The sequence below is a fragment of the Helianthus annuus genome, chromosome 13, assembly GCF_002127325.2.
Source record: "Helianthus annuus cultivar XRQ/B chromosome 13, HanXRQr2.0-SUNRISE, whole genome shotgun sequence".
NCBI classification, from domain to species: Eukaryota; Viridiplantae; Streptophyta; class Magnoliopsida; order Asterales; family Asteraceae; genus Helianthus; species Helianthus annuus.
Genome location: NC_035445.2, coordinates 40,535,360 through 40,607,448, shown reverse-complemented (window position 1 = coordinate 40,607,448; position 72,089 = coordinate 40,535,360). Strand labels below are relative to the sequence as shown.

The following is a 72,089-nucleotide window of genomic DNA, read 5'->3' as shown; positions in this document are numbered from 1 at the left end:
GATAGTGGAAAGTACACAAATACAAGTCTATCTCCTTCATGGGCCGAATCTCCGGTGTCGACATCTTCGCAAGCAAATGCCATATCGACAGGTCAATGGGCATTAGTATCAAATCAAACTCTAAGCATTCAAAGTATCTTATTGAGCGAAAGCGAAACCGGAAGTTTGAATCGACCTCCAAAGTTGATGCACTTAAACGAGTATCCGGGCTGGGTTGATAGATTTCGTACATACGTTCTTGGTCAAAATACCGAACTGTGGATACGTTTCACTATAGATTTCGATCAAGCTATAGAGGTTGCTGCTTCAGATACTGCTACGTTTGCCGATCTTCCTGAAGATCAAAAGAAAACGTATGATCTGGAAAAGAAAGCATACGCCATTCTCACTCAGGCGTTAAGCATAGATATCTATCACCAGTTTGTCAGTTTCAAGACAACGAAGAAGTTGTGGGACGGGTTGAAAACCAGAGGAGTAGGGAATGAAGCAACACGTCAATTGCGTCATGATCTTCTCAAGAAAGAATTTGACTGTTTCACGTGCATGGATAAGGAGTCTTTGGGAGACATGACAAGCCGGTTTTATCACTTGCTTACAGAGTTGAACAATTTTGGAGTAGCGACAACTACAACAGAGGTGGTGAAGAAGTTTGCTGATGCATTGCCTCCACAATGGAATAGTTTCTTGGAAATCTTGAAGTATAACGGAGTTTTGAGAACTACAAACATCAACGACTTCGTGCAGCTTTTGGAAAACAAGGATCAGGAGGAAACCTTAAAGGCAAAAAGAGTTCCAGTGCCACAAAATCCAGAAATATATTATGGAACTTCCAATTCTTCGTCTGCAAGAACCGTTCCACATGCTCCACTTCAAACGGCATTTGTCACAAGCACGGATATGTATGGCAATCCAGTACAAGTTCCTGTTAAGCCAGCTCCCACCACAGACATGTATGGAAATCCAATACAACCACCTCCTCCTCCTCCTGCTCAACAACAAGCGTGTTATGGAGGGACATCACCTGCTGGTCAGCAATCAAAACCAAATACAGTACAGCTCGACACTTCAAGCTTCTCTAAGGTCAGTGTAGAAGTAGCAAGGGAACACATGGAGCTGCTTAACACTATAGTGAGCGCATACTGTGGGTTAGTGGAAGGTCAGATTGGCAACATTAATCTCACACAAGAAGACTATCGGCAGATTGATAAGGAAGAGATGGACTTGATGGATATCAAGTGGGCCTTTGCTAGTGCTGTAAGAAGGGCAAAGGATTTCATGGAAAGTATTGGCAGAACCAGCTTGGAAAGCAAGAAAGACACCAAGTATGGGTTCGATAAGCAGGCAGTAAAGTGCTTCAATTGTGGTGAACGGGGTCACTTTAAAAGGGAATGTACAAAGCCAGCACAGCACGGGAACCAGAACCCCTTCAGAAACCAAGGCAACCAGCATAACCAGAACAGGAACAATGAGCGTACATTGATACCTGTCAACAACCAGAGCCAAGCTGGAACATCAAATGCCAACCGGGCACTTATGGTTCAAGTGGATGAAGGTTGTGACTGGTCAATCCAGTTGAGTGGTGATGCTCCAGATGGAACAGCATGTTTTGCTAAAGTGGTTAAGGATTTAGTTCACACCAGTGGTGGAGAATCTTCCGCCAGTGGTGGTGAATCTTCTGAGGATGAAGACTCTTCGGGATATAGCAGGAGTTCAGATGAAGAATCCTCAAGTTCAGGCGATGATCATGTGGGTGAGACATCAAATGCATCAATCGATGCAGATATTGATGAACTTTTGGAGGAAGCTGCAGCAGAAACTCAAAGAAGATCTATCTTGGTGGATCAAGCTGCTTATTCTTCGTCTTCTCTCCATTCAGCCTTTATCGCTAATGTCGACAGTTCATCAAGTCAGGTATGTGTCGATGAACCCTCTGCTATTAATTGTGATAATTGTGATAGTTTGCATGTTAAATATGCTGATTTAGAGGCAAACATGTCTGAGTTGCAAGGCAAACATGATGCTTTACAAGCTAGTTTGTTTGACTTGCAAGACAAACATGTTTCTTTGAATGCCAAGTGGTGTGAATTGCAAAGCAAACACGAAGCTTTGCAAGAGAAGTATGATGTGACATTCATCCACAATCAAAAGTTGACCGTGGATCTTTCAAAATGCACTGAAGCCAATATGTTTTATGAAAACCATGAAAAGGAGTTTAAATCGGTAATTGAAAAGTTAAAGAAAGATAAAACCGAGCTAACTAAAATGGTTTCCAGAAAACAAACTGACATAAATTTGTATATATCTCGCCTTGAGACTATGCAAAAAGAGATGGCTTGTGTGAAAACCGAAAGTGAGGCGATCCAACTTAAGCTAGACAATTATTTGAGCTCTAGCTATGTGTTGGATCACATCATTGACGTTCAGAAAGAGAAACGGGATGTCACATGCATAGGATACAAGAAATGTCCACCACCAGTGAGACACAATTATGATGCAATGCCTGACGAGGAGGATAGAACGTTCTTTGAACCATCTGTTCCTCTAGATGTTAAAGAATTTGCTACAGGGCTCGGATACAAGAAAGAAGTATCATCAGATTCAGATGTATCAGCAGATACATGTGTGTCTTCTGCTGAACTGAATCAGGATCCTCCAGTCATTACTGAGGATGCTGATTCTTCTGATGATGAATCTGATGATGCTGTCCCAGTAAAGTCTGATGCGGTAGTCAAAAATGAGGACATACCTCTCAAGAATCACATTCTATGTGAGCCTTCTGCAAAACCCGCTAAGACTGTTGCAATCGAGTCCTCGTCTGAAAAAGGGTCGGAGAGTGTGAGTTTGCTGTACACTCTTGTTGGTGATGATAAAATCTACTCTGACAAAGATTTTCCTATTAAGAATGTTAATCAATCTTTAATAAGTAAAGTCTTTGAAAATTCGACAAGTAAGTTTTTAGGAAAGACAGGACCACGTGTTACAGTTACACAGTGTCCTCCTATTCCAAAGGACGAAATTCGAAAACAATATGGCAACAAGAAATTACCAACAGTGCAGAAACAGCAAAATCACACCAAGCCAAAAGGAAAATCACCAGCTCAAGCACAAAAGAAGCCGAATCAGAAGAAGAACAAAAATGTAAACTTTGTGAAATCGACGGGAACGGACAAAATCGAAACGTTTGAAAACAAATCTAACTTAGATTTTGTTAAGAAAGCAACTGTACAGAAAAGAAATGAACCAAGTAGTTCAAGACCTAGTACCTCGGGATCACAAAGTTCATCATTATCGGCAAGACGATCACATGATACTTCGGGGTTTGTTGAACGAAGATCATGTTTTGAGTGTGGAACAATTGGACATATAATTCGAAATTGTCCATATCTTCATAAACAAAAAGGAAAAGTTGATGTTCCCCATGACCAAACTGACCGTAAGCAATCTGTTTTTGTAAAACAAGATCCCCGCCTTATAAAAGAAAGGGAAAAGAAACAAAAACGCCAACAGGTCAAGAAAATTGAAAAGGCGATTAAAACCGATGTGGTTAACAAAACATCTGTTTCTGTCAAACCAGACAATTCAAAAACTTCTGACAACCATGAAGTTAAAATTTTAAAGAATGACACTGGTAAAAGAAAACAGACCTGGAAACCAAAAACGGTTACTGAATCAGGGGGACCATCACAATTTACCAATCATCAAAGACAAGAAGTTATTGTTATTGATGAAAATGGAAGACCTAAGACCACAATGGCTTGGGTCCCCATCTCCAACTAATTGATTGAGTTCATGTGCAGGGTGTTCCAGGAGGAACTATCAGTAGTCATTGGATTGTTGATAGTGGGGCATCCAGGCACATGACAGGCGACATGAAGCTTCTCTACGACGTCAAATCTATTAGAGGAGGTTATGTTGCATTTGCTGGAGATAAGGGTGGTTATATTACGGGTGAAGGAATGATATCCAACGGGATTGTCAGCTTTGACAAGATCAACTTTGTGCAACAACTTGATCACAATCTTCTTAGTGTTTCTCAAATATGTGACAAGCAATTCTCAGTACACTTTGATGCTAATGGATGTTATGTGCTGAAACCCGGTTTCAAAATTCCAAAAGAATGGATTCTCTTGTCAGCTCCAAGGATAAATGATTTGTACGTCCTTGATATGAGCCAAGCTATTACTACGTCTGCACAAGCAACTTGTTTCGTTTCCAAAGCCATAGAAAAAGACTCTATCTCTTGGCACAGACGAATGGGTCACATTAACTTACGCAAAATGAATCATTTGGTTTCAAATGAATTGGTGAATGGTGTTCCTCTTAAAAACTTCCATCTTCAAGACGTCTGTGTTTCGTGCCAGAATGGAAAACAAACGAAGAAACGGCACCCTACAAAGAAGATCAACACGGTGGCAGTTCCTCTTGAACGTTTGCACATGGATTTGTTCGGTCCTGTCAAGCACAAGAGTATTCGTAATGATCAATACTGTCTCGTGATTACTGATGATTATTCAAGATTTTCTTGGGTGGCGTTCATGGCACACAAGAGTGAAACCTTTGGTATTATCAAAAACTTGATCATTCAGATTGAGAATTTGTATAAGTTAAAGGTTAGGCGGATACGTAGCGACAATGGTACTGAATTTAAAAATCATGCCATGGAGGAGTTTTGCACTTCAAAGGGTATTCTTCATGAGTTTAGTGCAGCTTATACTCCTCAACAGAATGGCGTCACTGAACGTAAGAATCGCACATTGATCGAGACTGCTAGGACAATGTTGGTAGAGTCGCAGTTGCCCATTCCATTCTGGTCTGAAGCTGTGGCCTCTGCATGTTACACATTGAACCGAGTCCTTACAGTCAAAAGGCACAACAAGACCTGCTTTGAGCTTCTTCAAAAACGGAAACCAGATTTGTCTTATCTTGAACCGTTTGGAGCTCCATGTACAATCATCGATCCTAATGGAAAGTTTGGGGCAAAAGCAATTGACGGATACTTTCTTGGGTATGCCACCCCTAACTTACGAGTCTGGAATCTAGAGACTAAAAGGGTCGAGGAATGGTCTGAGGTCAGAGTACAAAGGCACACTTTGCCAGTCAAATGTCATGGTCAGCCTTGGATGTTTGAGTACGATGACTTTTTCAATTCGATCAATGTTGAAGCCGTTGAAGAAAGTGTTGCGGCAAGGATGTTTTTCGAGAGCGACAATGCAACAATTTCACCAGTGGTTCGTCCAATTCTTGTCAATCAAGAACCGTCTTCGGTGAACAATAATACTCTCGACAATGAGGATTTTCATGATGCAACCGAATTGAACGAATCTTCAGAGGATGATGAATTTCTAGATGCAGATCAAGAAGCTCCAACAACAGTAGTTCATGGTACTTCAGAGGGTAATCCTCCAGTGGATGCCCCTAGAACAGCTGAAGCTACTGCATCATCCTCTTCGTCAATTCCGGGCACTGATTTAGTTGTTGATCTCAATTTCAACAATCTGGGTATAAATATTCCAGTTCCAGATAATCCAGAAACAAGGATTCATAATACCCATCCTCAACAAAACATCATCGGAAATGTGCAAAGTGGCATTCAAACAAGAAACATGTTGCGAAACAACAACAATGCAGGCCTGTATGCAGCTATTCGAGAATCCGGGCAACAAAACGATTGGTCTTTCGCGTGTTATGTCTCACAGGAAGAGCCAAGAACTTGGAAAGAAGCCATGAAAGATAACTCTTGGGTTGAAGCAATGCAGGAAGAGCTGCAACAGTTCCAGAAGCTTGGTGTCTGGAAACTCGTAGAGAAACCTGCTGGTTACAAGAAGATTGGTACCCGTTGGGTTTTCTAATGCAAAAAGGATGACCGCGGAGTTGTTATCCGGAACAAAGCACGTTTAGTCGTTCAAGGTTTTCGTCAGATAGAAGAAATCGACTACAACGAAGTCTATGCACCTGTTGCACGTCTGGAAGCAATTCGGATCTTTCTGGCTTATGCCTCATTCAAAGGATTCAAGGTTTACCAGATGGACGTCAAAACTGCATTCTTACATGGTGTGGTTGAAGAAGAGGTGTACGTCGAACAGCCTCCAGGTTTTGAAGATCCTATCCATCCCGATCGGGTTTGGTTGCTCAACAAAGCTCTCTATGGTCTTCATCAAGCACCGCGAGCTCGGTATGCAACCTTATCAAACTATCTGCTGGAGAACGGTTTTTGAAGAGGTCTTATCGACTGTACTCTTTTCATCAAAGAACAAGATGGAGATCTTCTTCTGGTACAGGTATATGTTGATGATATTATTTTTGGTTCTACTAATGATGTCTTGTGTAGGAATTTCGAGCGCATTATGCAGGATAAATTCGAGATGAGTGCTATGGGGGAAATGACCTTCTTCTTGGGCCTACAAGTGCAACAAACTGAGTCTGGGATATTCATCCATCAGACTAAATATGTTGGTGACATCTTGAGTCGGTTCCAGATGTCTGATGCAACGCCCATTGGTACCCCACTGCCACAAAATCACGGAATTACTCCAAACTTGAAGGGTGAAGCTGTTAGTCCTTCATACTATCGCGTAATGATCGGATCTCTTATGTACCTCACAGCATCAAGACCAGACATAATGTACCCAACGTGCCTGCTTGCCAGATATCAAGTCAACCCGAAGGCCTCACATCTTACAGCTGTAAAAAGGATTTTTCGTTATTTGAAGGGTTACCCTGACACCGGTCTATGGTACCCTAGGGATAATAACTTTGACTTGATCGCATTCAGTGATTCTGATTTTGGCGGATGCAAAATCGATGGCAAATCCACAACGGCTGGATGTCAGTTTTTAGGAAATCGCCTAGTCACATGGCAGTGCAAGAAGCAGACGTGTGTCGCCACATCAACATGCGAAGCCGAATACATTGCTGCCTCAAGTTGTTGCTCCCAAGTTCTTTGGATCCAACAACAATTACGCGACTACGGTTTTGAATTCCTAACTACTCCTATTTACGTTGATAATTCTGCTGCATTACAGATCACTAGAAATCCTGTGCAGCACTCAAAGACCAAACACATCGAAATCAAATATCACTTCATACGTGATTGCTTTGAGAAAAGGCTAATCGATGTCGTTAAGGTCCACACCGATGACAAACGTGCCGACCTTTTTACCAAAGCATTTGACAAATCAAGATTTGACTTTTTATTATTGGTAAACGGCATTAAGGTCAAGCAAGAGTAAACCAACATCGGAAAATCATTTTTGTAAATACCTCTGTGTTTTTAAATTTTATCTTAGTTTATTGATTTTAGGGGGAGTAAATCCAAAATCTGAAAATCCAAAAATATCGAAAAATTTCAAAAATACAAAAACAATAGAAAAACAAAAATGAGTTTCCTGGCGAGCAAAAGAGAAAATGATAGTACATCAGTGGTCTATTCAAACCGCTTTAAACCTTAAATGAAAAACGATAAGCAGCTCTATATAAGATGTATCGGTAGGCTCACAATCATTTTAAAGTGTGCAGGGTGATATAAACTTAAATCGACTGAAGACCAGGTGGGAACAACTCATTGGCATATGGTCTTAGTACCAAAATTTCGTTTGATAGATTGCCGAGGTTCTGAGATATTCGGTCATGCTGCTTATCATCCGGGTATCATGGTTGTATCTTTTACCGAAAAATAACGGGGACGCAAGTCTAGATCTTCCATGATACTATACATACGTGTACATACTGCATACGACCTCAATAAGTGATAAACAATCACATGTCCAAACAAATAAGTGATAATATATCACATTTATCCGGGAGTCAAGTTCGTCTCTCTGCTGTAAGGAAGTACTGACCTGTTCATGGACTTGCTCTTGTGCCCTCATGCATATGAAAATCAAGTTCCTCATCAATAAGTGATTCTATCACATAGGGCTTGTTTTCAAATCAAAATAAGTGAGAATCTCACATCATATACGGTCAAACAGATGATAATCGGTATACTCACCGGTAAGATGAACCCTCGTGCATACCTTGATACGGGAATGTGTCGTGATGTGGATGAACACCGGTCGGTAAGTATAAATCATACCTTAATGTATCCCCTCGCCATGATTACATTTGATAAGTTGAGCTTAAGTGGACAACAATACCGATAATTGTTATAGGATGCTTATCTTAATGTTAACTAATTGAACAACAAGAGCGTTTTGGCATGACCGTACACTGATATGATTCTCTTACCCTCGAAACTCGCAAAAAGAATGTCTGTAAATGAAGAAACACTGGCCTTAACAGCACCAATGACTTCGATGATTAGTGACTTGAACGAGTGGCTGCAAAACAGAAACACCGTTAGGACTCGTTACAGGAATGGGGTTATTCCTGTAACCACCCTCCGGCGTGAGAATAAGTATTGGTTCTTGAGAGAAGTATTGGAGAGGAAGATATATGGGAATTAGATGATCATACCTTATGCATTCGTCTCTATTTATAGGTTTTCCATTAGGGTTTCCCTTATTCCAGGATACGTTCCGATAAACTGGAGATTTACACGATCTTCCCAAAAAGTGGGAGATTTAGTTGTGCACCTTCCATGTAGATATGGAAGGTTCTAGAATAAATGTTTGTATTCACATTAATATAAAAGGTTGTAACCGGGTCGGGTGACCGATGCGGGTCACACCTCGTCATGTCCCCCCAGTCCGAGCTCATGGAGGGAGTCCATTAGGTCGGACTAAGAGAAAAAGAAAAAGTGAACTCATGATGATTTTTACAACGACCTTTGGAAAATACGGCGAAAATACAGGATGTGACAGTTGGGTCACCATGTTAGTGACAGCTGTCTTTTCCCTTGGTGGACACGTGTGTCGGTTCGTACACATTTTTGAATTTGAAAAGTTTCCGTAGCTTATAAAGAACGATGCCTTACGTAGGAGTTCAAAAATCCTTCCCCAAATCACTCCATCGTCACTCTCTCTACTCCATGGCTTCGAAAACGAACGAATCGTCTTCCACCACTGCCACCCCTACGTACATACTATTTTGCAAATGGGGCGTAACATCCTTCAACAATCTTGTTCATGATTATGGTATTAGGGCCGAGTGGAATCCTGTTTTGCCGTCGAAAACCGACACTGCCTTCCCCCTGAAGGTGGGTAAAATCGCTTTATTCAGTGATTTTTTCAAATTTTGCAATTTCCAGCTACCCATCACCAAATTTTTGAAATTGGTGCTTGATTTTTACCGTATCCACATTTCTCAAGTACATCCCCTTGGCTTGGTAAAACTTCGACAATTCGAGTATGCCTGCATAGCGCTGGGCCATATCCCAGAACTAGTTGTTTTTAGGGCTTTCTTTGTGCTTGTGTGGAAATCCCCTTTCTTTACTTTTGATCGGAGGGATACAGACGCATCATGCCTAAGGGAGATTCCCACTAGCTCTAGGGACAAAGATTGGAAGAAAAAGTTCTTCTATCTGGACGCCATTGCCATTCCTGGGGAGATGCACTGGCAAGAGAAAGGACCGAAAGATAAAGTGAAGGATGATGCTCCTTCTGAGGATTTGTACGCATCGAACGTGCTATATGTGAAGTTATGTGGCCGCCCCTTTGAGTGCACCATCATTCCAGAAGGTGCACTGGTGATGGCCGACATGAGTCTGTTATGGCCGGATATAAAGCGTTATCCCTCATTTCAACGGGACGATGGAGGTATGTTGACATCATCGTGCCTTGTTAACCTTTACAGTTTGTTTTTTGTGTATTTATTATTATTTTTTTTTAAATCACGTACTTCGCGCAGGGGAGTGGGGTATGTTTGACTTTATTGACCCACCACGGCACCTCGCGTTGAAGTCTGCCGACCGTATGTTGGACGAAGGGGAGCCTGATGTGCTAAAAGTGCATCTGGAGCAATTTCTTCTACCCGCTGTACCAGCGGACCCCTTGGCGTACATTGCTCCCCTGTCGGATATGACGATTACTGTCGTGGCGTCGTCGGAGAAAAAACCTGCCCGAATAAAACTGTCCGGGAAAAAACACACAGCAACTCACGGGAGTGTGCCCACAATGGAGGAAACGTCCAGTATGGGGCGTGATGTTCCCTTGGTCTCCGACCTGACCAGTCCCGGTCGTGTCTCGAAGAAAAGAAAAACCTTCGTCGCGCCTACTCTGAGCGCGTTTAAAGCGGTGCAGGCTGCGTGTGCTTTTTCACCAGGTATCTATTGCTAACTACCCTTATAGCGTATTGGCGCTCATGTTACTAACGTCCTTCTATGCTTATGGTGTAGGTACCTCCGTGGGAGTGTCATCCGGAGTTGTGACATCCACTATTGTGCCGACCGTAGCGGCGTCATGCCCTGGTATTAATGTTAGCATGTCTACGGGCCCGCAATCCTTAGCCTCCGTTGCTCCCGCTGTGAGCTGTGTCATGCCTCTCCCTAGTCCTATAGTATCGGTAGCTGTATCTGTTGATCCGCTATCGTCGCTTCGATCAGGCGGTCCTGACACACCCTTACTTGACTCGCCCAAGGGCATTTTTGTTGGTGTTGACACGAATGCTGCTGCCACGTCGACCGCGCATGAGGCGACTAGCGTGGGTGGTGGTGACAATCGAGGGTCAAGCAGCGGTATTGCTGACGACGGTGCTCGTTTGATTGACGACCTATTTATACCCACCGTTTGCTGGAATCCTCATGCTCAGGATAAACGTTACCAACCTCAATGGAAAATTGCTGAATCCTCCCGGCTGATCTTTCCTCCTGTGGTTCAACATTGGATCGAGAGGGCGTATCTACCTGCCGAAGCGACGTACGTTGAGGGGTTAAATAATGAAGATTTGATGAATTCTTCCATATCAGATTCTGTGACCTTACCACGAAGGTTGGTAGAGATTCGACGTCGGTGGATGCGTGATAACACCCAACTTCATGAGGCTCGGGCGACTATTCAAGAACTGAGGGACGACAAGCATCGCCTCGAAAGTCAACTGCAAACTGCGGGTTTAAAGGAGGCCCGATTTTTGTCGGAGAAAAACAAAGCCGAAGAAGATTTGCGAAGGGTGACCAAACATCTTGCTGAGGAACGGATCTTATGGGCCCGCGATATGGCGGAAAAAGATCGGGTTTTGGCTCAGGCGAAAAATGTGCAAGAGGAGTTGGAACGTAAGGCTGTAGCGGAGGCTCAGAAGGTGAGACACGAGTTGTCAGCCCAATTGGAAAAATTTTCGTGTTGACACCGATTTTGTGTCCCAGGTTCAGGAGCGATACCAGGATTTGACAGCTGAAGTAGAAGCTTGCCATACCAAAATCCGACTGATGCAAGGAGAGCTGGAGGAGCGTGAAGAAAAACTCAAGGAGATGCAGGATCATTGTGACTCCCTTGTCACTCAAAACAACAAACTTGCTGCATCGTCGTCTTCGAAGTTAAAAGAGGTGGAGAACGCGCTGGCACAATCCAATGCAGAAATCGATGATTTGATCAGCCAGCTAGCGGCTATGCGGGGAGACAGGAATTGGTTGATAACTAATGGGCTTGTGGGGGCGTTCGAGTATCTGCGTGAATCATCCCATTTTACTAGCCTGATTGACCGTCTCTCCGCAGCTGCCTACCAATCCGGGCATCATGACGGTGTTCATAAAGGCTACATGGATTGCCAGCAAGTGGAGAGAGTGCCGCTGGATTTTCAAGCTATCAAAGATAAGTTGCAGGCTGATATGGCGAGTGCCCTTGAAGCGGCGTATACCGAGCCTCTACCGTGCTATGGCGACCTAATGGATAAAGTCAATGAGGATGGAATAGAATCGCTGCGTCTGATGCTGGACCCCGCGGATGAATCCGAAAAAGAATGACTACTCCGTTATTCGTTTTGTTGCTTGTTGTGTACTCTTGTTGCCTTGTTAATGACACTGTTTGAATTGGGTTTAGTGCCCATTTTCTGTTTTGATTTGACAGCTAAATTAATGCAGATGTCATGATTTCTGACACCACCGGCTTGTAAAATATGGCTCTGTGACTTGTGATGATTACTTTTAATTAATACATCTGATGTCACCACTGTCAAAACTTTTTAACTACTGCTATAAATTCACCCCTCGTTTACATTTTTGGTTATGTTTGTGTAATGGAAAGAAAACGGTACAGGCAAAGACTTTTCGAAATCTTCCGGGTGCTTGATGCTGCTGATGGCCTGCTGATGCTGCAACATCCGGTAACAAAATCGATGCTTAGGGGGAGAAGACCCATCCCAAATGCTGCTCCGGTTCGTGCCAACCGAGCATGTCAGAGCCTTGTTATTTTGGATCCTCAACCGGTGGATCCCGGAGTGCAGCAATCGGCTGATGTGCTGACTGGTTTAATTCCGGTGGACCCTGAACGGCGATATCTTCTGACCTACCAGCGCCAGTCCGGTGGTCGGACGAGGAGGCAGCAGATGGATGGCTCTGGCATGGTACCCCCAATGGTTGGTGGCTCAACTGATCATTTGGCCGTCAACCCTGTGGTGGTGGATGATGAGGTGGGAGTGCATACCCCTGCAGTGGTGATGGCACCCAGCCTTCCTTAGTAGGTGTTTGTGAACATTTTCTGTATTTTGGTTCCCTTATGTTTGGTTTTTAGAAACAGGGAAAAGTACTTGGTTTTTAATTTTTTTGAGATAGGTCATGTATATGTGATGATGCCTATCTATTTTTGAGGCGGTTTATGTATCTATTACCAAGATACCCGCCGTAAGCGCTTGTTGTGGTTAACCCTATGACTTATAATGAAAGATATTTCGTGTTTAAGGGTTTTGTTTTTGTTTTTACCGGTTAATGCATTCATCGTGCGGTGGTAACTTTTGTAGTAAATGAACATAAATCTTTATTAAGCTTGCATGAAGCAAAAAAGAAAAACAGAAAAAAGTCCCATCACGGGTTACAAGTGTGAGTTGGAGGAGATAATTAACTCTTGCTGTTAGGAGCAAGGCATTATAGGTAGCATTTCTTCAACTGGGCGATGTTCCAACTGCGCGGGACCGGCGTGCCATCTAGTCGGGACAGGCGATAGGCCCCTTTACCCAGGTCTTCATGGATGACATAGGGGCCTTCCCAGTTTGGGCCCAGTTTTCCCGCTGGTTCCATTCGGCTTGCCCGTTTGTTGTAATATTTTTCCAGCGCTTTTTTGTATCGTGCCTTGCTGATGGCGGCCGCCTCGCGCCTCTCTTCCAACAAATCTAGGCCCTCTCTCAGCGATTGATCATTGTTGTTGTTTACCTTGAGACGGCGTAATGACGGCAACCCTGCTTCAGCAGGTATCATCGCCTCCATTCCGTAGGTAAGGCTGAATGGGGTTTCGTTGTTGCTAGTCTTGGGCATTGTTCGATGTGCCCAAAGGACATGTGGTAACTCTTCCACCCACGAGCTTCCCTCGTGTCCTAACCGCTTTTTAATACCCTCTAGCAAGCTCCTGTTCGTCCGCTCCACCTGCCCGTTACCCTGTGGGTGTGCTACCGACGTGAAGATCTGCTGGATGTGGAGGTCGGCGCACCATTCCTGGAAAATTCTATCCGTGAACTGCGTCCCATTGTCACTTACCAGGTAGAGCGGTAAGCCGAACCTGCATACAATGTGTTCCCAGAGAAACTTTTTGGCGTTTTCCGCCATTATCTTAGCCAAAGGTTTTGCTTCCACCCATTTGGTGAAGTAATCAACCGCCACGATTAAATATCTTAACTTCCCGGGAGCTGGCGGGAAAGGTCCTACGATATCTACGGCCCATTTCTGAAAAGGCCATGCTGATGTCACCGGTACCAGGCTATTTTTGGGCCGAATTGTTTGAGGAGCAAACTTCTGACAGCTATGGCATCTTCGCAATTCTCTTACAGCGTCTTCGTGCATCCCGGGCCAGTAATACCCTGCGCTATGAATTTTGGCCACCATTGCTCGAGGTCCGGCGTGTATGCCGCATATACCCTCATGTATTTCGCTGATGAGGTATTTCGCTTCTACTGGGGAAACACATCGCGGCAGCGGACCCAAGTAAGATTTTCGATACAGGACGCCATCGTTGAATTCATATTGCAGCGCTTTCGTTTGTACCTTTCGTGCTTCGCCCTTGGCGGGGGGCAGCTCGCCTGTTTTAAGAAAAAGTAGGATTGGGGTATACCAACAGGGTTCTTCTATTGTGACAGCGGAAACGCTTCGTGGTTCGATTGAAGGCGTCTGTAATGTTTCAACTTTGACTTCCCTTTCCATGCCGGAGGTGGCGAGTTTGCTTAAGGCGTCTGCTATCTGATTCTTCCCTCTGTGCACGTGGTTAAGTGTGACTTTGTCGAAGGAATTCATGAGCTCTTTGGAATTTTTGCCAGATATTTTGCCATTGCCTCGTCTTTTGCTTCATATGTTTCGTTGACTTGATTGTTGACCAGCAGCGAGTCGACGTACGCGTCTACCCTGGCTGCCCCCATGGATTTTGCCATTCGCAACCCTGCCAGTAATGCCTCATATTCCGCTTCGTTATTAGAGCACTCGAAGTCAAAACGTAAGGCGTACATTAGCCTGATTTGATCTGGACTTATCAGCATCAGGCCTGCCCCGGATCCATTTCCACTAGATGATCCATCTGTGTATAACTTCCAAGTCTGCCTCGCGGTGCTGGACTCTGGTATATCTTGGATGACCGGGTCTGTAACAACCTCTCCTTCCTGTATTTCGGCTAAGAAATCAGCAATTACTTGACCCTTAACCGCCGTTCGTTTCTGATATTCGATATCTAGGGCTCCCAGCTCGATAGCCCACTTGGCCAACCTACCCGAGACCTCCGGTTTGTGCAGGACCTGCTGTAGCGGATAGTTGGTTAAGATCTGTACGCGATGTGCCTGAAAGTACCTTCTTAATCGCCTCGTGGCGTGTACCAATGCTAAAACTAGCTTTTCCAGCGTAGGGTAGCGTGTTTCAGGCCCTACTAATACCCGGCTTATGTAGTATATTGGTGTTTGTTTTCCTTCCCGCTCAACCATGAGCACGGCGCTCACTGCTGTGCGGGCTGCCGCTAGATACATTTTTAGCACTTCACCGTGTCTAGGCGCAGTCAGCGTGGGTAGCCTTTCTATGAAACGCTTCATTTCCTGCAGAGCTCGTTCCGCTTCGCTGGTCCATTTGAAATTCTTTTTGTCGAGGCAATCTTTTAGCGTTTTTATGAATGGTAACGATTTCTCAGCATGCCTTGCTAAGAACCTGTTGATTGCTACCAGTCGTCCATTTAGGGCTTGAGCTTCCTTCAACGTTCGGGGAGAAGGCATTCGCGATATGGCGGTTATTTTCTCTGGGTTAGCTTTAAAACCGTCTCGGGTGACTACTACCCCCAGGAACTTCCCCTCTTCCACCCCAAAGGAACACTTCTTTGGGTTTAACTTTATGTTGTACTCTCTGAGCCGCTGGAAAGTTTCCTCTATATCTGCCAACATTTGTTTTTCTTCGCTGCTCTTGATTACAAGGTCGTCTACATAGACTTCCAAATTTCGCCCGATCTGTGTTTCGAACACCTTGTCCATGAGCCTCTGGTAGGTAGCTCCTGCATTCCGTAGCCCAAAAGGCATTTTGGTGTAACAAAAGATGCCAACATCGGTGTGGAAGGCTGTTTTCTCTTCATCTTCTTTGGACATTTTGATCTGGTGGTATCCTTTATACGCATCTAAAAAACACTTGTATCGATATGGCACCAGGGAGTCGACCTTTAAATCAATCTCGGGCAACGGGTACGCGTCTTTTGGACACGCCTTGTTCAGATCTTTGAAGTCGATGCACATCCGCCATGTGCCATCTGGTTTCATAACCATGACCGGGTTAGACACCCAAGTATGGCACTGTGTTTCCCTGAGGATTCCAGCTTCCACTAACTTGCGCACTTCCTTAACGACCGCTGCCCGGCGATCCGGGGCCATGCTGCGTTTACCCTGGGCGACTGGCTTAATGCATGGGAGCGTGGCAAGTTTATGTTCCGCTTTATCGCGGGGGACTCCCGTCATATCGGCGTGCTCGAAAGCGAAGATGTCTGCGTTTCTTTTTAACAATTGCTTCAAATCGCTCTTTACTTCTAGGGACAGAGTGTCGCCGATGGTGACCATTTGGTCCGGGTGGCGTGTGCTTAATACCCACCTTTCTGGTCCCGTGGCCCCCGCGGGCCCTTGGCGACATCGTTTGGTATCCAATATTTCTCCAATTCTATCACGAAATACGGTAGCGATACCTTGTGGTGTTGGAAACTTCATAAAACCTCTCGCCGTGGAGACTATGGCGTCTAACTTTCCCAGGGTGAACCTTCCGATAATCACATTGTGGTAGGACTCGGCGCGGACCACGAGGAAAGTTAGTAGTATTGTTCTTTCTTTGGGTGCTTGCCCGAAAGTTACCGGGAAGGTGATTTGACCAATAGGATCCACCTTCTCTCCTGTGAAACCTTTAATAGGGGCATGTACTGATTCGAGCAGCTTTTTATCTTCTGGTTGCATTCTATCAAAGCAATGTTCGTAGATGATATCTTCTGAGCTTCCAGTGTCGACTGGGATTCGCCTCATACGGTAGTCCCCTACCGCCGCGGAGATGATCAGGGCATCCGTGGTAAGATGCAAATCTTCCATTCGTGGTTCTATAGTCATTGTTGCCAACATCCAGGGTTCGAGCGTGGAGAAACTCCGCTTCGCCCCTCTTCTTATATCGGCATGAACCATGTTCAACTCGCGCGGCCTTTTTCCTGCCGCCTTATCGTTCTCCTCCTTGACCACGGGCGGGCCTTGTTTGATATCTCGCACTAGGTGTGCCAATTTTCCTGACTTTACGAAGTATTCGATCTGTTTCTTAAGCTGGAAACAATCGTTAGTGTCGTGTCCGCTCCCCTTGTGATACTCGCAGTATTTGCTCGTATCTTTGTTCGGGTTGTCTTTCAGTGGTTTTGGTGGATTGAGCCTGAGGTTTTCTGAGGCAAGAATCTCTGCCGGGGTCTTGCTTAAATTGGGATATTCAGACCGAGGTTTTGACGTCTCATTCCTTGAATAGGAGCTCCGGTGTCTGTCATACCGCGAGTCTTTGTCGTTTCGCTGATATCGGTCTCCCCTGTGCTTGCTCTTGGACCCCCGGTGATCTTTTTCCTCCTGGTTTTTTAGGGCTTCTTTCTTTCTGTTAGCCGCGTGGCTGGCCGCTACCGCTTTTTCCTGTATAACGTATACTTTGGCTATCCGCAGTATCTCGTCTATGGTCGGGGGTACCCCGTCCCTTCCGTGCAATGTTCTCAGCAATTCATCATCGTTAACCCCTTGGAGGAAAGCTCCACATGCCAAATCATTGGTGACGCCTGGTATCACCAGGCTTTCTTTGTTGAATCTGATGATGAAGTTTTCTACCGTCTCATTGTCTCGACGACGGATATGAAGGAGTTCGTTCCTATCTTTCGTGTGTCGGCGCTGCTGACTGAACTGTAGGATGAACTTTGACTCCAAATCTTCAAAACTATCTATCTCACCCGTGGGTAAGCTGTCCCACCATACTCGCGCCGCTCCCACTAAAGTTTGTACGAACATCTTACACTATAGGGGCATGGGCCAGCAGGCCACTTCACCCGCGCTCTTAAATAAATTAAGATGATCGTCCGGGTCAGTGAGGCCATCGTACTTGCCGACTGTTTGGGGCATCTTCGGTTTTTCTTTGATAGGGGCTTCAGCGATCCTACGCGTGAATTTGGATCGGAATGTTGCATCTACTGGCTTGCACGGCTTGGTTAATTCGTCCTCTTCTACATTCACCGTCTGTGTAGGTGGGATGTTCACACCCGGGGCGGGACCTGTTCCCAGACCGGAGTTTTCCAAAGGAGTTATCCGGGGTCTGACCGCATTTTCTCTGTTGTGCACAGGTTCAGTTGGCGCTTGGGTATACATTGGTTGTGGCGTCGGAAAGTTCCACCACGGCGGCATGTAGGCCGCGTATGGCGATTGAGAGCTTCCTTGCGCTGTTCCCTGAAGCGGATAAGCTGTTCCCCCGTATGAGGGTAAATACCCCGGGAAATACATTTGATTTCCTGGTGTAACAGGGGCATTCATTACCCCGGTTGGCATGATGACCGACTGATGAGGTGGGGTAGATAACGCCGCCGTAAGCGCGGCTGAATACAACGGTGGCATTGGATTAGAAACCAACGGTTGGTAGTATTGGGGAGTATTGGTTTCAGATACTAAGATACTGGGACTCGCCGAGGTGATGACGGGAGTAGAGTAAAGGCGTGAAGTCTGTGAAAAAACAGCAGTCCCTGGGGCAAAGGCGCTACCGCCTGTCCCCTCCGTCCTCCCAGGTGGTGTTTGTGAGGGCATATAGAGGAAAGGGTTTGTAACCACGGCCTGGGAAGAGATTGTGGTGATATTATCAAAACCCGGTGGCGGCCCTTCCGCCTCGAACTCTGGATCTAACGACCTGGTGACGGCCGGGGACGATAGTGGAGTGGTTCCGCTTCCCGCCCCCAGCGCCAAGTTATTATTTGTCAACGTTTGACCAGCCATGTTCTGATCACTTGCCATGAAGTTCTTTGTCGCTAATATGGTCCCACGGATGGCGCCAATGAAGAAACACTGACCTTAACAGCACCAATGACTTCGATGATTAGTGACTTGAACGAGTGGCTGCAAAACAGAAACACCGTTAGGACTCGTTACAGGAATGGGGTTATTCCTGTAACCACCCTCCGGCGTGAGAATAAGTATTGGTTCTTGAGAGAAGTATTGGAGAGGAAGATATATGGGAATTAGATGATCATACCTTATGCATTCGTCTCTATTTATAGGTTTTCCATTAGGGTTTCCCTTATTCCAGGATACGTTCCGATAAACTGGAGATTTACACGATCTTCCCAAAAAGTGGGAGATTTAGTTGTGCACCTTCCATGTAGATATGGAAGGTTCTAGAATAAATGTTTGTATTCACATTAATATTAAAGGTTGTAACCGGGTCGGGTGACCGATGCGGGTCACACCTCGTCAGTAAATATTTATTTACTGCTTTCAGTCTTTACATTTCGAAATATTAAAAAAAAATACCAAAAAGATTTTAGGTGTGTTTTAATATAAACTTTATAAAAGCCAAAAAGATTTTATTTCTATTTTATTTTCGATCGTACGATGTTGGATCTCGAGTCTTCGTTACCTGAAACCTGAACGAAAACCGAATTGACTAAATCTTCATAAACGGTCGAAATTTGCAAGTTTTGAAAGTTAGAAACTAAAACTGACAAACTTATTAAACTTTCAAACTGTCGGACGGTGTTAGATTGAAACATGGTCATACGTGTGTCATTTGTTTATGCTAACTATATTCCTAGCAGTTGTTCTCATTACGCGTTTAGATTTCTTGCATGTGCAGATTCTAAAGGCAAGGAGAACATAGTCGACGACAAGCTTCGGAATGAAGACACGACGTGAAGGCACTCAAATGATGAAGATGATCGAGTTGCCACGGACCATCATCAACACCACAAGGATCTCAAGCATTAAAGATCAAGTCATTCACGAGCATAACTCAAGGGGGAGCTTATGTTAAGGGGGAGTTTGTCAACACACTTCCTACATGATACAGGGAGTTTGTTGATACACTCTCTGCTTTCAAGACGTGAAGACACGAAGATCGAGACAAAGCTACAGCCAAGGGGGAGTTTGTTGGTGCACTTGTGTCTGTACTTTGTCTGTATATAAAACGATGTCCTTTGTTAGTCCTGTAAGTTTGACCAAGTCAACCATTCTCCTGGTTTGACTTGGCCAAACAGTTGGTACATGATCGTAACATGTCTGTGTCGAAGGATGACTCATCGAAGGATAGTTTGGATCCTTCGATGAGCTCGAAAGATGAACCTTCGATGGATGATGATAGGCCTCGCTAGATCATCCTTCGAGGTATTTGTAGATCCTTCGACAGGTTTAAGATCGATAGATGATCCTTTGATCAATCTATCTGATCCTTCGACCAGACACTCTGTGACGGGTATATATACCCGTGTAGTGTGTTCACTTCATTTCAGACACTTAGAGACACAAGATAGAGTACAGAGAGACACTTCTGTGAGAACACACACACTTAGAGAGTTTGCAAAACGGATTTGTAGACATTGAGCTTGTAACCGAACCTTTCATACGTATTAATACAAGTGGTGTTAATCGGTGAATATTGTGTGTCTTGTGTTTGTGCTTGTTTCATCTCGGTTTGCACTCTAGCTTGGATTCCGCACTTGCTAGTGTGTTTCACATAACAAGGTTAAGGTTTGACCTCATCCTCCGAGGGACCTACAGATTCAACAATCTATCATAGAGAGTTTAAAAAGATTAGACAAATACGATTTTTCATCATTATTCTACAAAGATTCAGACTATCAAAAAAAAAAATCGATATAACTTCTTTTTCAAATAATCTTCAAGATTCATTAGTACGCATGTTAATCAATTAAAGCTTAGAAAAGCCGCCACTGTTGTGATTAATTTGCGTATCATGGGACAATATTCCGAAGGCCTAAATTTCAAACATTGAGTACTGACCAAATTTCATGGGTCTTCTGCTTCTCAAAGAGAGCATAATCTATGCAACGTCACATAGGACCCTAAAACTAATGATTAAATTCTTGAGTGATAAGCAAACAAGAAGGGGGTGAACTTGATTTATCTTTGTTTAGATCTCCATAGCTTGAATATTGTGTTCAAGCATTGACTTTGGGCTAAAAACAAGTTAACCTCCAACATGCGATTTTCCGCTTCTAGCCACTTTGAATTCTGAACGTTTTACATTCACATTGCAACTTCCTAATTAAAGAGAGTTTGTGGTCTTCGCACCAAAGATTTCATCATTTACCTATAATGGCATTGCTCAGTTTTCGTTATCTGCCAAAGATCTTCTTTCATTAAAGACAATCCGCTGTAGATCTATTGAGAAGCAACCAAAGTTTATTGAATTGATGATCAATACCTTGCAGCAACTCTATAAGTCATGATCAATTTTACCAAAAAACTACACAATTTTTTCATGGTTTCCAAGCAAGATTCAGTATAACTGTTTTTGACATCTTGCTGACTCAATCAATCAATAAAATCGCCTTCAAAATTTCGATTTGATTAAATTCTAACTCAAGAATACTAAAAAAAATCTTGGTGAATATTAAAACTACACAATTTTTTCATGGTTTCCAAGCAAGATTCAGTATAACTGTTTTTGACATCTTGCTGACTCAGTCAATCAATAAAATTGCCTTCGAAATTTCGATTTGATTAAATTCTAACTCAGGAATACTAAAAAAAATCTTGGTGAATATTTTAAATTTATACAATCAGAGGGTTATCTGAGAAAAAACAACAACAAGATAATGGTTCATAAAAAGCATGATGAATATATTTGGTAAGATAAGCAATTAGCATGAAATTAAATCCATCAAACTAAGCCCCGTTAAATTTAATTAAGAAATTTGGAGTCTACAACTTTTTGTACCACCAAATCGGGTCAAAATTTAAAAAGAAAACGTCCTTAATTTGCAGAGTCGAGATTGTCTTCTGAAATCCTATGAACAGTCAACGATCTTCTTCAACACGCTGCATGATGATACCGAATTTATGTTAGCATATAATGGTTATGATCGAATGACTGCAATAAATTAAACCGCATCCACTTCCTAATCACTAATCACAACGACGCGTATTCCAAACAAGATTTTATATGAATTGATGAAAAGAATTTAAAATCAAAAACCACTCACAGATTTTGTGATATCAGGATGTTTGATTTCATCAAACACAGCCGATAAAGCAGTGGCCATCTATAGGTTCTTTGGCTGCGCGGCCGTCTGTGGATTATTACCGGACAAAATAATAACAGTCTAACAGAGGTACTAGTGTTTTATGAGCGGGCTATTATACATAGAATTACAATTTTAACGCCATTAGTTCTTCATTCTGCTCTTTACATTTAGTTTAGTTATACAAATCCAGGTGTTCATATTTACAATAGCATATTTGGTATCCTCCTTTTTTTCACCCAACTGTATGTTAACAAACACATGACAAGAGTAAGCTCATGGGAAGAGATGTTGCAAACAAATGATCATTCTTGTTTATATCTGACTTTTGTGATTTAGGGAAAATTACTACTTTTTACAAGCTCGTGAATTTACATAAAATACATGCATAGATAGATTATGATAAATAACAGTCGCAGCAGTCACAAATTCGGTCGCAAAATTTGGTTAGCGACAATGTCAATTGCAACTGTGATCGAAAACGGAATCGCAATTGGTTAGTTTTCTAGTTGTGAGGGACGGACAATGCCATAAATTTATGTGAAAGACATTCATAGATTATGAAAAGAAAACATATGGTTCGGATTTATGCCAACAAATCCTCCCGTTTGATTCCAAAGAAAGTGGAACAAACAAAATCTTAATCAAAGTTTTTATTAGTTTTATTGCATAGGTGTGTATCCAATTAAAGATTATGCCACCATAACTCAATCAATGTGTGAACTAGGTATGGAATCTCGATTTGACTCTTAAACATCTCCATCATCATATATATTGTGATGTTGTGTTTGAACCAAGTTTGCTATAGAAAACTAAATCACACAATCCTTTTCTACCACAGTTTTATTTGTGAACATTACTTTATCCCCAAAGGCACAACGCCGAATCGACGAATAAGATTTGTAGCAAAGTGTAAATCACATTGGGTTTTGAGTTACTAATTATAATGATTTGGATGAATTCCAAAAGGATTTCACTAGCTATCAAGTGCTGGTTGAATCGCCAAATTAGCTAGCGGTTTTACCTTCTTTCTTTTCATGCTTGTTACTTCTCCGTAAAAGGACCAAGCTTTAGTAGAATTTGTTTATGGGAAGTTTACCATCATTCCCAACCCAATCCATTTGCGGAGCTACTCAAATCAATGTTTCCGAGATTTTGGAGAGGCGCCATCATTATGTCACTAGTTTGTATTCCCTTTAGAGTTAATTACACAAATGGGTCATGTGGTTTATACCTAATTTCGCCTTTGGGTACTATCTTTTTTTTAACAGGTTTAGGTTTATGTTTTCAATTTTGTAACACCTTTCCGTACTAACACTAAAATTTGTTAATTAATGACTAAAATACCCTTGCATTTTTTTAAGTTTATCATGTTGGTACACTTTATGTGGACGCGACTTGGTTCGGTTCGACTCGGTTAGGTTCGGCTCAAGCCCGACGTCACGACATTCCTCCGTCGTGCACCCCATAGTTCGACACGCGAAGCACGAAGAGCCGTGAGTGTTTCCCGCTGACACATCATCATGACATCATCATGATGATGTCATGTAGAAGGAAATGCATGCAACTATTGAATTTACGTGTGCTTTCGGTTGAATTAATTCTGATTGGGCCAATCAACTTCTATTGGGCCGAAACTACCATTGGGCCGAAACCCTTTATTTGTGCATGCATGTATATCGACGAAACTCACCAAGTTTCATCGACTTTGAAGTTTCGTCAAGGGCCACCCCATGTTTCGTCGATGTTGAGGTTTCGCCGGTACTCCCTATTCAGTTTTGTCGTACTTGCTGCCTATATAAACAAGACTGAAGACAGAAGGTAGGAGTGAGAGAGAACCGAGAGTTTAGGTGTATTTCGTATTGTATCATTCTGTAACTAAACTCTGTCGATATCAATATACAACCGTTTAACGTTGAATCTTTGTGTTGTGTTTATCTCTCTTTCGGTTTGTATCGTAACGTGGATTCCGCACTCGTTACGGTATTCGAAACAAGATCTCGTAGTTGTCCGCGATCCGCAAACGGACTTACAATTGGTATCAGAGCATTGGCTCTTATCCTTGTTTAAAATCCTACTGAGAGATTACTTCAAACTGTGTGTGTATCGGTTTGAACCTTTGTTCTCATCTAATCAATTAATCAATTGAGTGTGTTTCATCGGTTACTTTGTGTTTGTTGATATTATATGTGTTTGGTTTGGCATCATTACGGGGATTCCGCACCCGTAACCGTGTTTGTTATAGACAAGGATTCAGTTTCGTATTCGATCCTCAGATCTCGGGACCTACATATCAATGTAACACTTTTGGGTACTAACAAACCTAATTTAATTTAGGTTTAAATCAATTTAACAAAATCTATTTATTTTTTTATTTTCATCTTTTTATTATATCTCTTAATTAACATAAAATCTATTTATTTTTTTTTATTTTCATATTTTTATTAAATTTCCTATTTAACATAAAATCTACTTGTTACACTAGTATTTTGTTAAATAGAAATTTTAAATAAAATCTACTAGCTATATAGTTTTATGTAAATTAAATTTCTTACTCGTTTTAAATAATGTAAACCTTACTTGTTTTCAATTATGGATATATATGATTGATAATAATAAATATCTTTCATGTATTAAAAATTAAGCCTTTTTAACTTGTTTTTTTTTGTTCATTTACATTTTACTATTTTAGAAAGATATTTAATTTACATAAAACTATATAGTTAGGTATTTTAGATAAAACTATATAGCTAGGTATTTTAGATAAAACTAAAAAAATTTAAGCCTTTTTTAAACTCATTTTTTTTTTGTAAAAAAAGATATTTAATTTACATAAAACTATGTAGCTAGTATATTTTACTAGTGTAAGTAGCGGATTTTATGTAAATTAAATATCTTCCTAAAATAGTAAAATGTAAATGAACAAAAAAAAAACGAGTTAAAAAGGCTTAATTTTTAATACATGAAAGATATTTATTATTATCAATCATATCTATCCAAAATTGAAAACTAGTAAGATTTACATTATTTAAAACGACTAAGAAATTTAATTTACATAAAACTATATAGCTAGTAGATTTTATTTAAAAAATCAATTTAAAAAAATACTAGTGTAACAAGTAGATTTTATGTTAAATAAGAAATTTCATAAAAATATGAAAATAAAAAAAAATAAATAGATTTTATATTAGTTAAGAAATATAATAAAAAGATGAAAATAAAAAAATAAATAGATTTTGTAAAATTGATTTAAAGTTAAATAAAATTAGGTGTTAGTACCTCAAACATCACCCAAAAAAACCTCCTCAATCACACACTTTTAACAAATAAACTTTCAAAAAGTTGCCAGTTTTGTTTTCCCAAACATAAAGTTCAAACCTCAAAGCATTTTTGCCCTTCTAGAACAATGGCCAGGAAATATTTGAAAACTCATTTTAAAAAAAAAAAATTAGATAAAACCTTAAGGCAATAGGATGTGACAAAAAAAAATTGCAAGTACAAGAACATACATAGACGAGGGGGATTGATGACGGTGGTCGCCGTAGCAAAATAAAGGGGGATTGATGACGGTGGTCGCCGGAGCAAAATAAAGGGGGATTGATATCGTGGTCGCCGGAGCAAAATAAAGGATATGAACTGATTGAGACTAGGATCTGTTCAGGATTTGTCGGATCTAGCCGAACCCTGAAAGTGAGGCGTTGTTTGTTCCGACCAAACCACCTCCCACCACCGTCATCCGCCACCTCCCACCACCTCCCACCACCGTCTTCCCCACCAACCATCTCCCCACCATGGTCTTAAAGATGATTCTGTGTTTTGAAGATGAGAGATGAGGGGTTCAATAGAGAGAGAGAGAGATGATTGTAGTTGCAGGTTTGATTTTCTAGACAGAGAGATGAAAATAAGAGGAGGTTTTGAATGTTAATGAGATATGATGGTTCTGAAGGTTTAAAGAGACAGACAAAGACAAAGACTAGACTTTTGGGCTAAATGAGTAAAATACCCTTTAGTCTGATTGGTTGAGAGTGGTTCTCGTGATTCTTACAACTGGAGGTGGTTTCTATTTTAGCGGCTCCCTATATTTATATATATATATATATATATATATACATATATATGTATATATATATATGTATATATATAGGGATCCTGGCCATTGATCTACACACGTGTATGGCCAGGATTAGTTCACTCAGTTCGCAAGCTACACTAGTGTTCACTCTTGATCCTAATCCTATATATATATACACACACACACACACGCATATGTTTTTTACCTATTATAAATTCCTAATTGGAAAACGTCTGAATTTCAAAGTTTTAAAATGGGGATATTAGCTTTAAATAATCATAATTTTCACCAACTGGCCGATAAGACTCTCAACTCTCGATTTATACCACACTACTCCCAACTTTCAGCTTATTTTCTCTCGCCACTTCCTAATTAACCGAACCCTAACCAGTTAATTTTTTGCTAACATGGACATTTTTAGTGATGTGGCATGCTTAAGAAGATGTCGTGACATGTTTATGATGATTAGGGGCACATAATGCATAATATCCTGTACTTTCCTTTCTCCACTCAAACACACTCTACTCATCTTCTCCATACCTAATCCACCATCCTAACAATAAAAATTTCGGACACAACTCAATCTCCGCCCTTCTTTTCCTCCCCCCTCACCTTCTTCCCCAGATTCTTCACCTCTATTGCCACCACCACAACTAGCTCCTCCACCGCCATCAATACAACCACCGACACTGTCACAAATCCAAGTCGGAGCTCCAATGAGATACTTCTAAACCTTCTCCGGCAATGAAAAACCGACGATGCTTTGGTTCTACACAATTTCCCAACTTACCAAACCCAGTTTTCCAGTAGATTAATCAAACAATTATCCTATCAAAACATTCGGTCTGCCCTCACCAGAGCTCAGTCCATCATTTGTCGTCTTCACCATGAACACCGATGACACACTCTATGCTAACTCAAGTCTATGCTCAAATCCAGATATTTGCGGTGTATAATGCAGTTTTAACTGCTTGCGCTAATTACGGTTGGACATAGAAGTTCAAAAACCAGGGTTTTGCTAATATGGTTTGGTGGCGGAGAGTGTTGTGGTGCCGGTGGTGGTGGTGGTGGACATGCTTGGTGGTTGGAGGCTAGGGTTTTTGTAGATGGTGGGGGTAAAGTTGTGGTGGCTGTTATGCTTGTTGCGGTTGGTGGCGATGATGGTGTTAAATAAGCATGTGGTGATGGTGGTTATGGCGTGGTGATGGCGGCAGTTGGCGGAGGTGATCGTGGTGGTGTTTTAGAGAGAGAATAGGGGAAGGTGGAGTTTAAAAAATTCTTTTTTTTATATTCTTTAATTTTTAAATTAGAATTTAAAAAAGAAATAATTAATACAAGTTTTTTTTTTAAATAATGTTTTTTTACACATAAGCATGCACATCGCTAAAAATGCCCACGTCACCAAAGAAACTAAGTTAGGGTTGGGTTAGTTTGGGAGTGATTGAAGAAATTAAGTTTGAAGTTGGGAGTGGTATGATATAAATCAAAAGTTAGGAGTGCCATTGGCAAACTAGTGAAAGTTGAGATTATTTAAATTTAATATAATTTTAAAATTAGAAGAACATCTGTAACCAGGCTAACATATATATCTACATTTTTTTATATATATATGTGGTGATCTTTATTGTGGTTTAAAAATTTTTCATTAATAAATTTGTAATACCATTAGACAGTTATGTAACCAAAGGGTATGGATCCTAAGAGAAGTCCACCCTATTTGAGAAACTTGAGAAACATTCTGGACCATATATTTTCCCTAAGCTTTTGGTAATATACACGTATGTATAGTTTAAGACCGTGGGGTATGGTGGGGCGGGGGTTGGGCTTGGGTTTGGGTTGGGGCATTAGTTGACACGTGGCTTGGCTGGCAGACATGGGCTAAACCCACATTCAACACGGTATGGTGGGGCGGGGGTTTGGGGCGTGGGCTGACCCGCTGGGCTGACCCGCTGGCTATTTGAATATTATTTAAAACAACAAATTTATTTTTTTTAATATTTTTAAATAAAGAAAATTACAAAAAAAAAAATTCCTAACTTTTATATTTGTTTTTTGTCTCTTCTCTCAACGCCAAGACTAGTTGTAACTCGTCACCCTGTAGGTGATCAATGGGCTGGGATAGAAATTTCAAATCATCTCGTTTTTGTTTCTGGGCATCTCTAGCGGCATCTCTTGTCACACCCTGGCTTTTCGGAAGCGTGGTTAATTTTGGTGTGACTTCTTAATACCATAGCTTAACCATAACAAGCCATATGAAATAAAAACCATACAAGATCATCCATAGGATTAAATTTAAAAACAAACATAACACAACATTGTCTGAAGACGTTGACACAAGCAACTGAAACTACAACCTGATGACATATATCATTGTTCAGAAAACACAAACATCAACATGAAACAAACACAGTTTAAGGACTGTGGCTCGTCCAGGAAAAAGTCACATCCCCTAAACTCGGATGACCTCGTAACACCTTGCAGCGGGAAAACATAACATACCGCGCCAGATCTTTAATTCCCTGAAATACATGTAAGTTGGAAAAATCAACAATAATGTTGAGCGAGTTCATGTGTAAGTGAGTAAGTAAAACCTTTGTATGTATAAAATCCTGGTATGTAGCAAATAAGGAAAAAGAGATCACCAATGGTTTGCAAGGCCATTGATATGTGTGAAGTGCAAGTAGGAAGACTGAAAGCTAGCAGATTTATGCATTGGGTACAAAGTCACCCCGAGGTCCGTTATGCTGGGCCTGGGGCTGGGCTCGCTACACCCAGATAGATCTACCGCTCCTGCCCCTCGGTCCTACACTGAGGATTAATGGCCTCAAGTTTCCGCCTACCCACTCACATGATCTAAATAATAACCCTCCTTACGCTAACCATATCATGTAAGAAATATTCGTAATCATAGTAACATGTATTTCACCCCCGCAGTTTAGAAAACTGAAAACAGTTAAGAGAAAAGGGGGACATGAACTCACAGTGGTGCATCTCTACCAAGTATATCTCCTGATCAAGCAGCTGTGCGACGACCTACACGTACTAATTCTATTAGACGGACGGCCGTGCGTTCGCTTCATGGTTTAAGTTTTTGGGAAATAGTTAGACAACTATTTCGTGTTTACATTTTGTAAATACTTGGTAATTATTTTCCTTCCCAAGGATGGGGGATTTAATACATTTGCGTTCGTAAAATTCGAAATATATTATTAAGTCTCACTTAAAATATATTTTATTTCTAACTCCAAAATATAAATATTCTTCCCAAAAATATTATATTTTAATACATATGATTTTCCAAAAATAATACCTTGACAAAAATACGCGCTCATAAATATTTCCTTAAAATGCGTAAGTTACGTTTTAAAGATCGAGTGGTAATAATAATTACCGGTGTAACTTAAATATTTATTGTAAAGGCGTTCCTATTATTATTTTGGAGTTGTTAGCCTTTGGTAATATTATTTTTTTACCCTAAAAATAATATTTGTATATTTCACAAAATAATCATAAACATTTTGCAAATGACGTTATGAAAAAAATATATATATATGAAATATATATCTACCCGTTTTATCTTGTGAAAATCCCACCTCCGATATTTTGTAAATAAAGTCGTGGCGAAATTTACATGTTGAAAACAAGTCAAAATACATTTGTAACACTTGTGATGAAAAACTTTTAAGTGTTAGGTTTTTAGAAAAATTTCGCCAGGGTTTCCTCTGTAACTGGAGGTGGTCACGCTTTCAAGCGTATCATTTTCTTTTATAATTCAAATCAACAATTTTCTCATTCAACCAAAACAATATCCAAAGCATCAAACTAGTCAAAATATATATAAATCACATAAATTACATGAACTTGTGGTTTATCCAAAAACATGTAGTATTCCCATTACTTTTTGTGGATCTTTATATAATTCAACTTCGTTTCTTGAAAGTCTCGTTTTTAAAGGAATTTCATCTTTACAACTTCTTGTAAAAATTTGACAAAATTAGTTCTTTGTTGGAACCTAGTGTTACACAAGTGTTTACACACTTGTGTGCTTACAAAAATCACTTTTGTTTAGTAAAGATCCGGGTTAGAAAATATGATTTCTTTGACACTTGGTTCTTTGTAAATACCACTTGTAGATCCGTAGATCTACTAGTTTTGAACACTATTTCGTAAGTAAAATATATTTTACACAAGATCATGTTTAGTGTGTGGTAGAGTTTCATCATTTAACCCTTTTTATACTTAAACAAGCTTTATGCCATGATCCATGAACATGACCATCCGGCTAGATGATGATCCGAGCCACCACAACATAGATCGGCACTAATTAATCATCACAAGACAAGTCTTACAAGATTTACATAACAACTTTGCTTTTAACCAACATCTTTAACATTTTAGTAGACTTTTACATAACATCTTGCAAGTTCATGAGTTTTAATCGTCACATTTCATTTTAACCACTTTAAAATAGATCGAGAGGGCGTATGTAGCAACTTACTACTAGCTCGAGGCTAGGGAAGAATCTAGTCGAAGATTGGGTGGATAAAAGCAATAGGGTGAGGTCCTTCACGTTCCGAATGCACCAAGCCTCCTCGTATGTGATCCTTGACACTTGAATACTCTTGGAATGAGATGATCAAAACCGAAAAAATGGATGGATGGTAGAGGGGTGTTCGGCCGAGAGCTTTGGGAGGAGAGGGAGAGAGAGTTTTGGTGAGTGTTGTGTGTGAATGAACATGATGGTCTAAGCTTCATTCTTATAGACAATTTTCAAGATCATTAACCAAGGGTTACTATGTAACCTTGATATTAGACAAAGGTGAATAAAATAATCAAGTGAAGTACAATGGGGGTCACATTGTGACCGATTCGGTTGGGGGGGGGGTAATCCTGTTGGTTTTCAACTAAGTGTTAAGTATTAGTTAAGTTAAGTAGGAACTTAATCCAGTTACTGATGTGTTATGCATTACAGTGGGTGTTAGGGTATTCGGGGACCCTAACAGGCTCAGAAAAAGATAAACAATGTTAATGGCAATATTTTTATGTTCTGGGTAAAGTCCGGTTGTTCGGTTGGATAGTGATCCGTTAAAGTGTTTAATAAAGCTTTAAAGTGTCGTTAATATTATTTTTAGTGACACAACTTATTCCCGACACTTTGGAAAGTGTCTAGTAATATTTTTCTCATGTTTTCGCACTTTATTAGTTAGCTAGGTGCTGAATTTTTAGTTAAAGTGCTGAATTTTGTACTTAGAATACGTTTTAGGCACATCCGGTCACTGTAACTTATTCCTAGTGACGCAGTTCTACAACCCTTACATCCCTACACTCTCTTCTAGTGTAGCAAAATCTCTCTGGCTCATACAGGCCTTAGAGGCAATGTCTGCCTGATGCTGGCCATATCAGCATGTTTAATAGGTTATCCGTTCATAGTGCTACTGTGCTTTTTGTGCATCAAGGTTGTCACTAGAGTTCAGTAGGTAAATAATGGAGTGACAGCAAATAGAGTATGATGCAAGTATGTACATGTACCGTATTTCAAGTAGCAGTTCATTCAGAATTTCAATCAAGCACAGTAATTAAGCAGTAATTAATTATTGATTAAGTCGTACGGATACCTGATTTAGTGAGGGTTGTCACATTCTCCCCCCGTTAGAAAAATTTCGTCCCGAAATTTTAAGTTCTGCTTCTAGTAGCAGGGTTGTTGGGAAATAAGTGGGGGTATTTCTCTTTCATCCGGTCCTCACGCTCCCAGGTGTATTCAGGACCATGTCTGGCATTCCAACGAACCTTGACGAGTCTGACACTGCTCTGGCGGGTTTTGTTTACTTTCCAATCCGTAACCTCAACTGGCTCTTCAATAAAATGGAGCGTGTCGTCAACATGAATCTCGTCGGTGGGAATGACAATGGTATCTTGAGTTGGACTTTTCTTCAAGTTTGATACATGAAATGTATCGTGAACACCGTTCAGTTCGGCAGGTAGATCCAACTTGTATGCTACTAGCCCAATTCTTTCCAAAATTCTGAACGGACCAATATACCGCGGGTTCAACTTTCCACGCTTCCCGAAGCGTGCCACATCCTTCCAGTGTGATACTTTTAACAAAACCATATCACCTACCTCAAACTCTAGAGGTTTCCTTCTTGGGTCCGCATAACATTTCTGACGATCACGAGCCGCCTTGATACGATCTCGGATCTGTGCGATCTTATCTGTGGTTTCCTGGACCACATCTGGACCAACCAATTGCCTATCACCTGCATCAGACCAAAAAAGTGGTGATCTGCACTTGCGGCCATATAGAGCTTCAAATGGCGCGGCACCAATATTGGTGTGGTAGCTGTTGTTGTACGAAAATTCGACCAAAGGCAATTCTTTTCCCAGCTACCGCCCAAATCCATAACACATGCTCTCAGCATATCTTCCAAAGTCTGTATCATCCGTTCGCTTTGTCCGTCGGTCTGTGGGTGAAATGCAGTGCTCATATTCAATTGTGAGCCAAAAGCTTCTTGGAAGGATTGCCAAATCCTTGATACGAACCTTCCGTCTCTATCAGAGATGATCGAGAGAGGTACTCCATGGCGCGTAACGATCTCTTTCATGTTAATTTCAGCCAAATTGCTCGTATTATCCTTCTCTCTGATAGGTAAGAAGTGCGCTGACTTCGTTAATCGGTCCACTATTACCCAAATAGTGTCATGGCCTCTTGGCGTTCATGGCAACTTTGTAATAAAATCCATGGAGATTTGTTCCCATTTCCACTTGGGAATCTCGGGTTGTTGCAGAAGTCCTGAAGGCTTCTGGTATTCCGCTTTCACTTTAGCGCACGTTAAACATTTGCTTACATAAACAGCAACATCGCCTTTCATCCTAGGCCACTAGTAGTAATCTTTAAGGTCTTGGTACATCTTATCCGCTCCTGGGTGGATAGAGTACCGTGATTTGTGTGCCTCATCAAAAATAACTTTCCTCAAACCACTAAACAAAGGAACCCAAATCCTTTTCTCAAAACATAACGTTCCTTCCTCGTTTAGCACCAATTGCTTCTCCATCCCACGGAGATATTCTTCTTCAAGGTTCCCTTCCTTGAGAGCTTCTTTCTGCGTGGCACGAATGCGCAAGGAAAGATCGGTTTGAATAATCATCTCCAAAGCCCTAACCCTTATGGGCTTGATCCTTTCTTTTCGACTTAGGGCGTCGGCGACCACATTCGCCTTCCCTGGATGATACTTTATCTCGCAGTCGTAATCATTCAACAACTCAACCCATCGTCTCTGTCTCATATTCAACTCCTTCTGGTTGAATATGTGATGTAGGCTCTTATGATCTGTGAAAATTGTACACTTCGTACCATAAAGGTAGTGTCTCCAGATCTTTAATGCAAATATCACTGCGTAGAGTTCCAAATCATGTGTGGTATAGTTCTTTTCATGTACCTTCAGTTGACGCGATGCGTAAGCTATAACTTTTTGGCGTTGCATCAACACGCAACCTAATCCTTGACGTGAGGCGTCACAGTATACCACGAAATCGTCAGTACCTTCCGGTAGAGCTAAGATTGGCGCATTGCAGAGCTTATCTTTCCATATCTGGAACGCTTCTTCCTGTTTGATTTCCCAATCAAACTTCTTATCCTTTTGCATGAGGAGCATCAATGGTTGAGCGATTTTTGAAAAATCCTCAATAAACCTTCGATAGTAGCCAGGCAAACCCAAGAATTGTCGAATCTCGGTTGGCGTCTTTGGCGTTTCCCAATTCTTGATCGCTTCGATCTTGGTGGGATCCACATGGATTCCATCTCCATCCACCACGTGTCCAAGGAATTGGACTTCACGTAGCCAAAATTTACAATTCGAGAATTTGGCGTACATCTGTTCTTTCTTCAGCAACTCTAAAATAGCTCTTAGATGCTGTTCGTGCTCAGCCTTTGTCTTTGAATAAATCAAAATGTCGTCGATAAACACAATCATGAACTTATCCAAGTACAGCTTGCAAACTCTATTCATCAAATCCATAAAGACTGCAGGTGCGTTTGTCAAACCAAACGGCATAACTAGGAACTCGTAGTGTCCATAGCGAGTTCTAAAGGCTGTCTTCGGGATACTTTCCTCCTGTATCCTTAGCTGATGGTATCCAGATCGAAGATCAATCTTTGAGTAAAAGCTTGAACCTTGTAGCTGATCAAATAGATCATCGATCCTTGGCAGAGGGTATGTATTCTTGATCGTCAGCTTATTCACCTCCCGGTAGTCGATACACATACGAAAACAACCCTCCTTTTTCTTGACAAACAGGACCGGAGCTCCCCAAGGCGAGAAGCTTGGTCGGATAAATCCCTTGTCTAACAACTCTTGAAGTTGTGTCGACAATTCTTGCATCTCAGACGGGGCAAGTCTATAGGGTGCCTTAGCCACAGGCGCGGCGCCTGGAACTAAATCGATGTGAAACTCTACTTGCCTCTGAGGTGGCAGTACAGGCAAGTCCTCTTGGAAGACTTCTGGATATTCCCTCACGACAGGGATGTCTTCGATCTTTGGTTCTGCAGCTTTCTTAACTACAATGTGTGCCAAAAAGGCAGCACATCCCTTCTGCAAACACTTTCGCGCTTTCAGGTTGCTGATAATTCTTGACGGCGTATCTCGCTTCTCTCCATGAACCACAATTGTTTCACCATCTTCGGTTGGGATACGAACAACCTTTTCGTGACAAACTATCTCAGCCTTGTTGCCTGATAACCAATCCATTCCTACCACCACGTCGAAGCTTCCCAACTGGACTGGTAGTAGATCCAGAGCAAACTCACGCTCTCCCAATTCGATTACACATCCTCTGACAACTTCATTGGCTTCTACCAACTTTCCATTCGCCAATTCGATTGAGTAGGGAATATCTAACTTACTAGCGGCTAACCCAAGCATATTCTTAAACTCTAATGATACGAAGCTATAATCGGCACCAGTATCAAATAAAACGGATGCATAGCGTTGGTTTACAGGGAACGTACCAGTAACGACATTGGGATCCTGGCGCGCTTCCCTCGCTTCGATATTGAAGACTCTTCCACGGGCTTGGTTCAATTCTGGGCAGTTCCTCTTATAGTGCCCAATGTCACCACAGTTAAAGCAACCTAGTCTTTGCCCGTTTCCACCTCCATTTCCAGCTTGATTGTTGTTGTTTCGGTTCGCATTACCAGTACCAACCTGATTTGCGTTGTTGCCACGATTCCCATTACCTCCATTGTTTCCTTGTGGGCGATTTCCGTTTCCACCCTGGTTATTGTTTCTGTTTCCAAATTCTCCCTGGCCTCCCTGGCCAACAGTGGCCCAACAAGAATCTTTCAAGTGGCCATGTTTCCCACACGCTTCACATACTTTCAATCCACATCGGCCAGAATGGTGACGCTGGCAGGTGTTGCACTTGGGTTGGGTGCCCATATATCCTTTTCCTTTCTTTCCACTACCAGCTGTAACCTGAGCTGGCGCGCTTGACTCTCCTTTCTTAACAACCCCACCAGTGCCTTGTTTGAAGTTCGAGAATTTCCGTTTGTTACCTCCGGATGACTCGACGTGAGTCTCCTTCTTCTTAGTCTCGCCATAATCGAACTTGTTGAGGCGGATAGCCTCCTCAGTGAGAGCCACGCTCAGATCAATTGCCTTAGTGATTGTCGCAGGCTTGGATGAGGTCACCATGCTTATGATTTGAGGAGCTAATCCCCAGATGAAGCGCTCAATCCGCTTGAATTCTGGAGTGACCATATAAGGTACCACATGCGACAGGTCATGAAACCTCTGAACATACTCTGCGATCTTTGGACCTTCCATCTTCAAATGCCAGAATTCAGTTTCCAACCTTTGAATTTCCGTGCGAGAGCAATACTTTTTGCGCATAAGTTCTTTCAGTTCGGTCCAGGTTAGTGCGTAGGCAGCAGCTTCTCCAAGAGTCTGCACTTGCAAATTCCACCAGGACAGGGCTCCATCCAAAAATAGCCCAGAAATGTAGGTGACTTGCTGGTCTGGTGCACATTTGCTCATGCGGAGAACAGATTCCGTCTTCTCGGCCCAACGAACGAAAGCGACAGCACCTCCGGTGCCATCAAAGTTGACAGGCTTGCAGTCTAGAAACTGCTTGTAGGTGCACCCTGCACATACGTTACAACATATGAATGGCATTAGCAATCTTGCTAGAGATATCCAATTAGGTCATGGTATGTCTTAATGACTTAGTATTACCATGAGGTGGATTGTTGTTGCCAGTATTGCCAGAATTACTTCCACTAGTCCCTCCTAGAGAGGCGGCGTACTGTGCGATGGCAGCGGCGATGACTTGCTGTAGCTCTGCCTCAGTAGTAGGCATCGGCGTTTGACGTCTCGGCATCTTCAAAAAGATGTGTTCACGTTGGCCAGGTCATAGTAAAGCGTACGTATATAATGATAGTAATAGTACATAACATCTCATGTTATAAACACGCCAACATCCCATGTTATAATCATATCAATCACACAACATCCCATGTCATAAATATCAATCACACAACATCCCATGTTACAATCATATCAAACATCATATATGATGAGAATACTGCGATTGCCATATATCGAGACCACATAGTAAAGTGTACAGGTACATAATAGTGTCATACATCATCATCGACTAAGGGCTACATCACCCCAGTCCAAAAGAATATCAAATCAGTGTCAATACATCCATATGCATGTCAACAAAAGTCAGAATCAGAATGTAGTCTCCAAAAATGTTGTGCGGTCAAAGCAATCGCCGTCTTCTCACCAACGTCCACCCGTACGGTACTGAAGAGCTCTACACTGATGGCGGTGGAGGAGGGGGAAAATGGGTGTAGAACAAGCGACGCAAATGGAGCCAGTCCTCCTCCATGGCTCTCTGGGTACGCAACCAAGAAGCAACATGCTGCTCTAGTGCCAAAAGGCGTGCAGCATAGTCAGGTAACAACGGTCGAGGGTGCTGCGAAGAAGCAGGGTGGGTCTGACCCTGACACTGGCACGACGGTGGCTGAGCTCTCTCAAGCTCCTAAATACGCTGTGTGAGTGCCTCGTGCTGGACAACAAATGACATCAGAACGTCCTCACTAGAATATCCCATATGGAAAGGATGGTAGGGGTCGGTCGGTGGCATAACAGGCGGTGACGTCCAGAGAAATGGCTCACTGGCTGGATCGAAAGGTGGCACGGAGAATGGTGGAACAGGGGGAATAGCAGTAGAAAACTGTGGTGTAACTGAGATAGATCGGATGAGCTGAAGAACCCTCTCCAGGTCGAGCTGGAGGTGTAAACTGAGGGAACGAAAAAGAGGTATCAATGTGACGTGTATCGGTGGTATGTGGGGGAACAGGTGGGAGCTCATCATCAGCGTCAATCCACCCATTCTGGGTGTGCGCATACCTGGGATCAATGTGGGTCGCGAATAGTGCATGCTCGGGCTCCAGGGGAACAGGATCAGGTAGGGGAGCAACAACAGGGTCAACGGGTGCATCGAAGAAAGGGGCATCAACAGGGTCAGCAGCAACAACATGGTCACCCTCTAATAGTGGAGCATCGCCAGGGTGATCATTAATGGGTAGGTCAGCAATCACAGGATCAACAAGGGGTATACCAGCATGAACAGGGTCATGCTCAAACGAAGGGTCTAAAGCGGCCACCGGCTTGGGGGCCAAGGCAGGCTCGGGGTCCTCAAATGCCATCTCAAAATCAAAAGCAGGGTCAATGGGATCAACCGGGTCAACTGGGTCAACCGGGTCCTCCATAGGCTGATCCAGTGGTATAAACTCTATTTCCTGATCTGGGTCGAACCCAGGGGGAAAGACAGGATCGGAATCCTCCTCAACATCGTGATCGAAAGCAAAGCTCGGGGCAGGGGCAACAGAGGATGCCCTACCAGGATCTGAACCGTGAGAAAAGTGTTGCGCACTCTGAGTATGCGATGGTGCGGAAGCCACAGACTTGAAAGAGTCTGGGACCGGTGAGTGTATAGGTGACTCCTCAGCGGGAGCATCTGCGAGTAACAAAAGATCACCAGCAGCTAGAAGGGCCTCGCCCTGAACATCATCCTCTAGGGGCTCATCATCAAATAGATCGACGTCGTCGCCAGCGTCGGCGTCGAGGGGTATATCAAGAGCAGGGTATGAAGCAAGTGGTATCGGGGCAGGAATCTCTACTAGTGGTAGGTCCCTAGTAACAGGGCCATCAGCGAGCTCAACAGCATCATCAGGTAACGCAAAGGGCTGGAAGTCATCCTCGTCTGTGCTGGTAACGTCTGAGGTGTGAACCTCGTGCTCCGAAGACTCTAAGTCGTCTGTTACAATGGGTCTAGGGCCCGTGGTGTCCGAATCACCAGTGTCGGACGAATCCATGGTGTCTGTAACACAAACACAGATATGCACAAATAATCAATCATACAATCAGATAAACACATTAGTCACCAATTAAATAATCAAATAGTTCTCCTAGTCCCACTAGCCTCCCAGCCTCCCAGACTGCTCTCCTAGTCCCACTAGCCAATTCTCCCAGCCTCTCAGACTGCTCTTCCTAGTCCCACTAGCCAATTCTCCCATCCTCTCAGACTGCTCTTCCTAGTCCCACTAGCCAAATTTTTCCCAACCTCTCAAACTGACTCCCTAGTCCCACTAGACAACTACCTCGGTCTCTTAGACCGAGCCTCGGCCTCCCAGACCAAGCCTATAAATAATAAATAAAATGTGCTTAACATTTGTTTGTAAAAACGTTTTGGATCTGGACTTAAGTGGTATGCAGTGTAAAAATGTTTTCGTGAGAGCCCTAGTGATCATAGTCTAGACTCGAGAAGGAATCCTAGTTCGCTATGATCAGAGATCTGATACCAAGCTGTCACACCCTGGCTTTGCGGAAGCGTGGTTAATTTTGGTGTGACTTCTTAATACCATAGCTTAACCATAACAAGCTATATGAAATAAAAACCATGCAAGATCATCCATAGGATTAAATTTAAAAGCAAACGTAACACAACATTATCTGAAGACGTTGACACAAGCAACTGAAACTACAACCTGATCACATATATCATTGTTCCGAAAACACAAACATCAACATGAAACAAAAACAGTTTAAGGACTGTGACCCGTCCAGCAAAAAGTCACATCCCATAAACCCGGATGACCTCGTAACACCTTGCAGCGGGAAAACATAACATACCGCGCCAGATCTTTAATTCCCTGAAATACATGTAAGTTGGAAAAATCAACAATAATGTTGAGCGAGTTCATGTGTAAGTGAGTAAGTAAAACCTTTGTATGTATAAAATCCTGGTATGTAGCAAATAAGGAAAAAGAGATCACCAATGGTTTGCAAGGCCATTGATATGTGTGAACTGCAAGTAGGAAGACTCAAACCTAGCAGATTTATGCGTTGGGTACAAAGTCACCCCGAGGTCCGTTATGCTGGGCCTGGGGCTGGGCTCGCTACACCCAGATAGATCTACCGCTCCTGCCCCTCGGTCCTACCCTGAGGATTAATGGCCTCAAGTTTCCGCCTACCCACTCACATGATCTAAATAATAACCCTCCTTACGCTAACCACACCATGTAAGAAATATTCGTAATCATAGTAACATGTATTTCACCCCCGCAGTTTAGAAAACTGAAAACAGTTAAGAGAAAAGGGGGACATGAACTCACAGTGGTGCGTCTCTACCAAGTATATCTCCTGATCAAGCAGCTGTGCGACGACTTACACGTACTAATTCTATTAGACGGACGGCCGTGCCTTACCTTCATGGTTTAAGTTTTTGGGAAAGAGTTAGACAACTATTTCGTGTTTAGATTTTGTAAATACTTGGTAATTATTTTCCTTCCCAGGGGGGATTTAATACATGTGCGTTCGTAAAATTCGAAATATATTATTAAGTCTCACTTAAAATATATTTTATTTCTAATTCCAAAAATATAAATATTCTTCCCAAAAATATTATATTTTAATACATATGATTTTCCCAAAATAATACCTTGACAAAAATACGCGCTCATAAATATTTCCTTAAAATGCGTAAGTTACGTTTTAAAGATCGAGTGGTAATAATAATTACCGGTGTAACTTAAATATTTATTGTAAAGGCGTTCGTATTATTTTGGAGTTGTTAACCTTTGGTAATATTATTTTTTTTACCCTAAAAATAATATTTGTATATTTCACAAAATAATCATAAACATTTTGCAAATGACGTTATGAAAAAAAATATATATATGAAATATATATTTACCCGTTTTATCTTGTGAAAATCCCACCTCCATTTTGTAAATAAAGTCGTGGCGAAATTTACATGTTGAAAACAAGTCAAAATTCATTTGTAACACTTGTGATGAAAATACTTTTAAGTGTTAGGTTTTTAGAAAAATTTCGCCAGGGTATCATTTTCAAGCGTATCATTTTCTTTTATAATTCAAATCAACAATTTTCTCATTCAACCAAAACAATATCCAAAGCATCAAACTAGTCAAAATATATATAAATCGCATAAATTACATGAACTTGTGGTTTATCCAAAAACATGTAGTAATCCCATTACTTTTAGTGGATCTTTATATAATTCAACTTCGTTTCTTGAAAGTCTCGTTTTTAAAGGAATTTCATCTTTATAACTTCTTGTAAAAATTTGACAAAATTAGTTCTTGTCGGAACCTAGTGTTACACAAGTGTTTACACACTTGTGTGCTTACAAAAATCACTTTTGTTTAGTAAAGATCCGGGTTAGAAAATATGATTTCTTTGACACTTGGTTCTTTGTAAATACCACTTGTAGATCCGTAGATCTACTAGTTTTGAACACTATTTCGTAAGTAAAATATATTTTACACAAGTTCATGTTTAGTGTGTGGTAGAGTTTCATCATTTAACCCTTTTTATACTTAAACAAGCTTTATGCCATGATCCATGAACATGACCATCCGGGTTAGATGATGATCCGAGCCACCACAATATAGATCGGCACTAATTAATCATCACAAGACAAATCTTACAAGATTTACACAACAACTTTGCTTTTAACCAACATCTTTAACATTTTAGTAGACTTTTACATAACATCTTGCAAGTTCATGAGTTTTAATCGTCACATTTCATTTTAACCACTTTAAAATAGATCGAGAGGGCGTATGCAGCAACTTACTACTAGGTCGAGGCTAGGGAAGAATCTAGTCGAAGATTGATTGGGTGGATAAAAGCAATAGGGTGAGGTCCTTCACGTTCCGAATGCACCAAGCCTCCTCGTATGTGATCCTTGACACTTGAATACTCTTGGAATGAGATGATCAAAACCGAAAAAATGGATGGATGGTAGAGGGGTGTTCGGCCGAGAGCTTTGGGAGGAGAGGGAGAGAGAGTTTTGGTGAGTGTTGTGTGTGAATGAACATGATGGTCTAAGCTTCATTCTTATAGACAATTTTCAAGATCATTAACCAAGGGTTACTATGTAACCTTCATATTAGACAAAGGTGAATAAAATAATCAAGTGAAGTACAATGGGGTCACATTGTGGCCGATTCGGTTGGGGGGGGGGTGGTAATCCGGTTGGTTTTCAACTAAGTGTTAAGTATTAGTTAAGTTAAGTAGGAACTTAATCCGGTTACTGATGTGTTATGCATTACAGTGGGTGTTAGGGTATTCGGGGACCCTAACTGGCTCAGAAAAAGATAAACAATGTTAATGGCAATATTTTTATGTTCCGGGTAAAGTCCGGTTGTTCGGTTGGATAGTGATCCGTTAAAGTGTTTAACAAAGCTTTAAAGTGTCGTTAATATTATTTTTAGTGACACAACTTATTCCCGACACTTTGGAAAGTGTGTAGTAATGTTTTTCTCATGTTTTGGCACTTTATTAGTTAGCTAGGTGCTGAATTTTTAGTTAAAGTGCTGAATTTTGTACTTAGAGTACGTTTTAGGCACATCCGGTCACTGTAACTTATTCCTAGTGACGCAGTTCTACAACCCTTACATCCCTACACTCTCTTCTAGTGTAGCAAAATCTCTCTGGCTCATACAGGCCTTAGAGGCAATGTCTGCCTGATGCTGGCCATATCAGCACGTTTAATAGGTTATCCGTTCATAGTGCTACTTTGCTTTTTGTGCATCAAGGTTGTCACTAGAGTTTAGTAGGTAAATAATGGAGTGACAACAAATAGAGTATGATGCAAGTATGTACATGTATCAGTATTTCAAGTAGCAGTTCATTCACAATTTCAATCAAGCACAGTAATTAAGCAGTAATTAATTATTGATTAATTCGTACGGATACCTGATTTAGTGAGGGTTGTCACATCTCTAGCTTCTTTGCTCCTTCGTATTTCAGCCCTTTGATGTTGGAATACGTTGAATGTATCCAACTTGCATGAAATGTCATCCAACAGCTCGCTGTATATTCCCCTACGCGAGCCAGAACTCCCAGCTGAAGGAGATGCCGTACCAGATCTAGATTTTTAAGCATGACTCCTTGAGGCATTTCATCCATACTCAGGCCGGTTTGGGCTTGGTGAATAATCCAAAAGGTCCTTAAAACTCTTGATCTCGTGCATCAGATTGGGCTTAGGTCGAGGCCCTTGACCTTTTCAAAAATGAGTTAGTTTCGCTACCAATGGGGATAGTCGCCCAAATTCGGATGGAACTTACAAATCTCCCAACAATGCATGAAACGGAAGTCGGTCCCCACATTTGATTTGAATGTGACCACTGCATTTGTCAAAATGTCGGCCTCAGTTTCACCACTTTTAGGGTTTTGCTTTGCTTTATTTAAAAAACCACTAAATTTTGTAAGTTGGGTGCTTATCTCACTCCACTTTGAGGATAAGCTATGGTTTTCACGATAAGCCTCCTTCCCATTTCTTCATGGAATACTCTACTAACCGATTCTCACAGGGCGGTTCGATTTTGCGAATTTCCTATTTTAATAAAAAAAATTAATATATTACAAAGTTATATAAAAAATAACCATTAATAAAAACAAAGGTTAAGAATACCTAAAGTTGAATGTTGAGATTGTTGACACCAAGTGTCACGGCCCTCGGCCCCGGTTTGACCCGGTCCAGGGCCGCGAGACAGGAAATCCCGTGGTACTTAATTTAGGCGACACCGGAAGTCTTTTTAATAAAGGATCTTTTGATATTAAAACTGCCCGTTTACATGATTTAGGGATAAAACCCTATAATTTACAATACTGCGATTTCCCCAGGAAATCTTTATTTCTCAAAACATGTTTCTTTTATTTATTTACATTGAGCCACTTTTCTAAGCTTGTAGTGCTCCACGGCACTTTTCTTTGCTTATAACAGATCACCGATCACCTGAAACATGTTTGTAAAAGGTTTTGTCAGCGGAGAAATACTGAGTGAATCATTTATTTTGATAAAAATAACATTTAGTTATAAATTACAGCATAAGAGCGATTACAATGGTTCCTATCTTATTGTTATATGGCACCGTGTCACCTCCTGGTGACGGTGGTCATACCACTATTAGGTCCTGTCACCCAATTAGTGACGATTATCACTGTTAGGGCTTATATGCCTAACCTATGTTAGGACTTATTAGCCTAACCCTGTGAGAAATTTAGTAATGTGCACAATACCCCACTAGCCATTGATTAAGATAGCCATGACTTAATCCCTGTAATTATAACTTTTGGAAATAATTTGAGGTATTGTAAAACAATTGATAAAAAGAGAATGACTCACATTGCATATTTAACGAGCAAAATATAAGCCTACTGATTAGCCTTCATTAACCTAATTTAAATAAAAATGCACACACAAACGGGTTAGTAACTAATACAGCAGTTACGATAATTCACGAGATTAAACCTTCACAACGATTTACAAGTGCAATACTTAACAATTCAACGGATTCACAACGAATGACAGAGTATAGTCCGAGTTTGAACAACACTCAAACATTCAAGTTGAAATCACGATGAATAACAAAGTATAAACTCAATTTGAGCGGCACTTAAACAATCGTTGGATGGTTATAATCGATCAGATGTTGAATCGTAATAGCGATCGAGTTATTACCCTGATTGCGGCAGCGTTTCGTGAATCGTGTTTGTTAACAGTACTGTTTCTGCTATAACTCGACGTATACAACGGGAATTTACGTCGTTCCAAAGACAGAGTTCAAGTGCCAATGTCTGCTATTTATACACGAAATTTGGACATGCTTACGGACCGTAAGCCATATCCCTGACGGTCCGTAAGGGAAGCATCCTATTTATAGGGTAGCTGGGTTCGGGACTAGGCTTGCTGACTTGACAGTTTTATGAAATTCTACTGTGACAACGAATTATGTTGGTAACCGTTAGCTAGGTTTTACCCCCCCCCCTTGAGTTTTAGGGGCCCTGATCCTTATTCCGATAGGCGTGCAGCATAGTCAGGTAACAACGGTCGAGGGTGCTGCGAAGAAGCAGGGTGGGTCTGACCCTGACACTGGCACGACGGTGGCTGAGCTCTCTCAAGCTCCTAAATACGCTGTGTGAGTGCCTCGTGCTGGACAACAAATGACATCAGAACGTCCTCACTAGAATATCCCATATGGAAAGGATGGTAGGGGTCGGTCGGTGGCATAACAGGCGGTGACGTCCAGAGAAATGGCTCACTGGCTGGATCGAAAGGTGGCACGGAGAATGGTGGAACAGGGGGAATAGCAGTAGAAAACTGTGGTGTAACTGAGATAGATCGGATGAGCTGAAGAACCCTCTCCAGGTCGAGCTGGAGGTGTAAACTGAGGGAACGAAAAAGAGGTATCAATGTGACGTGTATCGGTGGTATGTGGGGGAACAGGTGGGAGCTCATCATCAGCGTCAATCCACCCATTCTGGGTGTGCGCATACCTGGGATCAATGTGGGTCGCGAATAGTGCATGCTCGGGCTCCAGGGGAACAGGATCAGGTAGGGGAGCAACAACAGGGTCAACGGGTGCATCGAAGAAAGGGGCATCAACAGGGTCAGCAGCAACAACATGGTCACCCTCTAATAGTGGAGCATCGCCAGGGTGATCATTAATGGGTAGGTCAGCAATCACAGGATCAACAAGGGGTATACCAGCATGAACAGGGTCATGCTCAAACGAAGGGTCTAAAGCGGCCACCGGCTTGGGGGCCAAGGCAGGCTCGGGGTCCTCAAATGCCATCTCAAAATCAAAAGCAGGGTCAATGGGATCAACCGGGTCAACTGGGTCAACCGGGTCCTCCATAGGCTGATCCAGTGGTATAAACTCTATTTCCTGATCTGGGTCGAACCCAGGGGGAAAGACAGGATCGGAATCCTCCTCAACATCGTGATCGAAAGCAAAGCTCGGGGCAGGGGCAACAGAGGATGCCCTACCAGGATCTGAACCGTGAGAAAAGTGTTGCGCACTCTGAGTATGCGATGGTGCGGAAGCCACAGACTTGAAAGAGTCTGGGACCGGTGAGTGTATAGGTGACTCCTCAGCGGGAGCATCTGCGAGTAACAAAAGATCACCAGCAGCTAGAAGGGCCTCGCCCTGAACATCATCCTCTAGGGGCTCATCATCAAATAGATCGACGTCGTCGCCAGCGTCGGCGTCGAGGGGTATATCAAGAGCAGGGTATGAAGCAAGTGGTATCGGGGCAGGAATCTCTACTAGTGGTAGGTCCCTAGTAACAGGGCCATCAGCGAGCTCAACAGCATCATCAGGTAACGCAAAGGGCTGGAAGTCATCCTCGTCTGTGCTGGTAACGTCTGAGGTGTGAACCTCGTGCTCCGAAGACTCTAAGTCGTCTGTTACAATGGGTCTAGGGCCCGTGGTGTCCGAATCACCAGTGTCGGACGAATCCATGGTGTCTGTAACACAAACACAGATATGCACAAATAATCAATCATACAATCAGATAAACACATTAGTCACCAATTAAATAATCAAATAGTTCTCCTAGTCCCACTAGCCTCCCAGCCTCCCAGACTGCTCTCCTAGTCCCACTAGCCAATTCTCCCAGCCTCTCAGACTGCTCTTCCTAGTCCCACTAGCCAATTCTCCCATCCTCTCAGACTGCTCTTCCTAGTCCCACTAGCCAAATTTTTCCCAACCTCTCAAACTGACTCCCTAGTCCCACTAGACAACTACCTCGGTCTCTTAGACCGAGCCTCGGCCTCCCAGACCAAGCCTATAAATAATAAATAAAATGTGCTTAACATTTGTTTGTAAAAACGTTTTGGATCTGGACTTAAGTGGTATGCAGTGTAAAAATGTTTTCGTGAGAGCCCTAGTGATCATAGTCTAGACTCGAGAAGGAATCCTAGTTCGCTATGATCAGAGATCTGATACCAAGCTGTCACACCCTGGCTTTGCGGAAGCGTGGTTAATTTTGGTGTGACTTCTTAATACCATAGCTTAACCATAACAAGCTATATGAAATAAAAACCATGCAAGATCATCCATAGGATTAAATTTAAAAGCAAACGTAACACAACATTATCTGAAGACGTTGACACAAGCAACTGAAACTACAACCTGATCACATATATCATTGTTCCGAAAACACAAACATCAACATGAAACAAACACAGTTTAAGGACTGTGACCCGTCCAGCAAAAAGTCACATCCCATAAACCCGGATGACCTCGTAACACCTTGCAGCGGGAAAACATAACATACCGCGCCAGATCTTTAATTCCCTGAAATACATGTAAGTTGGAAAAATCAACAATAATGTTGAGCGAGTTCATGTGTAAGTGAGTAAGTAAAACCTTTGTATGTATAAAATCCTGGTATGTAGCAAATAAGGAAAAAGAGATCACCAATGGTTTGCAAGGCCATTGATATGTGTGAACTGCAAGTAGGAAGACTCAAACCTAGCAGATTTATGCGTTGGGTACAAAGTCACCCCGAGGTCCGTTATGCTGGGCCTGGGGCTGGGCTCGCTACACCCAGATAGATCTACCGCTCCTGCCCCTCGGTCCTACCCTGAGGATTAATGGCCTCAAGTTTCCGCCTACCCACTCACATGATCTAAATAATAACCCTCCTTACGCTAACCACACCATGTAAGAAATATTCGTAATCATAGTAACATGTATTTCACCCCCGCAGTTTAGAAAACTGAAAACAGTTAAGAGAAAAGGGGGACATGAACTCACAGTGGTGCGTCTCTACCAAGTATATCTCCTGATCAAGCAGCTGTGCGACGACTTACACGTACTAATTCTATTAGACGGACGGCCGTGCCTTACCTTCATGGTTTAAGTTTTTGGGAAAGAGTTAGACAACTATTTCGTGTTTAGATTTTGTAAATACTTGGTAATTATTTTCCTTCCCAGGGGGGATTTAATACATGTGCGTTCGTAAAATTCGAAATATATTATTAAGTCTCACTTAAAATATATTTTATTTCTAATTCCAAAAATATAAATATTCTTCCCAAAAATATTATATTTTAATACATATGATTTTCCCAAAATAATACCTTGACAAAAATACGCGCTCATAAATATTTCCTTAAAATGCGTAAGTTACGTTTTAAAGATCGAGTGGTAATAATAATTACCGGTGTAACTTAAATATTTATTGTAAAGGCGTTCGTATTATTTTGGAGTTGTTAACCTTTGGTAATATTATTTTTTTTACCCTAAAAATAATATTTGTATATTTCACAAAATAATCATAAACATTTTGCAAATGACGTTATGAAAAAAAATATATATATGAAATATATATTTACCCGTTTTATCTTGTGAAAATCCCACCTCCATTTTGTAAATAAAGTCGTGGCGAAATTTACATGTTGAAAACAAGTCAAAATTCATTTGTAACACTTGTGATGAAAATACTTTTAAGTGTTAGGTTTTTAGAAAAATTTCGCCAGGGTATCATTTTCAAGCGTATCATTTTCTTTTATAATTCAAATCAACAATTTTCTCATTCAACCAAAACAATATCCAAAGCATCAAACTAGTCAAAATATATATAAATCGCATAAATTACATGAACTTGTGGTTTATCCAAAAACATGTAGTAATCCCATTACTTTTAGTGGATCTTTATATAATTCAACTTCGTTTCTTGAAAGTCTCGTTTTTAAAGGAATTTCATCTTTATAACTTCTTGTAAAAATTTGACAAAATTAGTTCTTGTCGGAACCTAGTGTTACACAAGTGTTTACACACTTGTGTGCTTACAAAAATCACTTTTGTTTAGTAAAGATCCGGGTTAGAAAATATGATTTCTTTGACACTTGGTTCTTTGTAAATACCACTTGTAGATCCGTAGATCTACTAGTTTTGAACACTATTTCGTAAGTAAAATATATTTTACACAAGTTCATGTTTAGTGTGTGGTAGAGTTTCATCATTTAACCCTTTTTATACTTAAACAAGCTTTATGCCATGATCCATGAACATGACCATCCGGGTTAGATGATGATCCGAGCCACCACAATATAGATCGGCACTAATTAATCATCACAAGACAAATCTTACAAGATTTACACAACAACTTTGCTTTTAACCAACATCTTTAACATTTTAGTAGACTTTTACATAACATCTTGCAAGTTCATGAGTTTTAATCGTCACATTTCATTTTAACCACTTTAAAATAGATCGAGAGGGCGTATGCAGCAACTTACTACTAGGTCGAGGCTAGGGAAGAATCTAGTCGAAGATTGATTGGGTGGATAAAAGCAATAGGGTGAGGTCCTTCACGTTCCGAATGCACCAAGCCTCCTCGTATGTGATCCTTGACACTTGAATACTCTTGGAATGAGATGATCAAAACCGAAAAAATGGATGGATGGTAGAGGGGTGTTCGGCCGAGAGCTTTGGGAGGAGAGGGAGAGAGAGTTTTGGTGAGTGTTGTGTGTGAATGAACATGATGGTCTAAGCTTCATTCTTATAGACAATTTTCAAGATCATTAACCAAGGGTTACTATGTAACCTTCATATTAGACAAAGGTGAATAAAATAATCAAGTGAAGTACAATGGGGTCACATTGTGGCCGATTCGGTTGGGGGGGGGGGTGGTAATCCGGTTGGTTTTCAACTAAGTGTTAAGTATTAGTTAAGTTAAGTAGGAACTTAATCCGGTTACTGATGTGTTATGCATTACAGTGGGTGTTAGGGTATTCGGGGACCCTAACTGGCTCAGAAAAAGATAAACAATGTTAATGGCAATATTTTTATGTTCCGGGTAAAGTCCGGTTGTTCGGTTGGATAGTGATCCGTTAAAGTGTTTAACAAAGCTTTAAAGTGTCGTTAATATTATTTTTAGTGACACAACTTATTCCCGACACTTTGGAAAGTGTGTAGTAATGTTTTTCTCATGTTTTGGCACTTTATTAGTTAGCTAGGTGCTGAATTTTTAGTTAAAGTGCTGAATTTTGTACTTAGAGTACGTTTTAGGCACATCCGGTCACTGTAACTTATTCCTAGTGACGCAGTTCTACAACCCTTACATCCCTACACTCTCTTCTAGTGTAGCAAAATCTCTCTGGCTCATACAGGCCTTAGAGGCAATGTCTGCCTGATGCTGGCCATATCAGCACGTTTAATAGGTTATCCGTTCATAGTGCTACTTTGCTTTTTGTGCATCAAGGTTGTCACTAGAGTTTAGTAGGTAAATAATGGAGTGACAACAAATAGAGTATGATGCAAGTATGTACATGTATCAGTATTTCAAGTAGCAGTTCATTCACAATTTCAATCAAGCACAGTAATTAAGCAGTAATTAATTATTGATTAATTCGTACGGATACCTGATTTAGTGAGGGTTGTCACATCTCTAGCTTCTTTGCTCCTTCGTATTTCAGCCCTTTGATGTTGGAATACGTTGAATGTATCCAACTTGCATGAAATGTCATCCAACAGCTCGCTGTATATTCCCCTACGCGAGCCAGAACTCCCAGCTGAAGGAGATGCCGTACCAGATCTAGATTTTTAAGCATGACTCCTTGAGGCATTTCATCCATACTCAGGCCGGTTTGGGCTTGGTGAATAATCCAAAAGGTCCTTAAAACTCTTGATCTCGTGCATCAGATTGGGCTTAGGTCGAGGCCCTTGACCTTTTCAAAAATGAGTTAGTTTCGCTACCAATGGGGATAGTCGCCCAAATTCGGATGGAACTTACAAATCTCCCAACAATGCATGAAACGGAAGTCGGTCCCCACATTTGATTTGAATGTGACCACTGCATTTGTCAAAATGTCGGCCTCAGTTTCACCACTTTTAGGGTTTTGCTTTGCTTTATTTAAAAAACCACTAAATTTTGTAAGTTGGGTGCTTATCTCACTCCACTTTGAGGATAAGCTATGGTTTTCACGATAAGCCTCCTTCCCATTTCTTCATGGAATACTCTACTAACCGATTCTCACAGGGCGGTTCGATTTTGCGAATTTCCTATTTTAATAAAAAAAATTAATATATTACAAAGTTATATAAAAAATAACCATTAATAAAAACAAAGGTTAAGAATACCTAAAGTTGAATGTTGAGATTGTTGACACCAAGTGTCACGGCCCTCGGCCCCGGTTTGACCCGGTCCAGGGCCGCGAGACAGGAAATCCCGTGGTACTTAATTTAGGCGACACCGGAAGTCTTTTTAATAAAGGATCTTTTGATATTAAAACTGCCCGTTTACATGATTTAGGGATAAAACCCTATAATTTACAATACTGCGATTTCCCCAGGAAATCTTTATTTCTCAAAACATGTTTCTTTTATTTATTTACATTGAGCCACTTTTCTAAGCTTGTAGTGCTCCACGGCACTTTTCTTTGCTTATAACAGATCACCGATCACCTGAAACATGTTTGTAAAAGGTTTTGTCAGCGGAGAAATACTGAGTGAATCATTTATTTTGATAAAAATAACATTTAGTTATAAATTACAGCATAAGAGCGATTACAATGGTTCCTATCTTATTGTTATATGGCACCGTGTCACCTCCTGGTGACGGTGGTCATACCACTATTAGGTCCTGTCACCCAATTAGTGACGATTATCACTGTTAGGGCTTATATGCCTAACCTATGTTAGGACTTATTAGCCTAACCCTGTGAGAAATTTAGTAATGTGCACAATACCCCACTAGCCATTGATTAAGATAGCCATGACTTAATCCCTGTAATTATAACTTTTGGAAATAATTTGAGGTATTGTAAAACAATTGATAAAAAGAGAATGACTCACATTGCATATTTAACGAGCAAAATATAAGCCTACTGATTAGCCTTCATTAACCTAATTTAAATAAAAATGCACACACAAACGGGTTAGTAACTAATACAGCAGTTACGATAATTCACGAGATTAAACCTTCACAACGATTTACAAGTGCAATACTTAACAATTCAACGGATTCACAACGAATGACAGAGTATAGTCCAAGTTTGAACAGCACTCAAACATTCAAGTTGAAATCACGATGAATAACAAAGTATAAACTCATTTTGAGCGGCACTTAAACAATCGTTGGATGGTTATAATCGATCAGATGTTGAATCGTAATAGCGATCGAGTTATTACCCTGATTGCGGCAGCGTTTCGTGAATCGTGTTTGTTAACAGTACTGTTTCTGCTATAACTCGACGTATACAACGGGAATTTACGTCGTTCCAAAGACAGAGTTCAAGTGCCAATGTCTGCTATTTATACACGAAATTTGGACATGCTTACGGACCGTAAGCCATATCCCTGACGGTCCGTAAGGGAAGCATCCTATTTATAGGGTAGCTGGGTTCGGGACTAGGCTTGCTGACTTGACAGTTTTATGAAATTCTACTGTGACAACGAATTATGTTGGTAACCGTTAGCTAGGTTTTACCCCCCCCCCCCTTGAGTTTTAGGGGCCCTGATCCTTATTCCGATAGTTCTGGAAATCTTAGGGTTTATACAGAATTACTTGGGTGTCTCAACTAAGGTTTCCTTAGTAGATAATTAACCTACTAAGTATTAATTTTAGTGAGAGTTGTTACATCCTCCCCACCTTAAGAAAAATCTCGTCCTCAAGATTTACTGGAATAAATGAAGATATTTTCGCTTCATTTCAGATTCCAGCTCCCAAGTGTATTTTGGTCCTCTCTTTGAATCCCATTTGACTTTGACTAGCACTAGTCGTTTGTGCTTGAGAAATTTAACTTTTCTATCTTCGATCTGTAGTGGTTTTTCTATGAATTTCAGCTTTTCATTTACCTCTATTTCTTGAAGAGGTACTACCAGGGATTCGTCAGATAAACATTTCTTGAGATTGGATACATGAAATACATCATGTACTCCAGCTACTTCTTCTGGTAGTTGTAAGCGATAAGCGACTGGTCCTATTCGTTGCATTACTGAAAATGGTCCTACGTATCTTGGACTCAGCTTTACTTTCTTACCGAATCGTACTACTCCTTTCCAAGGAGAGACTTTCAAAAGTACTTTGTCTCCGACTTGAAATTCAAGTGGCTTGCGGCGATTGTCTGCATAGCTTTTCTGGCGATCTCTAGCAGTATTTAGTCTTTCCTTGATTTGAGTTATTTTGTCAGTAGTTTCTTGCACAATTTCTGGACCTGATAATTGACTTTCTCCTATTTATGCCCAACAAACTGGGGTTCTGCACTTGCGTCCATACAGTGCTTCGAATGGAGCAGCTTCGATGCTTGAATGATAACTATTGTTATAGGAGAATTCAATTAAGGGTAAGTGGCTATCCCAATTACCACTAAAATCTATCACACATGCTCGGAGCATGTCCTCTAGGGTTTGTATCGTCCTTTCACTTTGTCCGTCTGTTTGTGGATGATATGTCGTACTCAAATTTAGTCGGGTTCCCATGGCTTTCTGGAAACTAGTCCAAAAATGAGAAGTAAAACGACTATCCCTATCCGATACAATGGAGAGTGGGACTCCATGTAAAGATACTACTTCATCTACGTACAACTTGGCTAGCCTTTCCATGCTAAAAGTTTCCTTCATTGGTAGAAAATGAGCTGATTTGGTTAATCGGTCCACAATTACCCAAATCGCATCATTACCTTTTCTGGTTCTGGGTAACTTAGTAACAAAATCCATTGTTATGAGTTCCCATTTCCATAAAGGCATTTATAGCTGTTGTAGTAATCCTGAAGGTTTCTGGTGTTCGGCCTTAACTTGTGAACAAGTAAGACATTTAGATACATATTCAGCTATATCCTTTTTCATTCCTATCCACCAGAAATTGTTTCTTAAATCTTGGTACATCTTATTGTTTCCTGGATGTACGGTATACCTAGATTTATGAACTTCTTCTAAAATCTTTTTTCTTAATTCTCCCTGCTTAGGTACCCAAGTTCGTTTCTTGTGGAATCTCCAAATTCCATCATTTCCTTGTTCTAGTTCCTTTATATATCCTTTCATTTCTTCAGCGTCGTCCTTGATTGCTATTTCTTGAACTTTCTTCAATTGTTCCATTAAATCTACTTGTAGATTTAATCTAAGAGCACGGACTCGCTTTTGCTTCTCCGGATACTTACGACTTAAGGCATCTGCGACTACGTTTGCCTTTCCTTCGTGATATTGAATATTACAATCGTAATCGCTTAGGATTTCCATCCATCTTCTTTGTCTCATATTTAACTCTTTTTGCCCAAATATGTACCTTAAGCTTTTGTGATCTGTATAAATGGTAAACTTACTTCCGTACAGATAGTGTCTCCAAATCTTAAGGGCAAAAATTATGGCTCCTAATTCTAAGTCATGAGTTGTATAATTTTCTTCATGCTTTTTCAACTGCCGAGAGGCGTACGCAATTACCTTTTTGCGTTGCATCAACACACATCCGAATCCTATTTTTGAAGCATCACAATATACTTCAAAATCTTATGTTCCTTCGGGTAAGGCTAAAATTGGAGCATTCGTCAATCGGTGCTTTAATATTTTAAAAGCTTCTTCTTGTCTAGGTCCCCATTCAAACTTAACGGCTTTACAGGTCAGTTTAGTTAATGGTACAGCTATCTTCGAGAAATCCTTAATAAATCGTCTGTAGTATCCAGCTAAGCTTAGAAAACTTCTAATTTCCATAGCTGTTTGTGGGACCTTCCATTTGGTGATTGCTTCTATTTTAGCAGGATCTACGTGAATTCCTTCGTGATTCACCATGTTACCTAAAAATTGCACTTCTTGTAACCAGAATTCACATTTGGAGAATTTGGCGTAGAGCTTTTCTTTTCTTAACAAAGTTAAGAGTGCATGCAGATGCTCACAGTGTTCTTTCGGATTCTTTGAATAAATAAGTATATCGTCGATAAAGACAATTACAAATTTATCCAAGTATGGTTTACAGATTCTGTTCATCATGTCCATGAATGCTGCTGTAGCATTTGTTAGTCCAAAGGGCATGACTGTAAACTCATAATGGCCATACCTAGTTCTGAAAGCGGTTTTAGGTATGTCTTCTTCTTGTACTTTTAGCTGATGATATCCGGATCTTAAGTCTATCTTAGAAAAATACCTATCGCCTTGAAGTTGATCAAAAAGATCATCAATCCTAGGTAATGGGTATCGATTCTTAATTGTAACTTTATTTAGTTCACAAACAACACTGGTGCTCCCCAAGGGGATGAACTAGGTTGTATAAATCCTTTGCTTAGTAATTCATCTAATTGCTTTTTCAATTCTAGCATTTCAGTGGGTGCTAATCAATAAGGTGCCTTTGCTATTGGTGTAGTACCCGGAATTAGATGAATTCTAAATTCTACTTCTCTATCGGGTGGTAACCCAGGTAATTTTTCTGGAAAGACATCTGGGTATTCTGAGACTATAGGGTTGTCCTAAAGTTCCTTACTTTTAGTGTTTATGATTACAGAAATCATATACACCATTTCTTGTTATCTTGAATAACTAGCCAACTTCATTACTGAAATGAATTTCAGTGGCTTTCGAGGTTTATCTCCTGTAATTAAAATTACCTCTCCTGTGGGATTACGTATTTCTACGGAATTTTTATCACAAAGGATTCGAGCATGGTTGGCTATTAACCAATCCATTCCTAATACCACATCGAATCCAGCTAATTTCATAGGTAATAGGTTTGCAGAGAACTTATGGCCTAAAAGTTCTATTTTTCCTTCTTGCAAAACTTTATCTATGTTAATAGAATTACCATCTGCTGTTTCAACCATAAAAATTTGCTTAAGGGTGGTTAAGGGTAACTTAAGTGCTTGACAGAATGAAGTATTAATAACACTTCGGTTTGCACCAGAGTCAAATAATAATTTGGCGAACACGTTATGAACTAAGAACGTACCGGCTATCACATCAGGAATTAGTTCAGCCTCCTGAGTAGTTAATTGAAATGCTCGGGCATTCTTCTTTATTGTTCCATCAGCTGGTTTGCCTTTGTTGTCTGTGGGTTTAACCAATTTAGGACATTCTGTTTTGAAATGCCCTGCTTCTCCATAGTTAAAGTAGACTATGAATTTCTTTCTCCTACAGTCTTCCTCCTGATGCCCCAGAATTTTGCAAAAATTGCAATATCCTTTGCATTTTCCAAAATGCTTCTTTTTGCAAGAATTGCAAAATCGTCCATTAGAGGATTGTCCAGTCCCCTTTCTTTTGAAGTTGTTACGATTACCCACACGGAATCCTTGGGTAATCTTTTGAGCTACTTCTTTCTTCCGATCTTCTTCTCTTGTGCCTACCAGTTCATCGGTTAAAGTATTAGCTAATTCCACAGCATCGTCAATAGTAGGAGGTCTTGCAGCTTTAACGATGTTACGGATTTCACTAATTAGTCCCCAAATATAGCGAGAAATGAGTACCGGTTCTGGCGAAGCCAGTGGTGGTACCACTCTAGCATATTCAAAGAATGTCGAAGTATAACCGCGACACTCTACACCTACCATACGATGGCTTAAGAACTTATTCGCCATTTGTTCTTTTTCATATTCGGGACAAAATTTTCTTTCTACAAGATTCTTAAATTCTTCCCAGTTCATAGCATAAGCCATCCTTCTTCCTTTTGCTTGTAATACTGTGTCATCCAACTGCTCGTTGTATATTCCCCTACGCGAGCCAGAACTCCCAGCTGAAGGAGATGCCGTACCAGATCTAGATTTTTAAGCATGACTTCTTGAGACATTTCTTCCATACTCTGGCCGGTTTGGGCTTGGTGAATCATCCAAAAGGTCCTTAAAACTCTTGATCTCGTGCATCAGATTCGGCTTAGGACGAGGCCCTTGACCTTTTGGAAAATGAGTTAGTTTCGCTACCAATGGGGATAGTCGCCCACTTCGGATGGAACTTACAAATCTCCCAACAATGCATGAAAAGGAAGTCGGTCCCCACATTTGATTTGAATGTGACCACTGCATTTGTCAAAATGTCGGCCTCGGTTTCACCACTTTTAGGGTTTTGCTTTGCTTTATTTAAAAACCCACTAAATTTTGTAAGTTGGGTGCTTATCTCGCTCCACTTTGAGGATAAGCTATGGTTTTCACCATAAGCCTCCTTCCCATTTCTTCATGGAATACTCTACTAACCGATTCCCACAGGGCGGTTCGATGTTGCGATTTTCCTATTTTAATAAAAAAATTAATATATTACAAAGTTATATAAAAAATAACCATTAATAAAAACAAAGGTTAAGAACACCTAAAGTTGAATGTTGAGATTGTTGACACCAAGTGTCACGGCCCTCGGCCCCGGTTTGACCCGGTCCAGGGCCGCGAGACAGGAAATCCCGTGGTACTTAATTTAGGCGACAGCGGAAGTCTTTTTAATAAAGGATCTTTTGATATTAAAACTGCCCGTTTACATGATTTAGGGATAAAACCCTATAATTTACAATACTGCGATTTCCCCAGGAAATCTTTATTTCTCAAAACATGTTTCTTTTATTTATTTACATTGAGCCACTTTTCTAAGCTTGTAGTGCTCCACGGCACTTTTCTTTGCTTACAACAGATCACCTGAAACATGTTTGAAAAAGGTTTTGTCAGCGGGAAAATACTGAGTGAATCATTTATTTTGATAAAAATAACATTTAGTTATAAATTACAGCATAAGAGCGATTACAATGGTTTATATCTTATTGTTATATGGCACCGTGTCACCTCCTGGTGACGGTGGTCATACCACTATTAGGTCCTGTCACCCAATTAGTGACGATTATCACTGTTAGGGCTTATATGCCTAACCTATGTTAGGGCTTATTAGCCTAACCCTGTGAGAAATTTAGTAAGGTGCACAATACCCCACTAGCCATTGATTAAGATAGCGATGACTTAATCCCTGTAATTATAACTTTTGAAAATAATTTGAGGTATTGTAAAACAATTGATAAAAAGAGAATGACTCACATTGCAGATTTAACGAGCAGAATATAAGCCTACTGATTAGCCTTGATTAACCTAATTTAAATAACAATGCACACACAAACGGGTTAGTAACTAATACAGCAGTTACGACAATTCACGAGATTAAACCTTCACAACGATTTACAAGTGCAATACTTAACAATTCAACGGATTCACAACGAATGACAGAGTATAGTCCGAGTTTGAACAACACTCAAACATTCAAGTTGAAATCACGATGAATAACAAAGTATAAACTCAATTTGAGCGGCACTTAAACAATCGTTGGATAGTTATAATCGATCGGACGTTGAATCGTAATAGCGATCGAGTTATTACCCTAATTGCGGCAGCGTTTCATGAATCGTGTGTGTTAGCTGTACTGTTTCTGCTATAACTCGACGTATACAACGAGAATTTACGTCGTTCCAAAGACATAATTCAAGTGCCAATGTCTGCTATTTATACACGAAATTTGGACATGCTTACGGACCTTTAGCCATATCCCTTACGGTTCGTAAGGGAAGCAGCCTATTTATAGGGTAGCTGGGTTCGGGACTAGGCTTGCTGACTTGACAGTTTTATGAAATTCTACTGTGACAACGAATTATGTTGGTAACCGTTAGCTAGGTTTTACCCCCCCCCCTGAGTTTTAGGGGCCCTGATCCTGATTCCGATAGTTCTGGAAATCTTAGGGTTTATACATTATTACTTGGGTGTCTCAATTAAGGTTTCCTTAATAGATAATTAACCTACTATGTATTAATTTTAGTGAGAGTTGTTACATCCTCCCCATCTTAAGAAAAATCTCGTCCTCGAGATTTACTGGAATAAATGAGGATATTTTCGCTTCATTTTAGATTCCAGCTCCCAAGTGTATTCTGGTCCTCTCTTTGAATCCCATTTGACTTTGACTAGCACTAGTCGTTTGTGCTTGAGAAATTTAACTTTTCTATCTTCGATCTGTAGTGGTTTTTCTATGAATTTCAGCTTTTCATTTACCTCTATTTCTTGAAGAGGTACTACCAGGGATTCGTCAGATAAACATTTCTTGAGATTGGATACATGAAATACATCATGTACTCCAGCTAGTTATTCTGGTAGTTGTAAGCGATAAGCGACTGGTCCTATTCGTTGCATTACTGAAAATGGTCCTACGTATCTTGGACTCAGCTTTACTTTCTTACCGAATCGTACTACTCCTTTCCAAGGAGAGACTTTCAAAAGTACTTTGTCTCCGACTTGAAATTCAAGTGGCTTGCGGCGATTGTCTGCATAGCTTTTCTGGCGATCTCTAGAAGTATTTAGTCTTTCCTTGATTTGAGTTATTTTGTCAGTAGTTTCTTGCACAATTTCTGGACCTGATAATTGACTTTCTCCTATTTATGCCCAACAAACTGGGGTTCTGCACTTGCGTCCGTACAGTGCTTCGAATGGAGCAGCTTCGATGCTTGATGCTTGAATGATAACTATTGTTATAGGAGAATTCAATTAAGGGTAAGTGGCTATCCCAATTACCACCAAAATCTATCACACATGCTCGGAGCATGTCTTCCAGGGTTTGTATCGTCCTTTCACTTTGTCCGTCTATTTGTGGATGATATGTCGTACTCAAATTTAGTCGGGTTCCCATGGCTTTCTGGAAACTAGTCCAAAAATGAGAAGTAAAACGACTATCCCTATCCGATACAATGGAGAGTGGGACTCCATGTAAAGATACTACTTCATCTACGTATAACTTGGCTAGCCTTTCCATGCTAAAAGTTTCCTTCATTGGTAGAAAATGAGCTGATTTGGTTAATCGGTCCATAATTACCCAAATCGCATCATTACCTTTTCTAGTTCTGGGTAACTTAGTAACAAAATACATTGTTATGAGTTCCCATTTCTATAAAGGCATTTCTAGCTGTTGTAGTAATCCTGAAGGTTTCTGGTGTTCGGCCTTAACTTGTGAACAAGTAAGACATTTAGATACATATTCAGCTATATCCTTTTTCATTCCTATCCACCAGAAATTGTTTCTTAAATCTTGGTACATTTTATTGTTTCCTGCATGTACGGTATACCTAGATTTATGAACTTCTTCTCAAATCTTTTATCTTAATTCTCCCTGCTTAGGTACCCAAGTTCGTTTCTTGTGGAATCTCCAAATTCCATCATTTCCTTGTTCTAGTTCCTTTATATATCCTTTCATTTCTTCAGCGTCGTCCTTGATTGCTATTTCTTGAACTTTCTTCAATTGTTCCATTAAATCTACTTGTAGATTTAATCTAAGAGCACAGACTCGCTTTTGCTTCTCCGGATACTTACGACTTAAGGCATCTGCGACTACGTTTGCCTTTCCTTCGTGATATTGAATATTACAATCGTAATCGCTTAGGATTTCCATCCATCTTCTTTGTCTCATATTTAACTCTTTTTTCCCAAATATGTACCTTAAGCTTTTGTGATCTGTATAAATGGTAAACTTACTTCCGTACAGATAGTGTCTCCAAATCTTAAGGGCAAAAATTATGGCTCCTAATTCTAAGTCATGAGTTGTATAATTTTCTTCATGCTTTTTCAACTGCCGAGAGGCGTACGCAATTACCTTTTTGCGTTGCATCAACACACATCCGAATCCTATTTTTGAAGCATTACAATATACTTCAAAATCTTATGTTCCCTCGGGTAAGTATAAAATTGGAGCATTCGTCAATCGGTGCTTTAATATTTTAAAAGCTTCTTCTTGTCTAGGTCCCCATTCAAACTTAACGGCTTTACATGTCAGTTTAATTAATGGTACAGCTATCTTAGAGAAATCCTTAATAAATCGTCTGTAGTATCCAACTAAGCCTAGAAAACTTCTAATTTCCATAGCTGTTTGTGGGACCTTCCATTTGGTGATTGCATCTATTTTAGCTGGATCTACGTGAGTTCCTTCGTGATTCACCATGTGACCTAAAAATTGCACTTCTTGTAACCAGAATTCACATTTCGAGAATTTGGCGTAAAGCTTTTCTTTTCTTAACAAAGTTAAGAGTGCATGCAGATGCTCACAGTGTTCTTTCGGATTCTTTGAATAAATAAGTATATCGTCGATAAAGACAATTACAAATTTATCCAAGTATGGTTTACAGATTCTGTTCATCATGTCCATGAATGCTGCTGGAGCATTTGTTAGTCCAAAGGGCATGACTGTAAACTCATAATGGCCATACCTATACCTAGTTCTGAAAGCGGTTTTAGGTATGTCTTCTTCTTGTACTTTTAGCTGATGATATCCGGATCTTAAGTCTATCTTAGAAAAATACCTGGCGCCTTGAAGTTATCAAAAAGATCATCAATCCTAGGTAATGGGTATAGATTCTTAATTGTAACTTTATTTAGTTCCCTATAATCGGTACACATCCTCATCGATCCATCTTTCTTTTTCACAAACAACACTGGTGCTCCCCAAGGGGATGAACTAGGTTGTATAAATCCTTTGCTTAGTAATTCATCTAATTGCTTTTTCAATTCTAGCATTTCAGTGGGTGCTAATCGATAAGGTGCCTTTGCTATTGGTTTAGTACCCGGAATTAGATGAATTCTAAATTCTACTTCTCTGTCGGGTGGTAACCTAGGTAATTCTTCTGGAAAGACATCTGGGTATTCTTAGACTATAGGGATGTCCTGAAGTTCCTTACTTTAAGTGTTTATGATTACAGAAATGATATACACTATTTCTTGTTTTCTTGAATAACTAGCCAACTTCATTACTGAAATGAATTTCAGTGGCTTTCGAGGTTTATCTCCTGTAATTAAAATTACCTCTCCTGTGGGAGTACGGATTTCTACGGAATTTTTATCACAAAGGATTCGAGCATGGTTGGCTATTAACCAATCCATTCCTAATACCACATTGAATCCAGCTAATTTCATAGGTAATAGGTTTGCAGAGAACTTATGGCCAAAAAGTTCTATTTTTCCTTCTTGCAACACTTTATCTATGTTAATAGAATTACCATCTGCCGTTTCGACCATAAAAATTTGCTTAAAGGTGGTTAAGGGTAACTTATGAGCTTGACAGAATGAAGTATTAATAAAACTTTAGTTTGCACCAGAGTTAAATAGTACTTTGGCGAACACGTTATGAACTAAGAACGTACCGGCTATCACATCAGGAGTTAGTTCAGCTTCCTCTTCCTGAGTAGTGAATTGAACTGCTCGGGCATTCTTCTTTGTTGTTCCATCAGCTGGTTTGCCTTTGTTGTCTGTGGGTTTAACCAATTTAGGACATTCTGTTTTGAAATGCCCTTCTTCTCCACAGTTAAAGCAGACTATGAATTTCTTTCTCCTACAGTCTTCTTCCTGATGCCCCGGAATTTTGCAAAAATTGCAATATCCTTTGCATTTTCCAAAATGCTTCTTTTTGCAAGAATTGCAAAATGGTCCATTAGAGGATTGTGCAGTCCCCTTTCTTTTGAAGTTGTTACGATTACCCACACGGAATCCTTGGGTAATCTTTTGAGCTACTTCTTTCTTCCGATCTTCTTCTCTTGTGCGTACCAGTTCATCGGTTAAAGTATTAGCTAATTCCACAGCATCCTCAATAGTACGAGGTCTTGCAGCTTTAACAATGTTACGGATTTCACTAATTAGTCCCCAAATATAGCGAGAAATGAGTACCGGTTCTGGCGAAGCCAGTGTTGGTACCACTCTAGCATATTCAAAGAATATCGAAGTATAACCGCGACACTCTACACCTACCATACGATGGCTTAAGAACTTATTCGCCATTTGTTCTTTTTCATATTCGGGAGAGAATTTTCTTTCTACAAGATTCTTAAATTCTTCCCAGTTCATAGCATAAGCCATCCTTCTTCCTTTTGCTTGTAATACTGTGTTCCACCACTCTAGTGCCCCTTCTTTGAACAAATTCGATGCATACATAACCTGATCTTCTTCGATACACTTACTTATTGCAATTACTGCTTCGGTTTTCTCTAACCAACGCAGTACTGCAGTTGCTCCTTCGTTACCTGCAAATTCAGCAGGTTTGCAAGCCAGAAATTCTTTGTAAGTGCAACCAGGCGTTGCAGCTTTCATTTTCTTAGGAGTTGGAGCCTGTCGTGGATTATTATCGTCATGATTGCCGCCCCCATTTACACTATGACTAAAATTGTCTTCCTGGGTACGTTTAGTAGGAATGATTTGTTGTGGTTCAACAGGTTTCTGAGCAGCAGCCATGATTACTGGAATAGCATTGGCTATCCCTTGAGTAATAATATTTTCTATGTCTTGTCTAGTCATATATTGGTTTTCCTGATTTTGCTCAGATTGATTCTTTTCATTTACTGGTTCATTACTGGCGTTTTCCATCTCATAATTATTATAGATATAACTATTAGTATCAAATGATTGTAAATAAAACAATTGCAAGTAATCACATAAATCTTTTTCACAACACATATATATATAGCCAAAATTGTCGATGTTTTGACTTATATTTTGATTTATAGATTATATAGGCATCCATACACACTGTTTATCTTACAATGTTTTATTTCCCATTTTACCGAGTTAGATTTTTACTATTACTATTATGATACAGACACACTTCCCACCCTGCTATCCTTTGGTCAACTGGCAGTTTTAGTAGCGACGCTCCCTCTCGTCGTACTTCGAGGAGATTTGTTCTCCCATTTCCCGGATCCTATTCCCTGTACCTATCAGCTCTTCACCGAACTGACGAAGTTCGGCTATGTTTTTTGTTGCTCATTGGAGGATTGGGGAAGGTTCTGGATCAAACTGTGGGAGGAGGGAATAAGGACTGTTGATCATATTTTGGAATTGCCAGTCATTCGTCCACCATTCTTCCATTTGGCCTAAAGGTCTAGTGTGAATTAGTGGGTCTGGAATAGCTGGTTCCAGATTTACAGGAAGTTGGTTTTCGGCCGGGTAAGGAAATAGATTATTGTGGATAGGGCTAATAACATCACAATTTGCCAGTAAACGGTCTATTTCATCTTGAAATGTGATTTCTTCAGGTTGTCTAGAGCTCTCTCCAATTTCTATTCCTTTTTGTTTAGAATCTTTCCTGATTTCTATCTCTGCTGGCTTAGAATTCTCTCCGATTTCGATTCCTTTTCCTTTGTCTATAGGGTTTTCTACTTTTGGGAGTTTCCTAGTGGCTGGCTTTCTTCTGCGCACTTTCCTCCATCCTACATATCTTCTTCTATTTTTAGGTTTTGCTTTTTCCAGCGATGGAGCTTGGAATTCCAGGGGTTCCTCTATGTCAGCAATATAACCAGTAAAGTCGTGAGAGACTTCAATTGGTACTGGGTAGAGGTTGAGATTCTGAAATGCTTCCGATATCTCACTCATGCTGTGTAGCATATATGCAAAATGCACAAAAATGCTAAGTTAAAACTTTGGAACAAAGTTTAACAAATAAACATGGAAGTTTTATTGCATACTAATTTGTACAAGAGACGACAGGAAAGAGAATACACTAGGATTTATTTATTTATTTACTGGGTAGTAATTTTCATGCTTATTGATTGTTTAGAGGTTTGCATTCTCTGCTACGGTAGCTAGCATATAAAGATTTGCCCATTTTTCGTCTAATTCGTCTTCCCAAGGTGGATTATTGCCTAATTCCTGGATTTCTGGATTAAACCTCACTTTCTTGACTTGGGGTTTCTGGCTTTTCCTAATAATCGAATTTCTTTTCTTTGGTGTAATAGGATTCTCATATTGTGCTTTCCGTACAAAAATTCCTTCTTCCAGGTTTGCTGGGTATTTGGAGGAAGAGGTTCCTTTTTCCGTGGATGCAGTATCTAATTTGTGGTAGATGGAAGAAAGCCTTTGTTTACCCATACTGTAACTAACAAATAACTAATTAAAACACATAATCACAAAATGGCAATTTAAGTATTCTTCAAATAATTTAATAGACTTAAATCAGTAGTAAGCTTATATCAGTGGCTCTGATACCACCTTTTCCTGTCACGGCCCTCAGCCCCGGTTTGACCCGGTCCAGGGCCGCGAGACAGGAAATCCCGTGGTACTTAATTTAGGCGACAGCGGAAGTCTTTTTAATAAAGGATCTTTTGATATTAAAACTGCCCGTTTACATGATTTAGGGATAAAACCCTATAATTTACAATACTGCGATTTCCCTAGGAAATCTATATTTCTCAAAACATGTTTCTTTTATTTATTTACATTGAGCCACTTTTCTAAGCTTGTAGTGCTCCACGACACTTTTCTTTGCTTACAACAGATCACCTGAAACACGTTTGAAAAAGGTTTTGTCAGTGGGGAAATACTGAGTGAATCATTTATTTTGATAAAAATAACATTTAGTTATAAATTACAGCATAAGAGCGATTACAATGGTTTATATCTTATTGTTATATGGCACCGTGTCACCTCCTGGCGACGGTGGTCATACCACTATTGGGTCCTGTCACCCAATTAGTGACGATTATCACTGTTAGGGCTTATATGCCTAATGTAGCAACTCTCACTAAAAGTCCTATTTATTATTTTAATTAGTCTAATTGGAAACCCAAATTGAGAAACCCAAGTGATTCTGTAGAAACCCTGAAAGTTTTAGAACAATCAGAATCAGGATCAGGACCCCTAAAACTCAAGGGGGGTAAAACCTAGCTAATAATTATCCTCAAAACTCGTTGTTTAACTTTGATTGGTGGAAATTTTCAAGTCAGCAAGCTTAGTCCCGAACTTAGCCGCCTTATAATTAGACTGCTTCCCTTACGGACCATAAGGGATATGGCATACGGTTTGTAAGCAAGACCAAAATTCAGCTATAAATAGCAGGCCTTGGGACTTGCCTGAGGAAGTTACAACGACGCACAAACTCTCTGTGTACGTCGAATTATAGAGGAAACAGTCCAAAAACACACACCAATCCCGAAACGCTGCTACGATTCAGGGTATTAATTCGATCGCTATTACGATTCAACATCCGATCGATTGTAACTATCCAACGTATGATTAAGTGCTGCTCAAATTGAGCTGATACTTTATTGATTCGTCGTGATTTCGACTTGAATATTTGAGTGTTGTTCGAATTCGGACTATGCTCTGTTATTCGTTGTGAATCCGTTGAATTGTTAAGTATTGCACCTTATTAATCGTTGTGAGGGTTTAATCTCGTGAATTGTCGTAAATGCTGTATTGATTATTCACCTAATTTCGTGTGCATTAGATTATTAGGCTTATCAGTAGGCTAAACTCTATCCCATACCCTTACAATCAAAGAAGATAAGCAAACCGAGCAAAGCAAAAGCAAAGGTGAGTTCACAAACTTTCTACAAGGCACGGCCATCCTCCAGAGGTAGGATGCCACTCCACTAATCTTCGCACACATGCCTGTAGGGCCGCGATGTGACGCGATACGGATACTAACCTTCGACACATGTCTGGGAGACCGCGATACGGGCTAGTAAGCCAGTGAACCAACCGTGAATTCACTCCACCTTGTTGTTGACTCGTTGTTATATGCCTTGCAGGTCGTTAGGTCTCTAGCTTAAGGAGCTTGCACGAGGAGGCGTGGTCGTTGTGGGAAAACTTATATTAAACTTATGTTTTGCTTCCGCTGTAAACTCAAACTATGTTTTGACACCAATTGTATTGTGTTGGTTTTTATAAATAAATTACATGTTTGTTCAATATGATTAGTGGCTATGATCCTGGGCATGTCACGCCTCTAAGGCGGGGTGGGGTTTTGGAGGGGTGTGACAGAGTGGTATTAGAGCCATTGGTTATAGTGAACTTGGTTTTAAAAAGGGAAAAAGCTTTTTGATAAAAACCAGACTATAACCTGTACAGTGCTCAATGATCCGCAACGATGCTTCACTCCAAGTGCAAAGACTCAATACTTTACTGCATTCTTTAATATTCATTTTAAGTGTTACGGCTAAGGTTAAGTCTTCCCTGAGTATTTCATGAAATATCTAGCTGACGAATTGCTGGTAGTACCTCTCCAAGACATATAAGTGAATGAAAAATTTTAAGATTTATTGAGAAACCACTTTAGATAGAAGACAGGTTAAGTTTCTCGAGCATAAAAGATTAGTACTGGTATCCTTACTTATTCGAATAAATCTCGAGGACGAGATTTCTATAAGGAGGGGAGAATGTAGCAACTCTCACTAAAAGTCCTATTTATTATTTTAATTAGTCTAATTGGAAACCCAAATTGAGAAACCCAAGTGATTCTGTAGAAACCCTGAAAGTTTTAGAACAATCAGAATCAGGATCAGGACCCCTAAAACTTAAGGGGGGGGGGGGGTAAAACCTAGCTAATAATTATCCTCAAAACTCGTTGTTTAACTTTGATTGGTGGAAATTTTCAAGTCAGCAAGCCTAGTCCCGAACTTAGCCGCCTCATAATTAGACTGCTTCCCTTACGGACCGTAAGGGATATGGCATACGGTCCGTAAGCAAGACCAAAATTCAGCTATAAATAGCAGGCCTTGGGACTTGCCTGAGGAAGTTATAACGACGCACAAACTCTCTGTGTACGTCGAATTATAGAGGAAACAGTCCAAAAACACACACCAATCCCGAAACGCTGCTACGATTCAGGGTATTAATTCGATCGCTATTACGATTCAACTTCCAATCGATTGTAACTATCCAACGTATGATTAAGTGCTGCTCAAATTGAGATGATACTTTATTGATTCGTGGTGATTTCGACTTGAATATTTGAGTGTTGTTCGAATTCGGACTATGCTCTGTTATTCGTTGTGAATCCGTTGAATTGTTAAGTATTGCACCTTATTAATCGTTGTGAGGGTTTAATCTCGTGAATTGTCGTAAATGCTGTATTGATTATTCACCTAATTTCGTGTGCATTAGATTATTAGGCTTATCAGTAGGCTAAACTCTATCCCATACCCTTACAATCAAAGAAGATAAGCAAACCGAGCAAAGCAAAAGCAAAGGTGAGTTCACAAACTTTCTACAAGGCACGGCCATCCTCCAGAGGTAGGATGCCACTCCGCTAATCTTCGCACACATTCCTGTACGGCCGCGATGCGACGCGATACGGATACTAACCTTTGCACACATGTCTGGGAGACCGCGATACGGGCTAGTAAGCCAGTGAACCAACCGTGAATTCACTCAACCTTGTTGTTGACTTGTTGTTACATGCCTTGCAGGTCGTTAGGTCTCTAGCTTAAGGAGCTTGCACGAGGAGGCGTGGTCATTGTGGGAAAACTTATATTAAACTTATATTTTGCTTCCGCTGTAAACTCAAACTATGTTTTGACACCAATTGTATTGTGTTGGTTTTTATAAATAAACTACATGTTTGTTCAATATGATTGGTGGCTATGATCCTGGGCATGTCACGCCTCCAAGGCGGGGTGGGGTTTTGGAGGGGTGTGACACCTAACCTATGTTAGGGCTTATTAGCCTAACCCTGTGAGAAATTTAGTAATGTGCACAATACCCCACTAGCCATTGATTAAGATAGCCATGACTTGATCCCTGTAATTATAACTTTAGAAAATAATTTGAGGTATTGTAAAACAATTGATAAAAAGAGAATGACTCACATTGAAGATTTAACGAGCAGAATATAAGCCTACTGATTAGCCTTGATTAACCTAATTTAAATAACAATGCACACACAAACGGGTTAGTAACTAACACAGCAGTTACGACAATTCACGAGATTAAACCTTCAAAACGATTTACAAGTGCAATACTTAACAATTCAACGGATTCACAACGAATGACAGAGTATAGTCCGAGTTTGAACAGCACTCAAACATTCAAGTTGAAATCACGATGAATAACAAAGTATAAACTCAATTTGAGCGGCACTTAAACAATCGTTGGATAGTGATAATCAATCGGACGTTGAATCGTAATAGCGATCGAGTTATTACCCTGATTGCGGCAGCGTTTGGTGAATCGTGTGTGTTAACTGTACTGTTTCTGCTATAACTCGACGTATACAACGAGAATTTAAGTCGTTCCAAAGACAGAATTCAATTGCCAATGTCTGCTATTTATACACGAAATTTGGACATGCTTACGGACCGTAAGCCATATCCCTTACGATTCGTAAGGGAAGCAGTCTATTTATAGGGTAGCTGGGTTCGGGACTAGGCTTGCTGACTTAACAGTTTTATGAAATTCTACTATGACAACGAATTATGTTGATAACCGTTAGCTAGGTTTTACCCCCCCCCCCCTTGAGTTTTAGGGGTCCTGATCCTGATTCCGATAGTTCTGGAAATCTTAGGGTTTATACAGGATTACTTGGGTGTCTCAATTAAGGTTTCCTTAATAGATAATTAACCTACTAAGTATTAATTTTAGTGTGAGTTGTTACACCAAGCCCTCGCCAATGCAACTTCTTCAGTAACGACCCATTTTTGTTGTTTTCGTTTGGCGGTTTCAAATACTTTATCTGCCTCGGTTTTTTACTTATGAGTTCTCTTTTTGATGGGTTTCGACGTGGAAGGACCATCATTGGGTGGTTGAGTTTCGGGAACGGATTCGTTTTGTGAAAGGTCGATGGAGGTTGGTGAAAGGTTGATGGACGATTGTGAAAACGGGGTAGGTATCGAATCGTCGGTGTGTGGGAAGTTAGTAAACACACCATTCCCGATATACGATGCATAACCCGCCATGTCGGGCATAGAAGAGTGTATGAAAAATGGACGAGGAATTGGACGATTGGGTGGTGGGCTAGGATTACTTTCTTGGAGTGCATACGGGTTGGTCTGGTCATAAGCACGGTTACAAGGATGCATTTTTTCGTTTTGTAGAAGGAGAATTGAAGATGTATAGAAGATGTGGTTGAATGTGGTAAAAAATGGAAGAAAAATGTGAGCTTTATAGTGAAAAAATGGAAGAAAAAATTAATTTTTATTTTTTTTTAATATAGCCGTTGGCCAATGGCTAGCCCAACGGCTCTTTTCTTTTGGCCATACACAGCCCGCCATGTCACCTCGCTTCCCCCGCCCCACGCCCGGCTTGAAACCCAAGCCCCAAGGGCCACGCCCCAACCCAAGCCCCATACCCCATAGCCTAAAATTGACTATATACATATATGTATATTGTCAAATCTTGAATTATACACATATGTATATAGTCAATTTTAAAGTATACATATGTGTATATTACCAAAAGCTTTGGGAAAATGTGTGGTTCAGAATGCTTCTCAAGTTTCTCAATTAGCCTAGTGCTTCTCACCTGATCCTACCCTGTAACCTAATAATTAATATATTAGCTGTAATTGGTATCATAATTAAAACAAATAACAAAAATAACATAGTAATTATTATATTAGTTGTAATTTGTGTCACAATTTAAACAAACCACAAAAAGTAACCTAGTAATTAATTTATTAGCTATAATTTCTTAAAACAAATAACAAAAATTAACTAATAAAACAAGAAGAAAAGTACACAATATAAATGATTTATCATATGATTCATCTTACTATGAACAACTAATTCTCTTCTAATACAATTTTTCATCATTAATCCACAAAGATACAAAAAGCTATCATAAAAAATAAAAATAACTACATATTTTCTTAATAATCATCAAGATTCATTTATGTGATTGTCAATCAACTAAAGCTTAGAAAAAACAACATTGTAGATGTCATTCATTTGTGAGTTTCTGTTTATTTGACTTCTCTGAAAATTGTACAGCCAGGTAAGAGATTCTAGGAACCTTTACAATCCAGGCTTGCACCGGAAAGTGTGGCAGAAACTTCATCTGCTTTCTTAATTGGAGCATTGCATAACACTTGAACTTCTAGACAAATCAATTGAAGTCTTCCCCATTAAGCAGTAACCTGATAGAAGGATTTATTAAACTTAATTATATTTATGATATGTAATTGTATTTATACTTAAATAACTTAGAACTCGGATCACGTTTATAAGTTATGGCGGGTGATAAGCGGGTTATTTCGAAAACTGTCCAATGACAGTTACTCCCGCCAAACTTAACCGCCATGCTCGTTCATATAAATAATAGGGGTCCGGCTACATTTTCCGGCACCAAGACATTTAATAACTATTCGTTCTTGTTTTGTCCATTCGTATCATTCGTTTCAATATTCATTCAAATCATGTCGAATAATTCGGCTGTCAAGTATTCTGAAATGCACCGAGATGAAGATAATGATCATGGGCCTTTGCCAACATGTGGTATCAGAGCCACTTCATCAACTTTACCATGCCAACACTGTCATGAAGAACAAATCGAGAGGGATAAAAGAAATCAAAGAACAAGATTGTGTTTTTACTGTCACCGACCAGGGCATTACATTTACGAGTGTAAATCCAAAGAAAATGATGAAAATACACAATTGATTAGTCAAGCAGTAAATGCCGGAATCGGAACTCAAAGGATATCTGCAGAAGATCGGAACGAAATGATAGTGACTGGAACCGAAGGCGGTATGTGGGGAGACATATAGTATGTTAGTAATTCGTTTTCACATCATTATACCGGTAACATAAATGTTTTTAAACGGATAAAACATTTAGTGGGGGTTGAAACGAATTTTGGGGAAAATGAATTTCTGTTTATGCGGGGCATAGGGGCTGTAGAAATTAAGTCAAATAATGAAAGATTATTGATTCAAAGCGTTTTCTATACGCCTAAATTAGACAGAAACGTTCTAAGCATGAATCAACTGACTTTGCAAGGATTCACGGTCAATAAGGCCGGAGATATTTGCAAGATTTTTCCCATGTTCTCCCCTCCGGTAGTTAATTCGGTAAATGAAATCACTGGGTTGTCCAAGGAAGATGAATTGGGCTTAAAAGAAAAAGAAAAGGTGATAAGTCTGAATGATGTTAGTGAAAGATATAAGGAAGAGTATCTGAATTCATATTTTGAGGACCTGCATGTCTCCTCATGTGAAACGGATTGGAGTGTCATGATAATAAGGGCTTTGGAATTCAAGAATTTCAGTGATTGCAAAAACTTACTGAACATGCTGGAAGATGGGAAGTTTGTATTGCATTACAAACATGAATTATGACAAAAGTTTGAAGAGATGATACTCTGGTTCATCACAGTTTATTTAGGCATAACCACAAGGCCAATTCCACCAATGATGATCGACAACAGAAGAATAGACTTACTAAGTCTATATATGATTGTAGAAAGAGACGGAGGTTACCGGAGTGTAACTGAAGATAATCTTTGGCCGATAATTGCCAAAGATATGGGATACGAGTATAAAGATGGAGAGTACATGAGGGTAGTTTATGCCATGTACTTGGATGTTTTAGTTTATTACTACAGGTTTAAAGATGTACAGGAGAAAGCATGTGATTTAGAAAGAATGAAGGAAAAGGAAGCGGAGCCAGAAAGCAGCCATGGAAGAAGTGCAAGTGCAGAAGTGATCAAGGATGTGACTGCAATGGACCATTATGCACTTTATGCGGGCAACGGCTGGGAAGGGGCATGGAACATGCAAAAGAAACCAAGGAAGTTCGATTTCAAGGAAGCCCGGAAGGCTGTTGATGAAGCCAATGAAAGTGTACTCAAGTTTGCTGCCAAACGTAATTAAGTTTAGGGGGAAGTGATAGAAGGATTTATTAAACTTAATTATATTTATGATATGTAATTGTATTTATACTTATATAACTTAGAACTCGGATCATGTTGATAAGTTATGGCGGGTGATAAGCGGGTTATTTCGAAAACTGTCCAATGACAGTTACTCCCTCCAAACTTAACCGCCATGTTCGTTCATATAAATAATAGGGGTCCGGCTACATTCTCCGGCACCAAGACATTCAATAACTATTCGTTCTTGTTTTGTCCATTCGTATCATTCGTTTCAATATTCATTCAATCATGTCGAATAATTCGGCTGTCAAGTATTCTGAAATGCACTGAGATGAAGATAATGATCATGGGCCTTTGCCAACATAACCCTCGTTTGC

General features: G+C 40.5%; 1 protein-coding gene across 1 annotated transcript; it reads right to left on the bottom strand.

The window, feature by feature from the left end:
* Positions 1 to 17,541: 17,541 nt before the first annotated feature.
* Positions 17,542 to 18,504, bottom strand: LOC110900734 (leucine-rich repeat extensin-like protein 1). Its single transcript, XM_022147603.2, has one exon. The coding sequence runs from the start codon at positions 18,502 to 18,504 to the stop codon at positions 17,542 to 17,544; it is 963 nt and encodes a 320-aa protein (XP_022003295.2).
* Positions 18,505 to 72,089: the final 53,585 nt, after the last annotated feature.

Excerpts from the sequence above, each read along its gene's own strand:
- LOC110900734 (XM_022147603.2), bottom strand. The coding sequence starts at position 18,504 with ATGGCTGGTCAAACGTTGACAAATAATAACTTGGCGCTGGGGGCGGGA.